We start from the raw sequence: 71195 nt of genomic DNA on the forward strand, positions 1-71195 counted from the left end.
AAATTTATAAAGAAAAGTAGATATAGAAAGAATCCTTTTTTTTTAGTCTTGAAAACTTTGAAAACAATAGATTAACATACGACCTTTACATAGAGATATAGAAATCAAGAAACAAGTTATTGGGAAGACGACCTATTTTTTTGTTTTTGTTTTTTTGTTTTTTTAAATGGCAGATGGACACATGACCTTTACAGAGAGATGTAGAAATCAAGAAACAAGTCATTTGGAAGACGACCCACTTTTTTTTTTTTTTTTTTTGCTTTTTTTTTTTTTTTTTAGAAGTGGTCTCATTATGATGGGTGACCTACCCAAGTAAAAAAAAGAAAATGAGGGCTCGAAAGCGCACTCAAAAGAATGTGAGGGCTCAAAGGCACTCGAAAAGGAAAACGAGTGCTCAAAGGCAACTCAAAGAGGAAAGGGCGGGCTGAAAGGCGCTCCCAGAAGAAAGCGAGTGCTCAAAGGCGCTCTAAAAGGAAAGCGAGTGCTCAAAGGCACTCAAAGAGAAAAACGAGTGCTCAAAGGCACTCAAAAAGGAAAGCGAGCGCTCAAAGGTGCTCGAAAAAGGAAAGCGAGTGCTCAAAGGCACTTCGAGAAGAAAATGAGTGCTCAAAGGCGCTCCAAGAAGAAAATGAGTGTTCAAAGGCACTTGAAGGGGAAAACGAGTGCTCAAAGGCACTCGAGGAGGAAGGTGAGTGCTCAAAGGCACTTGAAAAGGAAAGCGGGTGCTCAAAGGCACTCAAAGAGGAAGCGAGTGCTCAGAGGCACTAGTGCTCAAAGGCACTTGAAGGATAAAGCGAGTGCTCAGAGGCACTAGTGCTCAAAGGCACTTGAAGGGGAAAGCGAGTGCTCAGAGGCACTGGTGCTCAGAGGCACTTGAAGGGAAAAGCGAGTGCTCAGAGGCACTGGTGCTCAGAGGCACTTGAAGGTGAAAGCGAGTGTTCAGAGGCACTGGTGCTCAGAGGCACTTGAAGGGAAAAGAGAGTGCTCCGAGGCACTCGTGCTCAGAGGCACTTGAAGGGGAAAGCGAGTGCTCAGAGGCACTGGTGCTCACAGACACTTGAAGGGAAAATCGAGTGCTCAGAGGCACTTGTGCTCAAAGGCACTTGAAGGGGAAAGTGAGTGCTCAGAGGCACTGGTGCTCAAAGGCACTTGAAGTGGAAAGCGAGTGCTCAAAGGCACTTGAAGTGGAAAGCGAGTGCTCAAAGGCACTCGAAAAGGAAAATGAGTGCTCAAAGGCACCAAAAAAGGAAAACGAGTGCTCAGAGGCACTTGAAGAGGAAAGCGAGTGCTCAGAGGCACTTGAAGAGGAAAACGAGTGCTCAAAGGCACTCGAAGAGAAAAACGAGTGCTCAGAGGCACTTGAAGAGGAAGGCGAGTGCTCAAAGGCACTCGAAGAGGAAAGCGAGTGCTTAAAAGCGCTCAAAAAGGAAAGGCAAGTGCTCGAAGGCACTCGAAGGAGAAAAGCGAGTGCTCAGAGGCACTTGAAGAGGAAGGCGAGTGCTCAAAGGCACTCGAAGAGGAAAGCGAGGGCTCAGAGGCGCTCGAAAAGGAAGGCAAGTGCTCGAAGGCACTCGAAGGAGAAAACGAGTGCTCAAAGACACTCGAGGAGGAAAATGAATGCTCAAAGGCATTCGAAAAGGAAAGCGGGTGCTCAAAGGCACTTGAAGAGGAAGAAAAGCAAGAAGATTTTTCAGATGGCCTGTTGCTTATGGGCGGCCCGCCCGGGATGAAAAATTCTCAAAAGTGAAAAATTTTCAACAACAATTTCAACCTTTGGCCATTTTAAGTTGGCCTTCCACTCGATGGATTCCGTTGGAATTTTCTTTAATGAGATTTGCAAAACTCATTGTCCAATATCTCAAAGTTTAGATGATATGCATGCATCTTTACCTGATTTGAAATATAGGCCCCCATTTCTTCTTATTCTTCTTGTTGCTTGACTGATGAGGACTTGCTACCTCTGATTTGGGTTATTTTTGTCGCTTGGCTTCTAGCCCACTCGAGTTGGCCCATGTAAGTCTATTTCCAGATTTATTTGCATAACTCAGCCTTTATGGTGCCCATCGTGACCCACTTGCTTGTTAGAGATTTTCTATCTTGTCAAATAATTTGAGAGGATCACTCACTACTCCTCGTTTCACTGCTAAAACATTCGGTGTCACTTGCTGAAAGGATCAAACTGTCTTTCATAAACCAAAATGCCCCCTTGTCTTGTTGTAAGAAATATTCCATCTCTTTTTCTAGAATTTTTCCTTCTATACAATGTTGCCCCCTTGTACTGGTCATTGCCCCCAAGTGTACTTTGCCAGTGACTCAGACAAATAATGGTTTTAAAAGACCATTCTCTCATTTCTCTTTTTGTTCATTTTGGTGAAGGAATATGGATCTAAAATGAATCTTGAAATCTTGATCTTGCATTTTAAAAACAAAAATTATTTCGATGTGAATCTAAAACAATTTGCTTTTGAAATCTTGCAACTCCTTGGTTATTTTCTTTCTTGGAAAAGAGGGTATTTGCTCTTATGTTTGGCAATGAGATCTTCAGTGAAAAATACGTCATGAGATGACCTTTTGTTTCAAAGTGAAGGGCTCGAGAAAAAGCTCGAGGTTTTATATGAGAAAATTTTGTCTTTTTTTTGAATCATTCATTTTTATCAGCATGAATAATAATGAGTAGTTTATTCTTGATGTCATGAATCTTATGAAAAAGTATTCTTTGCATTTCGAGAGCATTGTTTATTGTTCCAGGTTGCTTGCTTGCTTGATTAGAAAGGACTTTTATAGGGACGTAACGTAGACTGTGGTTTTTGGCTATGAAAGAAAAGGATTCATAAGGCTCAAAGAGTGTTTCAGGGTTTCAAAGACTAAGGATCACTATCAACAGTTTGACTCTTGACGTCATTCCTATTTTCTTTTGCCGCACTTCTTTGATTTGTTGCTTCTTCTTTTTTATTGTTTTGCTAGGGCATACTCTTTTTATCTTGGATGTCACTTTTTCTAGTGATTTGGGCATGCCCCCTAGCATTTGAGTTTCTTGAGCTCTTATGCCTTTTTGGCTTTCTCACGGCTTTTTCTCTTTTCTCATTGAAATTTTCTCTTGCCCCCAGTGTGGGGTGTGATCCTAGTTGGGATTTTTTTTCATGAAAGAAAAATTATTCAGGCTCAAAAAGGGATAGCAAGGGATGTATTTATTTCAGAACGTGAAAGGAATAACAAAGGTGGCCTTTCCTCATTTCAAGCGCAAGCAGTTAAGATCAATAAACTTTGACCTCATCCAGTATGATGGTTTGGTCTTTGCAAAGATGCATTTCATGAGTCATGAGTTAAGAGTTCACTACATACCATTATTCATACATTTAAAAACACATGATTCAAGAGTCATAGGGTAAGGGTGTTTATTCATTTCTTTTTTCTTTTTTCTTTTTCTTCTTTTTTTTTGGTTTATAATTTAGTCACCTCAATGATGGAGTTGCTTGATTCAATTGTCATTCTACAAGTAGAATGTTAAAAATATCATTTTTGAAAGAACATCAAATTATTTTTTGAAATCAAAATACCAGATCAATTTTTCAAAACTCCAATAGGGAAATGGATTTTGGTACAAGAGATGAATTGCGTCTATGAGATCACGCGAGGCTTCAAAGGTGTATTCGTGAGTCCTTATAAGAAAACTCTCTTAAGAAGATAAATAATGATTGGTTGCAAACACAATTGAATGAGAAACTCATTATTTCATTGAAGCTTTGGAAAAGAAGTTTAACAACAAAGAACTTATGCCAACATGAATATTGGCATGATAACACATAAAAGGGCTAAACATTTAACGATCATTCATTAGAATTTTCAGGAATCTTTCAATCATTCATTCTCCTTGATAAGGCCATCTTTTCAACACTTAGTTGCAGTCGCATGTAGACCATTCTCGACCTATTATCACCATAGCTTTATCTTCAAAATAGTTGATTTCTAGGAGTCGGTGTGAAGCAATTAGCTATATAAAGGATAAGTGTCTTGGCAACCACCTTCAGTGAAATTGTTCTTCTCAGTCGTTAGCAATCTTCCTAACCAATGGCTTGTTCAATCCTCTCAGCTATAACAACTAGGTCATTGAAATGTTGTGCAGAGCTTCTAACCAAGTTTTCAAAGTACAGAGCTTTAAATGTATTGGAAAATAAATTGATCATCTCTTTTTCCAACATGGGAGGATTAATTTGTGCAGCTACCTCGCTCCATCTCCGGGCGTATTCTCCTATGGACTCCTTGTTGTTCTTCTCCATAGCTTGCAAGTTTAACCGATCAGGGCCCACGTCTATATTGAACTTATATTGCCTCATGAAGGCATCAACTAAGTCCTTCCATTTTTTAACCTTGGTATTGTTCAACCACATATACCAAGTGAGGGCAGCGTCACTCAAGCTGTCTTGAAAAAAATGAATCAGCAGTTTCTCATCATCAACCACCTCAACCATTTTGTTGCAGTATGCTTTGAGATGAGTCATAGGGCATTGAGTTCTCGTATATTTGACAAATTCTGGCACTCTAAACTTTTTGGGAATGACAACGTTGGGCACCAAACACATATTGACAGCTTTCACCAGGTCACACAAATGGTTTCCCTCAACTGCCCTTATCCTCTTCTCTAGGGTAGTCCATTTTTCCCAATCCTCTTCTTTCACCATCTTGCCCTTTTGAGATTCTTTCTCGGTGGAATCAGTGGTAGATGAAATTCTTGAAGGGTATGCTGGCTGGAAATGCATAGCTTGTTGAAATTCAGATGACATCCTACTTGCCCCCAGATTATGTGGATCAAAATGAGTTACATGTATATCTTCAGGCTGAGCTATAAGTGTTTCTTTTCTGGATTTATCTCTCAAGGCTTGCTCGAGTAGGCTAGTAAGCCTTGCGACTTCTTCCTTAAGATTATCCACCTCTTTTTTATGTTGGGCTTCCAACTGGGCTCTTTCTTCATTTTCCATTTGTTTTATTCTCGAACGAGTGTTATAAATGAGTTTCAATAGGGGACCTATATTTCAACCTGCTAAATGTAAAATCATGCAATTATGCAAAAAATGCTAAAGCAATAAAAAAAATACGTACGAAATGCGAACTTGCCCTTCACGGGGTGACAACCTAATAGAAAGATCCTAAGTATTGAGTGCATCAAAGGGTTGGTCATTATCTAGTTTCAAAGGGTCTCTCGCATGCTCAGTGATCGTCCATGAAAGGTCGATATGAGGCTTACAAGTAGTGTGAAGATAGAAGCCCTGAGAAATATCAGTTTGGCATATCAACACATTCCAAGTAAACAATCAAGCGAGAGTTGGATGGTTTCACGAGTCTTACCCAGGCTAAAGCCATTGGGGTACCGTTACTTTCCCACTTATCCTAGGTTGTAAAGTGTGTGCTTCCAAAGTGATGCATAACAACATAAATAAGAATGCATGCTAAAACAGTAAATACAGGAAAAATAAACAAATAAACACAACAAAAAACAAATAATAAAAAAATAGCAATAATAAGACAAAAGACAAAGCTTAATCCTAGTCCCCAGTGGAGTCGCCATTCTGTCGCACCCGACATCGCGGCGGCCCTAAAAAATAATTCTCTTAAATTAATTATGGAAAAAAAGAACAGATATCTGGCATCTGGTTCTTTAAGGGAAAAGGTCTTGTTTGAGGAGTCGCCACCTAGTATTATGGTCACTAGGAACCCTAACTGGTCAACAGAGATTTTATGGCTCGGGATTGGTTACGTAAAAGGGAAGGTATTATCACCCCTTAAACATTCTGCCTGAGGCAGACTGCATTGCTAATTTTGTCTTAAATCGCTAAATGTTTATTCGCTTATGCTATGATTATTTGTTTATAATATTCCTGACTCTGGCGCCAGTGAATATTCGAGCTCGAATAATTCCAACTCTGGTGTTGGTAAAAATTCGTAGCTACGAAAAAAAATTAGATCAATATTTTTTAATTTTCTACTCTAGCGCCAATAATTAAATAAAAATAAATAAATTTATTTTTAAGCATGCACATATTTTATTTTTCTAGCTAAATAAAATAAAAATACAAAGAATAAAAATAATATAAATTTAAACCGGTATTTTAATTCCCGACTCTGGCGTCAGTGAATAAACCAGTAAATTTACATTATTTTTATTCATGCATACACATTTTTTAATTTTTCTGTTTTTTCTATTTTTTTTATTTTTTGGGTCTGGGCCCAGCGCAGCCCACATGGGCTGGGCTAGACCCAGCCAGCCCAGCCCGGTCACTAGCCCAAGCCAGTGACCCGGCTGGGGAACATAAAGCACGCGTGAATTAAATCACGCGTGCATGTGCAGGAAAAGGGAGTGAATTAAAATGAAAAGTGGGGGAAAGAGAAGTTTACTTACCTGGTCTACTGCTCGAAGATGAAGATGCTGCTCCTGAAGATGAAGACGATCAACGCTGGGGTCTTTTTCTTCTGGTTTTTCTCTGCCTTTTTGAAATGATGAAGCCCCTGTGTTCTTCTCCTCTCCGTCTTTTCCCTTCCCTTTTCTTTCTGTTTTTCTCCCCTGTATTCCCCTCTCAGCGGTTCTTGGCGTGGCTGCTGGGATGAAGAAGATGATGAGCTGACGATGGCGTTGGCAGTGCTGGTGCAGTTGTGTTGGAGAATGGCAGTGGCTGGTTTCTGGAAGAATTGAAGATGATGACAATTCTGGTCTTGCGTTCTTTTTATTATTCTGGACTTTCTCTCTGGGTTTCTTCCTTGGCTTCTGTTTCTGTGGTTTTATTCCCTTGCCTCTGGTTCCAAAGGTCAAGGGACAGCAACGATGGAGGCCGGTTGCTGTTGGTTTTTTTTTTGCTTCTGTTCGTCTGCTCCTCTGTTATCGTCTCCCTATGCTTCCCAGTTCTTTTTCTCTCAGTCTGTGGTTCCCTTTTTTTTTTCCTTTCCTTTCTGTGATCCCCTGCGCTCTCTCATCTTCTCTGGATTTATAGCCAGAGAATACCAACCATTTGAAACGGCTTCAAGGCCATTACTGCCAGAAACGGCTCCTGAAGAAGAAGGCGAAGAAGGCGATCAACAGTGCTGTGTTTAATGGCCATTTGCATTTTGGTCTTTGAAGTTCTGAAATCATGCAATCAAGCCCCTGGATAAAATGCAATTGGATCCTTGTATTTCCGCGCCATTTTCAAGCTGGTCCTTGGATTTTAAGTTTTGCAATTTGGACCCCAATTAAACTCTAAACTTTGATATTCTTCAATTAAGTCCCTAATTTCATTAATTTAATTAAATTCAAAGTCCAATTAAGTCTCAAAACTTATCGATTCTCCAATTAAACCCTTAATTGGATTAATTAAATTAATTCCAAGCTTAATTAAGTCTCAAAATTTATCAATTCTTCAATTAAACCCTTAATTGGATAAATTAAATTAATTCCAATCTCAATTAAGTCTCAAAACTTACCAATTCTCCAATAAAACTCTTAATTGGATTAATTAAATTAATTTCAAGCTTAATTAAATTAATTCCAAAGTTTAATTAAACCCCAAAACTTCCAATCATTTTGCTATTAACCCAAATTTTAATTCATTCTTCCTTTATTTCATTTTACTTATTTTTTCATCATTATTATTTTTTCATCATCATTTTTTTATCATTTTCAGTAAATAAAATAATAATAATAATTAAAATAAAATGGTCAAAAATTGGGTTATGACAACAAGAAAAAACCAAGAGATGTTTTGAAAACCAAGAAGAGAGAAGAAAATGGATGAAATGAAGGAGAGAAAAAAATGAATTGAAGGGGCTTTTAGTGGAAGTTATAATACAATTTTTTGATAGACTATTAAATAATATTATTTTTAATTATACCATCAGTGATTATGTCGGTGAATTCACTTTAAAATTTTCAATTTCACACTAAAATTTTTAAATAACCCTCTAAAATTTTCACAGTTGTTTGTAATGTGAAATAAGTACACACGATTAGAGATGAATTAATTATCTGCGTTTTGGAATTCATATTATGTCGGTAATCCATCAATGATTCAGAGGACTTCACCGACATAGGTGGTGAACAGTTCCCATCCCTTGGAAAATATTGACGGACTCATTATGTCTATAGAGACATCGATGATTGTGGCATATGCAGTAAATATTTTACAACTCTCTGTAAAATACCAACAGACTCAATCCGTCTGTAGAGACATCGGTGATTGTGGCATATGCGGTAAATATTTTACAATTCTCTGTAAAATACCAACAGACTTATTCCATCTATAGAGATGTCGGTGATTATGACATATGTTGTAAATAGTTTACAACTCTCTATAAAATACCAATGGAAGTAAGTTTGTCTATCAATTCGTTAGTGATGTGCACAATGCATGACAAATTATGTTTGTATTGCCCATTTATCCTCCCTACAAACACTTAAATTGAAAATTGCCCGCACTACACAATAACAATAGTGAACATAACAATTATAAAATAAATATTGCATGGAAAAAAATTTCATCCATAATATTACATTATAAAAAAATTCCTTTCAACTTTCGTGTTCTAATAGTTAGTCAAAATTTTCTTTTTCTTCGTCAATTGAATCATCATCAACTCCATCGCAATCTTCAATGTGAATATCATCATCATCATCTTCATCGACATGTGCTTGTCCGTTGGAATTCAGAACAACATTAACAAGACTATCATCAAAAACATGAAAATTTGAATTTTCTTCTAAGTCAATCGAAGGAGGAACTCGATACGGTTCAACCAACTCACTAACTTAAAAGACATCATGCCATACACTTGTGTCTTCGTTTTCTCAACATGTCCCCTGGGTTTCGTTTTTAAAATAGATAACCAACCAACTCTTGATCAGTCCTTTCTAAAAGAAAGGGTGTATGGGTAATAAACTTGTTGGCATTGCTTTGCAAAAACAAAAATATCGTTTATGTTGCAGAGTCTAGCTTTTGAGTTGATTTTGACCAGACCATAGTGAGGATCTACTCTAATTCCTCTATTAGTAGTGTCATACCAATATCATTTGAATAAAAATATTCTATTATGCTCGCTATAATGTTGCAATTTGACGACCTTTTCTAATTTACCATAATAGTCAACTTTAAACTCACTACAAGTCAATCCCTTAACATAAACACCATTGTTATATGTCTTTCTTCTATGCATGTATGCTTTAGTATGAAACATATATCCATTGATAAAATACTCGTTGTAGAACTTAATTTTTCTTTCAAGACTCAAGCTTAGTAAAGACAATGAAATAGTAGCACTCCTTCCTTTTTGATAAATCTTGTATATCAAATACAACAAGAAACAATAAATGAGAATTCTGTAATGAAATACAGTAACTTTCAAAAGATAATGAGTTTATGATAGTACTTACATGTGTTTTGAACTACTTGGCAAATTATTCATCTTGTAATCGAAAGATTTGGGATTCGGTCAGCTGTGAGTTATTGAACAGTAAATATTATCAATGTTGCCAACAAGGCTTTCAAAATTATATAAGTTTATGATATTACAATATATAAATAGTACCTTTTTAACAAAGTTTAAGTAGTACATATACTTACTGAATAAAAGGTCTTAGCTCATCACAGTAAAATAAAGCATAATTATGTGCTTGTCTAAACTCTATTTTAAACAAATATCTTCCCCTTCCAGCATTTTTAGGTGCGGGCCATCTAGAATTAGAGAATATTAACAAGTTTTCAATGGAAGGCGCTTCACCACCATCATCATATCGTGGAACGCAGCTAATTCTCATTCTCAAAAGAGGTTTGAAATAATATGAGATAAATGTTGGCCTTAATATGAGATAAATTCTCATTCAATAATATAGGCCTCACTTATTGAAGCCTTAGTATGCGCCTCGTTCTTAACCTTTTTATTAAGATTGAACAAGTATCTGTATGAAATTAAACAAATATTTTTCAATTAAAAAAAACAACGAAAACACTTTATAAATTATATTACATCTATAATATCTAACATCTTAAATAGATACATCCATCTATACTGGAATGGTCCTTCAACTTTTACCTCATATGGTAAATGTATGGGTAGATGCTCTATTGAGTTAAAAAATGATGGAGGGAATATCATCTCAAGTTTGCATATTGTCTTGACGATATTCATTTCAAGCCGCTTAATGTGATGTATCTGCAACTTGCTGGAGCATATGTCTCTAAAGAAATGACTAATCTCTATGAGTGCATCTCATATCCTTTTTGGCAACAAATCACAATAAGCTAATGAAATGAGTGTTTGTATAAACACATAGAAGTCATGGCTCTTTCATTCCATATAATTTGCATTCTTCCAGATTAACCAACCTTGATATGTTTGAGGCATGTCCATTAAGAAAATGCAGACTCTTAAGCCATTAGTAGACTAGTAGTTATGCATTTCTCTCTAACACGAAGCTTGCTCTGGGTTTGTGACCTGTGACCCATAAAAAACCAACTCCATATTTTTACAGTTACAAAACAATGTTATATCTATTCTAGCCTTGATGTTGTACTTTATCTTCCCCTTCACATCCATGAAGATGTTGAAAATATTCTCAAACACATTCTTTTTTATATGCATGACATCAAGGTTATGGCGGAGTAGATTGGTCTTCCAATAAGGAAGCTTTTAAAAAATACTTCGCTTTAACCAGTTGTGGGTCAAAGAAAAACCAGGAAACTTCTACTTACCGGATTGAAAACCAAACACAATGTCACTATACTATAATACAATGTTATGCAATTCTTCACCAGAAAGATGCGAGGGTGCAACATCATTTTCAACTCTACCAACAAAGAAATCCTTTATGTTCTTTCTATACTTGTGACTTGTTGGCAATAAATGGCGGTGATAGTAAAAAAAAGAAGCTTTACCTCTATTTCTTAGCATGAATGCCCTATTGTTTTACATGCAGTATAGATATTCTAGTTTTACATTTGTGCTCCAACCAGAAACCATTTTATAAGCTACACGAAACTCTTAGACATTAGGGGCTAGATATAAGCATCCCAAATAGCCTCCGAGATGTGTGAAGGTCTAAAATCCCTTCACATAGTCATGTCTTCCCATCATATAAGAACTTTTTATTTATAAATGATTTTTTCTATTATTAATTAATTTGGTCAATTTTTTAATTTCATTAAACTAATTATTTTATGAAATTGACGGGCAAGGAAACAATTTACTGGGAGGAGGCTGACATCGTTGCTGCCAAAAGTGTATGAGAAAATCACAACGCCATTAGATAAGATTGAATTAACTTTTAACTTTCTGAACCAAGCATCAACCATAGGCTTCTATTCAGGATTTTGGAAACCTAAATCCAGTGAAACAAGGTGCTTCTATTGATGGTTTCATCATCGATATTATCGTGAGAACAACCTCTATAATTGTAAACTTGAAATTTCATTTGTTCATTGAAATTAATTATTGAAAAGTTATCCATTGTTATTTTTTTTTTATTATGTAGGAAAGGAAAACAAACTTACATGATGTGGTCAGGCTTCCACTAATCATTGTACTTCTTAGTGTATAAATCCTACTAGAAGGGACACCCCTTCTATAAGTCGCCCTCGCACTTGATGAGCCTGCATTAAGAGAGGGTGCCTGAGATGCCTGGTCATGATTAGCACCTAGCGACTTAATGTCATCAGAAGTGCTACTAGAAGAACCAGCAGCGCTCCTGTCAGTATTACTTTCTAATGACCTTCTCTTTATCATCTAAACAAGTTAAGTAAAAAAAAAGTAATAACATTATCATTATATCCTATTTAAAAAAAAATTGCAGCACCTTTCCCATATGAGAGACTTCCTAAATTTTTATTACCTACAAATACGCATTAACAAATAAAATCATAAATGAGTTGATTTTATTTTTTACTACTATTTAATTTATTTATTTTCAAATATATGTAGACAATACCTCATTACCCAATACCCAACTATATGTAAGAAAACTCTTACAAATATTATCACATTGTTTTATTCTTTACAGTTTACACATGGTATGTAGTTATTACTCCAAAATAATAAATTGATGCCCCTTAAATTATGAAAATTCAACAAGCATTTAAGAAAAATTGAATAAGAAACTACCTTAAAAAATATTTGAAAAGAATTGAGTGCTTTAATTAGACAAAGGGGTTCTAATTAAAAGAGGTAGTTTTTAATCATCATTTTAAATAGTCCAAATTTTGTTGGGTGTGTGTTATGGTTGCTTTTGATTTTTATCTAATGAATGACACGGAACAAAAAGGTAGATTTTTTTCCAGAAATTAAAAATAATAATAAGAGAAGGAAAATCAATTTGTTTCAATGCAATTTAAATTATTACTCTTCTTATAAAAAAAAAAAGTATTTTCATACAATTAAATAAAAAGAAATTTAAAAGCTACAAGTAACGTAAAACTGAATATCTTAATTTGCATATATTTCTCAGCTTGATAATTTAGTCTTTAGTTAGCATTAACAGCTCTTTTTAACATTTATTATTGATTTTTATCATCCTTAATTGATTTTATTAAATGTATGCCTCAAATCTTAAGCTTGTGTACATATATTCCGTCGCACGTGTGCGGTGTCGCGGCGAAATATTCCACTTTAAATCTAAAATGTATCTATCTATATCTATTTGGCAAATATAAGGAGACAAGAAATTATTGTTGTTTATTGGTAGAAAATGGAATGGGAGTCGCCACCTAGTATTTTGGTTACTAGGAACCCTAACTGGTCTCAGAGATCGAGTACGAGGACTGATTGTATAAAGGGAAGGTATTAGCACCCCAAATACATCTTACCTGAGGTAAGCTGCATTGTTTGATTGTCTGATAAAAATCTAAGGTGTTATTCTATTTCAATTGTTGTTCCATTTACAGCTCAAGAAAAATCCTCTTCAATAAGGACGTCCTTATCTTATCGGGTAAAATCATAACCGTTCTAACGTCTGTATAAAAACTATATTTTTAATATCAGGAATACATTTTACGTATAAATTCGTAATCCTCAATATTAAAAGAAGACAAAAATATTTTTTTAGAATTTTTGAAATATTGGCCTAGTTCTTGTGGTTCTAACAAACTTGATATTAAAGCCAAAATGCATGCTAATACATATTATTTTTTGAAATTTCTTTTCTTGTATAAACATATGATGTGATGATTTTTTTTTATTTTGGAGAGACTAGGTTGTTTGCATTAAAACAAAAACATATATATATATATATATATATATATATATATATATATATATATATGTCTTGTTGAAAATCGGGTATTTTAATACTGGATTTGTATCTTTACGGTATAAAAATACAAACCAATATTAAGCCATTTTGATAAACATATGCAAGAAAATCAACAATATTTTTTAAGGATTTTTTTTTTAGAATTTTGAAGGCAAAACATTTTTTTATTTTAAATTTTTTTTGATGTTTTGACGAAAACCGGGTATTTTAATACTGGATTTGTATCTTTTCAAGGTATAAAAATACAAACCAATATTAAGCCATTTTGATAAACATATGCAAGAAAATCAACAATATTTTTTAAGGATTTTTTTTTTAGAATTTTGAAAGCAAAACTTTTTTTTATTTTTAAATTTTTTTGATCTTTTGACGAAAACCGGGTATTTTAATACTGGATTTGTATCTTTACGGTATAAAAATACAAACCAATATTAAGCAATTTTGATAAAAATATGCAGAAAAATCAACAATATTTTTTAAGGATTTTTCAAAATTTTTTAATTTTTTTATATATATATCTATATATATAAATAATATAAAAACAGTATAATAAATAATATATAATATTAGGTGGGCTAGGCTGGGCCGGCCCAATTAACTGGGTCGGACTCAGCCCCGCCAGGTTTGGGCCGGACTCGGCCCATCTATTCACTCTGCCTCTTTGATTCTGGGCCAGACTTGGCCCAGACATGAAGGCTGGGCCAGAATCGCCTAGCCCAGGAAAAAAAAAGGAACCCAACAGCGCTGGGCCAGCACCAGCCTGGCCCAACATCCAATATTTAACCATGGGCCCATCCTCCTGCATGCAGAACGAATATTCTGCATGCAGGAGGAAACGCAGAAATGAAAAGTAAATGCAAGGGGGGAGAAGAGCTTACCTGGCACGAAGGAGGCGGTGTCTTGTTGGTCGGACTGCATCGCTGGTGGTGCTATGGTGGAGGCCGGTGGCGGTGTCGTGGCTCACGGACGGCGACTCCCACTAACGGCTACTGTTGTTTCAAGCGGCGGAGAGAGAGATTTTTCCTCTTCCCCTCTCCTCTAGTTTTTTTTTTTTGTTTTTTCTTTCTTTCTTTCGTTAACCAGTGGTTGTCCCTTTTATTCTCTTGGTTTTGTTTTTGTTTTTTTTTTTTAAATTTCCCTCCCCGGTTTCAAGCTTCCCTTAATCTTTCCTTTCTCTCTCTATTTCATTCCTTTCTTTTTGATCTCTCTCTCTTGGTTCCCCTCCCGAAAACTGGTCTTGAGAGCAGTATTTATAAAGCAAAAGGGAGAGGGGGCGACCCTATCATTGCGCATGGGGAGCAGGGTCTCCCTATCCAGCCGTGGCGCCGGGCGAGGTGACCAACAGGTGTGGTTTGCAGGGCACGTCCTCTAGCTTTTCATCATCAAAGGGCGTGGGGATTCGGTTTTTGACAGAAGCATGCGGAGAGAGAGAGGCATGAAGGATTAAAGAAGAAACAAAAGCTTCTTTCTTCCTCTGTTGCGTGTCCAGGGGAAGAAGGAGGAACAGTGTTGCTCAAAACGACATTGTTCCGTTCTTCTTTTTTTTTTTCTAACATGAAATGGTGTCATTTTGGACAAAACGCGTCGTTTCATTTAAATTTGGCGTCAGCACGTCAACTTCCAAATCAGTCCTTAATTATCTTTTGTTTATTTCAATTAGATCCCCGAAAACTTCAATCTCCGCCCTTACAGTTGGCCGCCTTTTCCACTTTGATCCTTGGCTTCTGATTTATGCAATTTGACCCTCAATTGATCAATAAACTTTCAATTTCTTCAATTTGGCCCCTGATTTTGTTAATTACAGCCCCTATATTTACGCGCCTTTTCCAATTTGGTCCTTGGTTTTGGATTTCCTCAATTAAGTCCCTAATTGGCCATTAAACTTCAATATTTATGCAATTAAGCCCCTGATTTGACCAAATCAACTCTTAAAAATTATAATTTGACCCCAGAACTTAAATTTCTTCCAATTAAAGCCCAAATTGACTTTAAAATTCATTTTTCTTGTAATCAAATCCTCTATAAATTTTAAACCATCCAAACTAAAAACATCCAATTTTGGACTTTTCTCCTCAAAATTCAAATTTTCTTTTCCAACAGGACTCTCATCATGCAAGAATATACTGTCAAAATTTCAATCTTTATATTTTTAACCTCCTTAACCAATTTTTCTGACCATTTTCTAAGCGCTCCCGCCTCCTATTATTTTTCTATAATTTCTTCCAGCTATATACTTATTTATTTATTATTATTATTAGTAGTATTTATTATTATTTTATTTTTTATTTTATTTTATTATTTTTATTTTTATTTTTTTTGTTGTTATTATATTTTTTTATTTTTTATTTTTATTTTTGTGTGGGGACCCAAAAATGGGTTACAACCTCATTCTTTTTATGTTACAACCTCATTCTCATAGAAGTTCAATTCGGTCCCTAAAGTTTTTTTTTTTATGATTTTTTTTCCTTTTAGTTTTAGGTATTTATATTTTGGCCGCAAAACCTCATTCTTTTTTATGTTTAGGGCTTTGGAAATTAAGAACGGAGAGAGAAAGTGATCAAAATACAAAAGGAAGAAGAGAAACAGATTTTAGTCGATCAAATTCCAGCAAAAAAGGTTGATCTTGTTTTCAATGAACTCATCTTCAAAATGAAATTTCAATTAAGGTTGTTTTGTCATTTAACCATGTTAAAAAAATTTAATCAAGGTTTGTAAGTTTTTTTTATTTAGTTTAATTTTCAATTTTTAGATTAATTAGAGATTTTTTTAAGGTTGGAAATAAGGTTGTTGAGGTTCATATAATCTTTGTTTTGGGTGAAAACAAGTGGAAATTTAGGTTTTATATGTCTTAAAACTCGAGCTCTAATTTTTCAATTATACCTAGTGACCAAAAAATGTTCTAGTAAATGACATATCATCTACCTAGATGGACAATGTGTAATTCATTCTATTTTTTTTTATATATATAAAAAGCTTTTGCAAACAATATGTCTTCTACTCTTTTTCTTCTTAAAAAAAAAAAAAAAAAAAAAACCACACACTTGGGCGTACTCTTGTAGACCTATGCACACCTAGGCATTTTTCTTTTAGGCTAGACATGCGGACCAAGGTTGTTAAAATCGTGATTTGACTCCTAAAATCATATGATTTTACGAGTCAATATAGGCTTAACGTGTTAAATCGTTCAAAAAACTCGAAATGCGTGAAATCGGGTTGAAATGGGGTGAAATCGTTAAAATCGGGTGAAATTGCATAAAAACACGATTGCAGGACCGTTTTAACGATTTTGGCAGAAAACATATATTGCCCGTAACCTTTGCCTCCACGCGCCAGCTGTCTAGCGGCTATTTGGCGATTTGTGCATTCTTTCATCTCTTTCAGCAATTCAACTGCTGATACACAAACAATCTACAGAGAACAAAATTTATAAATCCCTAAATCTAATCTCTCTCTATTAACAGCTCACGGCCTAACGCTGAGAGCCTGAGACGACTTCCTCTTCCTCTTCATCAACAACGACAACACTCTCCTGGTAACAACTCACGCCTCACGGCTTCCTCTTCCCCGTCATCAATGGCTCACGGCTTCCTCTTCATCAACAGCGGCAGCGCTCTTCAATCTTCAGACTGTTCATTCTTCATCAGCAACGGTCTTTGTTTTTTCCATCATCAACGGCTTCCTCTACAGTCTACACTCCACACCGTAAGTTCCATTTATAATGTCATTTTGTTTGGTTGCTGAGAAAGTTTTGGAAAAATATGTCACCTTTTTATTGTTATATGCTGATTAGTTAAACTAAATTTAATTAATTTCTTGATAATTATTGTGCTTAATATCGGTTTGGTTTGCTAATGATTTAGAGGTGATGAAAGTTTAGATTTTGATAGACCAGAAGTAGACTGTGATAAGAAAAAATGTATGCAACATGAAATTATTCAAATCGGGAAGAAATTTGGAGGATTTTTTGGGGTTTTTTATTATTATTTTCTGTTGATTTTGTGGGAAGAAATCAAAAAGAAATTTTGATAGATCAGGGGGCTATGTTTAACTTGATGGTTATGTTCTGTGAATAAGCTGTGATTGATGGAAGGATTTCAAAACGGCTTGTGTTTGTTTGATTTTAGAGTTGGAAATCGATTGTGCAAAGAATTGGTTGGTGTGGATTATTTGAGCTTAGAGCTTAAAAAATGTTTTGAAATCCTGGAATGAAAATATGGTTCTAGAGTGAAATCACTTGTCCAAATTGATAGTAGTGTTTGTTTTCCTTTTTTGTTGATTTGCTCATGTGATTGATTGATAAATTGGCATTGATTTTGCGTGCAGTTTTTGAATTATTTGTTTTTGGAAAATATGGTTTTAGAGGAGAATTACTAGTTAAACATGGATAATAGGCTATTTTTGTTGATTTTCCATTGTGATTGATTATTTTCATTGACTATGAGATGCAGCTATTGAATTGTTATTGGTTGATTGATCAATAATCATGCTAAAGGTTGTCGAGACACAGTCCATGTTACTTCAACTTATATTGGTGTTCGTCATCTTCTCAGGCTTTCTCGAGAATGGAAATGCTGGGATAATGAGCGCTTTCATTAGGTCAGAATGGCCATCTATTGACATCCCTCTTGATAATGAAGTATTTGCAATCCCAAAGGATCATAATGCACCACAACAAGTAAGCAACAAGTAAACATATATTTTAAGGTGCTTGAAGCCTTGAACTATGTATGAATTTTTATTTGAAGCATGGATTTTAGTTTTTTTAATGTATTTTAAAATTTCTTATGATTTTACGATTTTACGATCTATTTTTATGATCCGAGTTTGTGAACGGCTTTCCGTGCCGTGTTAAAATCGTGATTTTAACAACCTTGATGCGGACTACGCCTTGAAGTCTAATCACTTTGGTCATCTTTTGAAGAACATGTGCATATGCTTTGTTCACTATCCATAAATGTTTTTAATTTTAAAATAAAATCCTCTTTAAATAAATAATTAAAATGATATTTAAATAATGTCATTCTCTTTAAATAAAATTACAGGTTTTTATGGTAATATTTGTAATTTCTCTATGAATAATATATAAATCTAATATGCAAAATCTTTCTTAAAAATATTTCACATGAATATTAAATGATAATAAAATAAATATTTTTATTATTGTAAATTTGTTATGTAGTTTTTTATAAAAATAATTATTCTTTTATTTTTCCATATAAGTGCATAAAAGTTATCGAGTCATTATTTTATATATGCATCTATTTTTTGTCTTTTACTAGGAAAATCAACTTTTCACTCTAGTTTTTAATTTGCGTTCATAATTTTTTATATAATTTATTAGTTTATATATTTTTTATTCACTGTACTAAGCACCGTACATCATCTTTTTATTTCTCAATTAATAAAACTCATGTTATCTCAAATATATCTATAACACCTATTTTTTTGTTATTTTATATTCAAAATTAACATAATTATTTTTAAAAGAACATTTGAAAATGTGATTCAACCCATATTTTTTAAAAAAATAATTATTTTTGTTAAAAATTAATTTTTGTTATATTTTGAATTATTTTAATATATTAATTTTAAAAATAATTTTTTTAAAATAAAAAATATTATTTTAATATATTTTGATATAAAAAATATTTTTAAAAATCAGTTACAACAATATTACCAAACACTACATTTCTAAGTGATCGTTTGGCTTGCGTTTCAACCTGTGTTTTATCAAATTTTAAAAAAAAAAAATTGGCTAAAATTGAGTGTGATTTGTACTTTTTGGATCGTTTTGATGTACTGATATTAAAAATGATTTTTAAAAAATGAAAAAATATCATTGGTATTTATTTCGGCACGAAAAACTATTTAAAAAGTAACCGCTATCACACTGTCAAACACATTCTAAGAAGGCCCAATAGAGTACATGCGGAAAGCTAAAAGTAGGGACGAAAGTGAAAGAACGTGCAATTTCCATGTTTTATCTCACATTTAACAACAAATAATTTATAGCCACCAACCCCTTTTCTTTTCTTTTCTTTTCTTTTCTGCTTTGGACAGAAACAAAGGTCAAATCTAGGTCCTACCATAGCAACATCTTAATTAATCATACAATTTTTCTACGCAATTATTTTTTTCACAGGCCAATGTGTCATAGGTTTCTACTGTGTGCGTGTGTACTAGTAATTAATTGTCTTGTTACCATTTTTGTTAATATTCGAATTGAAATGACAAATCATAAAATGTTCTACGTGAAAAAAGGGGAGAATGATATTTATTATTGGGTCCCTCTACCCACTATTCCTATATATGACGACTGAGAAAAGGTCCGTATGTACAAAATGTTCATTTTGTACTGAGGCCGTGCCATGGTGTAGTGGCTAATGGAACCTATTAAAGAGATTTTAGTATAATTATGGTTGTTTTTTTAAATAATTTTTGTATTAAAATATACATTAATAATATTTTTTTTATTTTTTTAAATTATTTTTTATATCAACACATCAAAATAATTTAAAAACACTAAATAAACATATTAATTTGAAGTTAATAAAAAAAATTCATTTTTTTTTCAAAAACACTTTTAAAATATAGAAACAAACATGCTGAAGTGTAAAAATTATAGTTAATTTTTAAATTTTAATGTGTTAAAATAATATTTTTTTAAAAATTAAAATTATTTTTTATATTAGTATATAGAAAAAATTAAAAAATACAAAATAAAAATTAATTTAAAATAAAACAAATTCAGGGTTCTAAAGATGACTTTGACTAGACATGGATATTTTAGCATCACTTATTTATTAGGGTTAAAGAGAATTAGATTATTATTTATTTTTTAAAGTTTTTTTTACTTAAAAATATATTAAAATAATATTTTTAAAAAATATATATTTTTAACATCATCACATTTAAAACTATCTAAAAATACCAAAATTTAAAGTAAAGAAAATTATAAATAAAAAATCAATTTTTTAAAAAAAATATATTTTTAAACATACAATAACCTCTAACATTGACTGGACATGGATATTTTGGCACCACTTCTTTGTCAGGGTAAGAGAAATAGACCACCAAACTAACTCAAAGGCTATGTAAGAGCACATTTGAATGTCCGAGCCAAAGAGAGCTTCCTTTGCTATAAATACCGATGCCATTTGCTCTTAAGTGATCATGTAATTGTTTAAAAACAGTCAGTTAAGAGCTTCCTTTGCCTGGTTACTCTTTTGATTTCTTGTTTGATATGGGACTGCTGGTTTTGGTGGTGCTTTGGCTGCTCGGATATGCGTTAGGAGGGGCGTCCATGACACGGGCTGCAACTCACAGCTTCCAAATGCAGGTCCAAACCCAGTGCAGCTACACCAGATATCCAGGCCTCTGTGTCCAGTCCTTGAAGGAGTTCCAAGATCATCCTCTCGACATCATGGCTGCTCTTGTTAACAGAACTGTGTCCGAGACGAGGCTGCCCAATTCATACTTCGAAACACGAAGCTCCCTTGTGGAAGCTCAAGAAGCCGAACGTGTCCTATCCGTCACAGGTTCTGTTCCCCTAATTACATGGTCTCCATGCATCGTGACTTTTTTTATTATACTTTGCCATTCCATTGCGATTTTCCTAAAAACAATTGCTTGAAAGCAACTGATACTATGTAACACTGTCAGGTCAGGTCAAATAAACAGGGAAGTGAAAATACTATTCAACACTGACAATGACATGTTAAATTTTCATGTGTTAGTGCGTGCCAGTCTGTAACTTACACAAGCTGAAAATCTCCCTTTACTGTGCGTGCAGACTACTGCAAAAACCTGATGAGTATGTCTCTGAAACGGTTAGACCAGTCGTTGTCGGCTCTCGAAGATTCTCCAAGAAAACACAAGCGTGACATACAGACATGGCTGAGCGCTGCTTTGACCTTTCAACAAGCTTGTAAGGATTCCACCGACAGCCTTGGTCTCTCTGGTGACCTCATGCCACGTATTTCTGAAAAAATGGATTATCTCTCACAGCTGGCCAGTAACTCTTTAGCCCTAGTCGGCAGGATTACTCATGATTATGGGACTAAGCTTAAAAACAGCACTAAAAGACGACGTGCAGAGGAGAAATCACAAGGTTTTCCCAAATGGGTATCGGCGAAAGATCGGAAACTACTTCAAACTAGCACCATCAAGGCCAATGCTGTGGTTGCAAAAGATGGAACAGGTAATTATCAAACAATATCGGAAGCTATAAACGCTGCTCCGGGGAACCGGTTTGTGATTTACGTGAAGGCAGGAGTCTACAAGGAGAAGATTCGTAGCAACAAGAATGGTATCACCTTGATAGGAGATGGTAAATACTCTACTATTATTGCTGGTGATGACAGTGTTGCCGGCGGCTCTTCCATGCCTGGTTCTGCTACATTTAGTTAGTACTCTCTCTCTCTCTCTCTCTCTCTAAGCTAATAAATTTTCTTCTTCTTTTTTGCTAGAAGGTCCTATAAATTAAAGGCTCTTTAATCTTTAATTAGCTATTCACATGCTAGGCCTAGGAGATCATGCAAAGCTCTTAATCAGGATAATCTTCCGGTATTTACAAAAACCTCTAGATTTTATTTTATTTTATTTTATTGAAAAAGAAAGTATCTGTATATAAATTAAGCACAAATAGCTTGAATTAGGTTCTTGCTATTTTTTATAGAAAGAGAGAGGCTCGGATCAATAGGTAAGAGATCTCTTGGAAAGTTGAGGACATGATTGTCATTGAGCACAGGATTATTGGCAGTACAGGTTTTTTTACTTGCATCTAAAAATACAGTAAATATATTTTATATCTATCCTCAAAAATGAAAACTTAACATAAAACTATATTGGTTTTATGCAGGAAATTAAATAGAAAAGTATTGGTTTCATGCTACTCAAATGGGGTAATGTTCCATTATTTCATTAAATTAATATTTTCATCGATTCCTATAAAAGAAAAGGTCAAATGCTACTCAAATGACTTCTAATTTGTAATTTTGAAATTAAAAAAAAAAAAATAGAGTTCGTTTTAGTTGCTCAATATATTTGATATATAATATTTTTTTAGTTGATATGCATTATCTTCCTCTACTGGAATTATATGTATATATATAATAAAAAAAAAAAAGCACTCCAGCAATCATTTTCTATTAGAGTTGTGTATTAAATTTGGAAGTAATCATAATTGACCTTTCAAAAATACGTTTGTTTGTGAGTTGCATCACGGGTTACATCTCACAAAAAGTATGAATTTCATACTTTTCAAAAAATATACCTTACCGCATACCTTTTAAATAAACATATCCTCTAAAGGTAATTACGTGCTAATAGTTTTTACACTGTTTAACTTTTTTTCCCCTCAAGTGGAAAGGATATGACTCGCATCTATCGCTCTCGCTTGCCAAAGGAAACAAAAGAAAAGGAGTCTCTTTCTTCTTCTTCTTTTAACAACAAGCTTGAGTCCAAATTTAAATTATAAGATAGAATTGACATGGTAAATAGCATGTCGAGTCAGAGCTCATTAACAGAAGATCAGCTATTTATGATTAATGCTATATAAAAACAAAATCATCCAACTTTTCTTACGAACTTATGTGTCAACTGTTAATTTTGTTCATATCGATCGACTCAATTATTTAGTAATATTTTCCAGATCACCAACTTCAATTTGTTGAAATTTTTAAATATCAGTGTGATCTATTGAGTTTGTAAATCGTTTTCCTTTTTAACAATTAATGAAGGCTGACATCTTTAATTTTCCCCGGTGAAGCAATCACAGGTGATGATTTCATTGCTCGAGATATTGGATTTCAAAACACGGCAGGCCCCGGAGGAGAACAAGCCTTGGCTCTATATGTAGCTTCTGACCACTCAGTTTTCTACCGATGCAGCATAGCTGGCTACCAAGACACCCTATATGCACTTGCTCTCCGTCAATTCTATAGAGAATGCGACATTTATGGCACCATTGACTTCATTTTCGGCAACGCTGCTGCTGTCTTCCAGAGTTGCAGCTTGGTCCTTCGGAAGCCGCGCGGTGATAGCTACAATGTGATTCTAGCAAATGGAAGGGATGACCCTGGACAAAACACCGGTTTCTCAGTACAAAGTTGTAGGATTACCGCGAGCTCCGATTTTTCTCCGGTTATGCACAGCTATAACTCGTATCTTGGGAGGCCCTGGAAACAATATTCAAGAACGGTGGTGATGGAATCAAGCATTGGTGATGCTATTTCATCAAGAGGTTGGGTTGAGTGGCCTGGTGAAGGTTCATATGCTAAGTCACTCTACTTTGCTGAGTTCTCGAACACAGGACCTGGCGCTGGAACTTCTAATAGGGTAAAATGGCCAGGGTTCCATGTTATTGGACCTTCTGAAGCTGTCAAATTTACTGTTGGTAATTTTATTGCTGGAAACTCATGGCTGCCTTCTACCGGAGTAACCTTCATTTCTGGCCTCCGGTGATTTGACTAAAAGCTGGACATGGAATTACTATTCTTTAGTAATAAACTAAGGATAGTGAGCAATAATACAGTATCTGGGCACTCAGAGAAACCTCAATTGCTCACACAAGAATTATTTGCTTAAGATGCTTGTAATAATGGAGAGGTTGTACGTATATGATAGATTATTTGTTACTGTATAGCAGAATGATTCTTCCTCTGCCGCTAAAAGAACAAGTGTATTATATTTTCCAAACTATATGTTTAATAATATTGATTCTTCCTCTGCCTCTAAAAGCACAAATGTATTATATTATCCTAACTATATGTTTAATAATATGCTAACCGATGGATTGAGCAGCCATAGTAATATTGTTTTAAAAAAAACAAATTGGAGTTCAAATCTTTTTTTTTCGATGATCTTTTAAATAACCTTTTTTTTTTATGGAAGCCATGATTTAGACAACGAAATCAATTATATTCCAAAAAAAGATCAATCCTGTCCAGTGTTCGCTCTGGACTAAAAATTCCAAGTCAAGAACAAGTTGATGACCAGAAGTGATAATAAAGCTATCTCGAGGGCTACTAAAGTTGTGTGACCACTATTTATCATCCACAGAAACTGCTTTTCCATGGACATGGAAAAACAGAAGATGTCATTTTATGTAAGTGGTCTCCCATCCTACCAGGGGTGACGTCCACCTTTTATTTTAACTTCATTAGAAAAGACCCGCAGTGACACATAAAAGAAAAAAATATAAGAAAAAAAAAAAAAAAGGCCCACGAATGAGATGTGGAGGTGGGAAATGAATTTTTTTTTTTTTTTTTTGTGGTACAAGTGAAATAAAAAGCAAAACTAAGAACCTCTACGAGGCAAGGCATTTCTTTGATCTAGATACTTTATTTTTATAAAAGGAAATCTTGTTACTTGGGTAGTAAAAAGCAGAATGTTTTGAATTCTAGGTATTATGGATGGCATTATTGCAATTAAGAGTGTAGATGACTATCCAAACTGATATAAAGGGGTGACCCTTCCTAGCTAAGCTAAGCCACGTACGCTAAACCTCATAACTCTCAAGGGGATCGATGAATTTATAGGTGTGGACTGTGCCCACGTGTCTGCATTCAAGCTTTATCTTAATGATTTGAAAATGATCTTCAATTTCCTGGCTAATAATTTGTTATAAAGTCAAGATCAAAGTCACTGAGCATAATAATGCAAAGCCCGCCGGACCGGACCTATTACAACCACTAACTATTACCTAATTGGGTATGGTGGCCTCTCACTATACGTAGAGCAATCCTAACATTCAGTTCTAACTCCGGCCTAAGCACCACTATTCCAGCAGTACTTGGATTGAATTTAGGACGGTTTGGTGTAGTCGTTGAATTTTTTATTTATTTTTTTAGGGTTTTTTTTTTGTGTGTGTTTTTAGATTGTTTTTATGTATTGCTATCAAAAAGAAATTTTAAAAAAATAAAAATAAATATTATAATATATTTCCAAATAAAAAACATATTGAAAAATAATCTATATTATTGCACCAAACATCCCTTTAATAAATGTGTTAATTGCAATATAATTCAAGCATAGAGCATTAACTTAAAAAATTGGAAAAGAAAAACTTTGTAGTTACTTTTGATAGTGTTTGGTATTGCGATAGGGATTGCTTTTTAAAGTGTTTTTTTTCTTGGAAATGCATCAAAATATCAAACCAAAATGAATCGTGTGGGCCAAATAAAAATCAGTAAAATATTAAAAGATAAAACTAGAAAAGAAATAAGCAAGAAAAAATTAATAATTATCTATTTATGAAGGATCAAATTGGAAAAAAAACAATCAAAAACATAAAAATAAATAAAAATAAGAAAAGAAGGATTAGAAGCACGAGCCTGGTTGACGTAGCAAACCTAGGCCTATAAAAAGGCTCAAACGCGTGGGCTTGGAGCAAGCCACTTGCTTGGGCGTATTAAATTTTTCTTTTTTCTTTTTTATAGAGTGGACAACCTGAAGTTATGAAAAGAATAGCAAGTGACACATCGCTCTGCTTAGATTTCGACAATCAAAGGTCATTAGAAAGCCAGGAAAGGTGTTTTACAAAAAAAAAAAAAAAACTATTTCAACCGTATTTTGACCCTAAAAACACTTAAACAGCACCCTTTACACCTTGAAAGATATATCAATAACGTCAAACAACCCAAAAATTTAAAATAAACTAGAAAACAAAAAAAAATTCGAGCTTGTATGTATCATCTCAAGTAAGGCTGACAACAAGGAACACATAGGGTAAAATATCCTCATCGAATGGAACTCATTGTTACCAAAATATTCTTTATTCATGGCTGAAATCAATGTTAATTAAGACTTTCTCTCTCTACTATTAGAATCCAGCTACTTTCTCTCACCTCTCTCAAATCATGGACAAAGCATAAGGAAAATGAAGTTTTGAAACAAAATTAAATTTTGAAAATATCGAGGGATCAAAAGTTTATAATTGAAAATTTTTGAGGACCAAAGTGAACTTTTTTATCCAAGTCCGAAACAACGACCATTTCTCTCTCCTTTTCAATTTAGTCATATATCTTTGAATCTTAACCTTCCTCAATAAATTTATTTTAATTGACCATCACTTTTGGCTTATAAGAATGTAATTAGAGATAAAAAAAAAAAAAAAAAAAAACATTATTGCAATCTACAACGATTTGTCTATGTTTGAATAAAGATTTTACCACAACTTTTAGATTATAGTTAATATAATTTGCACCATTTGGTGTTAGAGGTGGTAAATGATGGATATGGATTGGGTCACATGAGTAGTGTGGGTCATGCTATATTCATTACTTATTTATTTTTAAATGGATATTCATATTCACTTAAACTTACTTAACCTCTATTCCAGAACAAAACACATTTAAATGGACTAATGCTGGTCAACTTTACAATTTGATTTTTATAAACTTAATTGTTAAGAAAAAAATTCAATGAGATAATAAATGTGATTTCAAAGAAATACGAGGACAAAAAAATCTCAAAAAACAAAAAAAAAAAAACTAATTTGTAAGCAAAACAAATTATAGGGGCTAAAAAAACCTTTTCATAATCTCAAGGACTAAAGTTAACATGTTTTGAAAGTTTTATTTTTCAAATTTTTTTTAATGGGTTCAATTCTTGTCCAACTCTTATATTGAATTTTTTTTTATTTTTTAACTTACGTGAGATATCCGGACCAGATTACGCGCACCTCAACTAATTCTTATAAATTCTCAAGTTCACAATTAAATAAGTCTTTAATTGCCATTAATACATGAAAGTGAATAGATTAAAGAAAATGGATAGCTTTTGCCCTCACAATGGGATGTTTCGAAAGCTAGAATATTTGCAAGATCAACAGTGATCCACAACATCATTCATATAGTTCTCCCTGTCGGATGTCAGTAGCAGATTGCCATTTTCCAGTTGTTCTGACAGTGGCGTTTGTAATTACAATAGAGCTGTAGCTTTTCACGTCCATGTCCACTTTTTTGAGCACCTATTAAAAGGATGGCTGTACTGCCTCCCCTTTCTATCAAACTTCTACTCGCAAGACTTTTCGACGAGCTGATTAATGAGCTTTCGAATCTTTAATGGCCGTGCCAGTATTTGCTGCGTTGCCTTAAGGGAGTGGATAATTAGGGTTGCGAGTGACAGGTTGATAGCAATCCCTGCAAGTTGTTGCATGCAGGCACCCACCCCCGTCCATGCATGGTTTTTCATTTCCATGGAGTGTCTTGTCACTGTGCATGAATTGCAAAAGGATAGGATCTTGGATTTGCGTGCCCTTTACTTCTGTTGTCGAGTTAATCATCATACCAGGCATGGGTTTCAGGATTGTTGTGAAGAGAAATTAGTGGTCAGTCTGTAATGCCTGCCGGCCCTGGTAGCTGTATAATTAAAGACATTAATTCGACCTTTTCAACCACAAAAACAAACACTTGAAACTTAATTAGGGCACTGAGAGAGAGAGATCACGAAACTGTTTTTTGAAGTTTCGGGGAAACCTTCACTACGGGCTGGATTCTTTTTTTGTGAAAAAAATGATATTAGCTGCTGCAAACGTATTTTAAAAAAAGAATAAAAAATATGTGATGCAAATCATGTATCTAATTATGTTGAATAAGTTGGCTTTATTTTAATTAAATAAATAAAAAATGATGTTAAATAAATTAATTTTAAAAAGAAAAATAATTAGAATAACCTAAAAAAAAAATATTTTTTTTCAAAATAAAACAAACGATGTATCTTAATTCATATTTCATTAGATAATAAAAAACAAACATAAAAAAGAAGTTCTAGTTAACTTGAGTTAGTATGACAAACCTATAACCCTTGTAATTAAAGTTGAGTCAATCCAGAATATCTTGTTAAACGTGTAGCCCAGATTATGAGATTAGAATAACACAATAAAAAAAATAAAGAGAATTATAAAGCCTTTTTTATATAAGAGAAATTATGTTAACTTTTCAAACTTATAACCCGAGTCATTAGACCTGAAGCATCTTATCTGGAAAAACTATGAAGTTCAATTCTCAATCAATTATACAAAAGGATTAAAAAATAGCAATTAAAATAATAAGGATCAAAACTAAAAAAAAAAAAAATTATATTTGAATGAATGGTGAAATTGAAAAGAAATATCAATTTAGTGAGAAGGCAAAAAAAATCAAAAGAATTAGTATCAAATTTGACATGAAAAATAAAAAATAAATCTTTGATTGAAGAGTGAAATAATTTTTATAAAAAAGGTCAAGAAAGAAATTATAAACCAAAACAATGAAAACCAAACTAGAAAACGTAATACCATCAATTTGGATTGAATGATGAAATTAAAAACTAATAAAAATTTTATAAAAGGGTTAAGGAAAAAATTATAAATTAAAAAATAAAGATCAAATTTTAAAATATAATATTTTATAAATTGAGATTGAATTATAAAATTTAAAACAAATAAAACTTATATAAAAGGACAGAAACAAAAATTAGAAATTAAAATAATAAAGACTGAAGTTGAAATTCCAACAATAAAAAGGATCAAGCTGTTATTTTCAGGAGTGAAGAGAGAGAAAAATAAAAATGTAAAGAAAAGCTTATTGAAAACAAATCGGACCACCAACACTGACACGAACCACTTCACATGAAAAAAAGCATGGTGACGCTTTCAATGACATGATGAAAATGTATTTTTAGATATTAGGAGGCGCAACATATGCTACCCGGACCTACTCATAAATCTTGTTTCTTTTCATTTTAAATGAAATAATTAGATAAATCAATATGGTTTTACTAGATTGGGTTAATTGAATCAACATATGAAACTACAAAAATAGCAAACTAAAAAAAAAATGGCGTTGATTAATAAAAAAATTCCATCATTATATACACGTGGTAGAATTTATGCATAAATATGTCCTATGATGGGGGCAGTGGCAATTTAGGGTATCACCAGTTCCATCACTGACTCCATATTATTATTATTACTTTTCCACACTAAGTATATAAATTTTATGTATTGATTTGAATTTTTAAACTTCATTTTATGATTTTTATGTGGGGATTTTATGAAAATTATAAATTTTAATGATAATTTTTTTAAATAAAAACACCCAGTGAGTGAAAAAACCTTCCCCTAAATCAAATTTAATTGAACATGTGTTGACGATGATAGATGTTGATATTCCTACTGCATTCTAAGATAAACACAACTGAAAAGTTAGATAGTATTTAATATACGATTATTTTTTATAATATTATTTATTTAAAAATATATAAAATATTATTTTTTAAAAAAAAATTATTTTTAATTTTAACACATCAAAAAATCCAAAAATGTATTAAACAATTAATTTCAAGCAAAAATGCTTTCGTAAAATATGGTTTTTATCAAAAAAAAAAAAAACACACTAAAACACTAAGCTTATGGTAATTGTAGAGACCCAAAAGAAGCTTGATCCAATCTATATGGGCTTCGTTGTGAAGTCTGTTTACTTCTCTTCTACTATAAACTAAAAGAAGAGGACCAATTTGCAAGCCCAATAGATCACAGGGGAAGCTCAAGACTTCCAACACAAGCTTTGTCTCCATCTTTTATTTTGGCGCCCCCTGCGCTCTTTTGAACTTAACACTTTCCCTCCCATCAAACTTTCTTCCTTCCCCCTCCTCTCTCTCTAAATTCTCTCCCTCTGAGCTCAATAGATCTCTGGAAATGGAGCAACAAAGAAACCAAAAGGCTGTTAATCAACAAAAACAACATGAGGATCTTGAAGAGATGCAACATGGGCCTTTCCCTATTGAACAGCTTCAGGTAACTAAATGTCTCCAAGACTCAATCTTTTTTTTTTCACTATCAATCATCTCTTCAATTCTACTAATGGATTAGGAAAAATTAAGGGGTTTAACCAAATGGGTTCCTTCCTTTAAAAAAAAAATTGCTTAAAAATGGTTTATTTTTCGCTTTTCTTAATAACCTTGCCGAGGTTCCATTGTGTGCCAAATGGGGTCTTATTGCCCAAGATTCTGTAGTTTAGTTGAGTTTATCATCTTAGTTTGCTTTTAGCCTCTGTACATTGTTACTCCAGCGTGGGTTATCTTGATTATGGGTATTTCAATCTTGAGTTGGTTCTTGACCTAAATTAGACAAAACTAGGGGTTTGCCCATATGGGTTTCCCTTAAATTTTCTCAAGGAGGGTTCTTTGTCAGTTTTCTTGATTTGATTGGTTTTTTTTCATTGTATATCGAAATTGGTTTGTTTGGTTTTATGCATATAAATTTAACAGGCAATAATGTATTTTCATCCTTTCAAAATGTGGACTCTTGTATGATGTCCAACTTTGGGTTGTCAGATGTTGATTGTGATTTTGTAACTGAAATTGGTTTCACATCTAAGCATGGCTTTCAAGTGTGGGCCTTTTCTTTTCCGGACGGCAATAAACCCTAGAGGAGTAATGCTGTTTTGAATCAAATTTCCTATTCTTAAAGATGGTTTTTTCTTGGATTATTTATTTATTTTTACTTCAATTCCAAGAATACTGCATTTTTTCAGATGATAGTCTTGAGATGTTATGTTAATCATTTACAGTATGAAGGTTAAGTTTTAGTTGTATTCTGACATATATAACCCTTAAATCAAGGCGTCAGGCATAGCTTCCCTTGACGTAAAGAAGCTTAAAGATGCGGGTCTCTGCACAGTTGAATCTGTTGCCTTTTCTCCCAGGAAAGAGCTTCTGCAAATTAAAGGAATCAGTGAAGCTAAAGTTGACAAAATCATCGAAGCAGGCAATTCATTGCTTAGCTTGTTTTTGTTTCTTCAAGATTTTTTTTCGTTGTATTTTTCTTAGTTTAGATAGAGACTCGTATCTTTACTTTGGCTTACATGTACAGCTTCCAAACTGGTGCCCCTGGGTTTTACTAGTGCTAGCCAACTCCATACTCAGAGGCAAGAGATAATTCAGATAACATCTGGGTCAAGAGAGCTTGACAAAATTTTGGAAGGCAAGTATCAAAGATTTCTTTCAACTCTTAACAATGATCCTATCACATTAGACTCTGTGTTTTTGTAGCCATACTTCTTAAGAACATTAGCACTTTCCATGTCCTGTAGTGTTGTAACCTCACACAGCTAACTTTTGACAGGAGGGGTTGAGACCGGATCTATTACTGAAATGTATGGCGAGTTCCGCTCTGGAAAAACTCAGCTGTGCCACACGCTTTGCGTCACTTGCCAAGTAAGAGCATTTTTTATTCCTGAATAGCTTTGCAATAAGTAGAGACTAGTTTAATTCCATCATGTAGTTTTGCATGTTCTGTTGCCTTAAAAGTCACTTGTGATCTCTAATGGACAATCGGACAAGAATATCAAGAAAAAGAATGAAAAACTGGCTGGCTCTGGCTACCTTGTGGAGCAAGCAAAAGAGAATATATACAGACTGAATAAAAATAACCATACAAATCGGCGCGTAGCAATATGCCTTTTAAAGGTGCCTTGCCTACTTGTTTCGTTTCACGTTCATCTAACGGGGTCCTCCCTTATCTCGTCATGTACGCCAGCTTACTATATAGGCAATGCTTTCAATCTTTATATTAACAATATTGTCAACCTAGTGATGCAATCTATCGAAGCCCTGCATCTAATTCACTCTTTTATTTCAGCTTCCATTAGATCAAGGAGGAGGGGAGGGAAAAGCAATGTACATAGATGCAGAGGGCACATTCAGGCCACAAAGACTCTTACAGATAGCTGATAGGTGTCATACAGCTACCTAGAGAAGAACCTCTGCTCTAGCCTTCTTGTTGTCAAATGGGTAATGGTTTTAAACCTTGCAGGTTTGGGCTGAATGGCGCTGATGTCTTGGAGAATGTGGCTTATGCTCGGGCATATAACACCGATCATCAATCAAGGCTTTTGCTCGAAGCAGCTTCAATGATGGTGGAAACAAGGTACACATTGTCGTCGTAGTCTAATGTATGGATGACTCTACATAGCCACTGTCACTCAGGATCAAGAAATCTTGGTGGGCCCTGAGATTATGCGCACAATTGGCTCTTCTACTGCTGATATGAATTCCTGAGAAGTTTTATCAGGAGGGTTGATTAAAATTAAGTAATGGAACCTATTTCACATACATTTATATGAATAACATTTTGTAGCTTTGAAAATCCGTATAGCAGGGATTCCATAGAAAGTAAAAGTTCTTACAGTGTGACTTTAATAATCAAAGAACCTCTACTTTGCATTTTTTTTATGTTTATTCTATGGTCTTGATTTGCAGTTAAATCTAATTATGTCAATGGATTGTGGCTCTATAGGTTTGCTCTTATGATAGTAGACAGTGCTACTGCTCTATACAGAACAGATTTTTCTGGAAGGGGAGAACTTTCAGCTCGGCAGATGCATCTAGCAAAGTTCCTTAGGAGCCTTCAGAAGTTAGCAGATGAGGTAGACTGCCACCTTTATTAACATTCTGCCTTCTTAACTAGCATTCATCATTTATACCTGTTTACATGATTGAATAATTGGACGCGCATTTCTTTTAGGCCACATGACTTCCTGGATTTACCCTCTCTTGTTGTGCCAGCATTTGTGAATGCTATGCACATGCTCCAAATAGACTTTTCAATTAGAAATGTAAATTTTCCTGCGCATTTTGTTGGTGTAGTTCGGTGTGGCTGTTGTCATTACAAACCAAGTAGTTGCACAAGTTGATGGTTCTGCTATTTTTGCTGGACCTCAAATCAAGCCTATTGGTGGTAACATCATGGCCCATGCTTCTACAACAAGGTTGGTAATTCCCTGCAATTGTCCCTCTCGAGTGTGAAGGTTTTTACTTGAAAATTCTGAACTAGTTATTGTACACTTGCCACAGGCTTGCTCTTCGAAAGGGAAGAGGGGAGGAGCGCATCTGTAAAGTAATAAGTTCTCCTTGTTTAGCTGAAGCTGAAGCACGGTTCCAGATCTGTGCTGAAGGCGTCACTGATGTCAAGGACTGATCTATTTTAGTTATCATCTCCTGGGAACTTTTTGAGGGGCTGGTTGACAGGACTGTTTTGTACTTCACATATCGGTAGATCTGCAAGAAGGAATGTCATGTCACGTCAAAGTAATTTTTTGGTTTCCAATAGGAACGATCAAATTTTAAGAGCTGTAATGAAGACATGCAGGTCTTTTGATGTTTGCTAACCCTTCTCTTTCTCTGGTCTAATGTTTTCTGTAATTGTAGTGTATTCTATTGTATCACATCAATTTCTTCAACATTTCAAGTGATATTTACATTCAATCAGAGTGCTTTTCATTGTAATGTTGAGTCTGCCTTCTTGCTCAACTTCTGTGTGGAGGAATGTGTAAAAAAACAATGTTGTTTGTGGGAGAGATAGTATGTAGTTGTCAATTTGGGAAGAGAGAACGTAGCAAAATTAGCAAAGGATTGAGTTTTCATTTCCTCCATTTTCTTCGTTGGCAGTAAACGAGAACAAGGTCTTACACAATCACTTCACAGTTCATATCTACCCACCCGAGTTTGTCATCAACGTCTGCCGTAGCCAAGGAGACTTGGAAAACAAAGAAAGCCCTTTGCCTAACATTGTCTAACACAATCAAATGGATTTTATTTATTTATGTAGTAATAAATAGCGACTCCCATGTGTGTTGGCAAACATCAAAACTTGAAAAGGGAGGAAAAACACCCCAACCTGCCCCCCCTTGCTTGCATCAATTTGGCAACATAAGCCCATATGAAAAAGATTTGTTCAAGTTTTACCTTATGTTGAATCAATTTAACCCAAGACCAAGTTTCATTAAATTGAAGATACATAACACATTATGAGTAAAATAAAAAATAATTTTTTATTGAAAATGTTTAAGGAATAAAAAATTAATTATTTTATACTAAAACAAGGTTTTTTAAAATCAAAATATTTTTTTACAATAACCAATCATTAATTGTTCTAGAAAATTAAGAAGTGTAAATTTTAAAAACAATTTAAGAAATAAAAAAATTTAATAAATAAATAAAAAATAATTTCTTCAGCCAAAAGATTTTCAAGACACAAGAAAATGTGTTACTTATTTCTTAAACAATTTTTAAAAATTTATTGGCTGAGCATTTTGAAAAAAATTTATATGAAAGTTTTAGATTTTTATTTGCTTAAATATCTTCAAGTTTTTATTTTTTTTAATATATTTATTTTATATTCGGATTTTTTTTATTTCTTACACATTCTTAAGACTTCCTTTTTTTTTTTTTTTTTTTGCTTAAGATTTTCTAAAAACATTAGTTTAGCTATCCATTTATTTTTCAATTTAGTTGAATTGACTGAGTTTTGCAAAGATAAAATTAAAAACATTTTTCGGATTGATATTAACACATTAAAAATTTTTGAGATTTTTTTTTAAAACGAGTGTCGATTAACATATTTGATATTAATCAATAATACCCTTCATGCACTCCTTCATATATATATATATATATATATATATATATATATATATATATATATATATATATATATATATTGTTTCTTCCACTGAAATTTAAGTTGCAAAAGAATTTAAAATTATTTATTTTCTTAAATTACAACTAGTTTTGGAGTTACAAGCACTCTAAGAAAATAATAATAGAACATGGGAGCACTTAAAAATTGAGAAGTATCAAATTTAATTATGTAATTAGAAACGAATATCGCTCTGCACCGTTCCAAACCTGACAGATAAAACCCAAATCAAGCCCAATAACAAATGCAAACCACCACGCCCAAAACGCCATTGGAACCGAGCCAGAGCTTTAATGGCGGTTTATTCAGTGGGCGACATTCTCTGTCTCCCTTTCTTTTCCGAACAGCACCACCCAACACTGCAATGCCATTGACACATCACAGTCATGACAGAGCTTTAAGATCAATGGGCGTGGTGGTTTGAGCAATTACAATTAAAAATTAATCATCAGTCTTAAGCACGTGCAGAATTGAGCAACTATAATGCCTATATATATATATATATATATATATATATATATATATAACAAAGAAAATGAAGTAGCAGATGTATAGACTCAGCCCAGTGCAGAATTGTCAATGCTAGCTATCTCTCCCACCTTTGCAAATGGGCTTCCTAAAATTGTTGCCTCTGCACCAACATCCTATATTGAAACCAGGGGTATTGATACATCTCTTTCTCAGAATGGCTAATTGAAGAAGGTGTTGGTTAGAGTAGTAGATTAAACACTGGTTTTCTGATACAATCATTCTTCAGAAAAATCATTCTTGAGGAATATCTATTGAGTATCTTTAAATCTATGCTAACTATATAATGCAATCAGGATCATAGTTGTTATAGTTATAGTTGTTTTGTTAAACTCAATTCAATCTAACAGGTTGAGCTAAACCCATGACCCGGAATTTAATCCACACTAGATTTCTCAACTTGAACCAGAAAAAACATTCACATGACCCGGAATTTAATCCACACTAGATTTCTCAACTTGAACCAAAAAAAAAAACATTCATATGTTAAAACTTATTTAATCTACCCAGTTAACTCTTGAACCCGTTGACCTATCCAAAAATAAGCAAAAATCTGCTACACTGTTGCAAGAATTCATATTCTTTCATTTATTTCTTGTGATTACTCTCTGAGTAAACGCCCTCCGTGATTTTCTTACTTCTACACTGTGTTGCAAGAATTCATATTCAGTCATTTATTTCTTGTGATTACTCTTTGAGTAAGATCAACTAGCGCCCTCCGTGACTTTCTTACTTCTTCGTCATCAGTTTCAGGTAAAGAATCAATAGCTGCTGCAGCAAGATTAACATGCTTTGCAGCTAGCTCCCTTGTTCTCTGTATTCCACGGCTCTTCCCAAGGTACTCAAGGGCCTGAATACATAGACAGAACAGCTCGGATAAATTAACATTAATTTCTACAGGGAAAAAAAAACAAACAGATGATACAAACAGTAGAAACGATCAGGGCAACATTTTACCTATGGTTTACATGAAAATCAGTTTTACAGATGGGTTGGAATCAACACTTCATGTAAAACATGAACAAAGGAGTGAAAGGAATGGGGATTAGATAGAAGCAAGTTCCGCGGTTCAAAGTAAAGAAAACATCATAAAGCAAAGAATGGGGATTAGATGGGATGAAAGGAATGCGGAATGAGCATATCGTGCTCTGTAGAAAAGCAGAATTCCAATAGCAAACACCTCCCAGAGGGCCAAATCATACATCTGGTACTTCACCTCTTGCGTATAGAAAACTACTGTCCATTTTTTTCAAATTTGTCATGTAAAAAGGAGTTCCAAATCATTTAAAATATTTTGAATAGGTGAAAATACTAAGCATTCTCCAACATTCCATATTGGAATGCCAAAGCTGAAGTCCACAAAAATTCATAGCCTCCACGTCACGAAATGCAAGCAATATATGCTTTTTTGTTGCTGGATGACATTAAGCATGAATGTTAGGCACATCACAGAACTGATGCACATAAAAAACAGAAAAAAATGTAGTGTTTTGCAATTCTCTGAGGTAGCTTCAGCTTTATGGTAGATTATTATCATCACACATCAGCAATTTTTGAGATCAGTGAATGAAGATGAGCTTACTGCATCAATGTTCTCAGGCTTGTCAAAGCCCTGGTCAATAACTGAACGCAACTGAGGGAACTCCTCCATGGCAAACAATAATGGAGCTGTTACAATTCCCTACAATAAAATTTCACATTGTTGAACCGGAAATTATGAAAATGAACTCTGATGTGCAACTCAAAACGTAACAGAATCAGAAAACATGTTGATAGTTGTCTTCAAGTCACAAATGAAATGACACTGACCAATGTAGGGACTTTAAAATGTAAAAGCAGTTCATTAAGATCAAATACTATACACTATTCTACATCATGCCAGTGAAAAAAGCCCAAATCAATCCAGTGCAAGATATAACTAAGCATGCCTTTAGTGTCAAAGCTAATAAAGACAGCCATGAATTTTTGAACCAAGTGACAACCAAAACTTTTGGCCACCATTATGTCATATGGTCCCAAGGGCAGTGACATAAGCCAAGAAGTTGGCAGGTGGAACATCTGGAGCCCTGATTATGACCTTTACAAAAGAGTCAATATTTAGCCAACTTTATGATAGTTAAGACTGAATGGTATCAAACAAAATGCTTCAGCTTTTACGTTTTTCTGTTGTTGTAGAATGAGGATTGCGATAAAAAGAGAACTTAGTCATTTCTTGTTTGCAGTTACATAAGAAGATAAGATTGCCTGTTCTCAATCTTACTAGAGAACAAAGTCTAACCTAATTCAAAATTTGACCTCAACTATAAAACATGTTGCAAAAGAAAATATATACTATGATTGATTAAGAAGCAAAGCTCCCTGTAAGACAGTTGGCAAAATATATATTTCTTTCAGGTGACATCAACATAACAAATGAATATATATATATATATATATATATATATATATATATATATATATTTCTTCAAGAAAAACTAATGCAACCTTGTTAACTATTTAATGTGGTTGTGCAATCACAACCAGTTCAAGCTTACAACCATTATCATCTCCAGCCAGTAGAATATCATATCAGGGATAGAAGAATTACATGGCGAATGTCAGATAATGAACCCTTTCCAAGGGAAGCAGAAGTGCCCGTGAAATCAAGAACATCATCAATCAATTGATACGCCAATCCCTGGAAAAGAAAATGGTTAGAATATAGGAAAAGGAACAACCATAGACAGAAGGGTATCAGACAGGAAATTGAAAACCAGAAACTGGAGATTTAACCAGAAATCATGAAATCCATCAATTTGTCCACACCAACAAAAAAGCAACTTGGAACAAGTAAAAGAGTTCCCCAAAAAGAACAAGAAAAGAAAGAAAGAAAGAAATCGCAAACCAGATTTTTGCCGTACTCAAAAGCCAACATTGCAACTTCTGTTGTTTGCCCAGCAAGAAGGGCAATTGCCTTGCAGCTATTTGAAATCAAAGATGCAGTCTTGTAGTATGTCTTTTGCATATAATGCTCCATGCTGCAATAGCAACACCTTTTAAGTCAAATAAACCAAAAAATGGAAGATCACTGAGGTGTTATTGCAAATCTTTTGCACGCCATCGCTTAGATAGGTGTAATCATATACAGACAAGGAAAAAGAAGTGGCTCATAGCCTACCAGTCATCCAGCTGATTCACATGCATAACCTTATGCAAGTGCATCTTTTTAGACCATTTTATGCCAATTAAATAAAAAGCATTCATGGTCATTAGACTGCATGGGACCATTCCATTTTGTCAAACACCATAAAGGGTGTCCAGGTTGAATAGGCCAAAACAAGAACTTCTATCTGGTGATACTATGTAGGACATTGCATAATGAGGTGCTTCAACACACAATAGGTTTCATTATAGTTTGCAATTCCAGGTAGAATCCAAACCACTTATTGTGAAAGGGAGATGCATTTTGTTTAAGCACTAGATTATAATAAACTATCAGAAACAAATGATATTAGAAATTGAAACAACTTGGTGAAAAGAACTGATTCAAGGGGGAAACAAAAAATCTATCAAGCAGCCGTGGCCTGCCTTACCCCTTCCATTAAAAAGGAACTGATCTTGAGAACAATAAACAGTCAGTATGTACACGCACTTGGATCATTGTTTTCAAAGGAAAATTACAGCCAGCCATCCATGTTTAGGCAAGCCACATAAAAAATTTCTACAGACATCCAGAAAAATGAAAGCAAAGCAGCATACCTACAACGTTGCTCAGATGTTGAAGTCATCTGCATTGTTTCACCAGTAACAAGATGCTGTACAGCTGTCGCTAGTAATGAAACAACCTACAGGCACATAACAGTAGTCAGAACAAATATGAAGTCTTCCCGACCCCCCAATACATGCACACACCAAAAAAGAAATACCATTTTCCTTAACATGGCACTTACTAATACTAACTCATCTCATTAATCATGGGAAATGGAAATGCATGGACCAATGAACTGATGTATGATAAATTTGACACCAAATAATGTTATTCAGTTAAATCTATATGCAAAAGCAGTAAAAGTAAGGGATTGGAAGACAGGCTAAAACTTGACAATCCATTATGCTACTCAACCCCAAGGTTTTTTCACCACCATTTTTTACCACTAGGAACAAGTTTGAAGAACAAAGGATTACTTTTGAGGTGCTTATGAGCCTGCAACTTAAGTTGAAAGATACCAAGCATTATAGAAAGACTCAATATCATTGCTTAAATAGAGAAGAGATTATTGCTAAATATTAGGTTTGCATGCTTAGATGAACAACATTGATGTATTCTTACTTCTGTGTTTTTCAAAGAAGCAAGGGCTACACAAGCTCGTGAAAGTAGAAAATCTCCAGCAAGTACTGCCACCTGCAATACAAATGAAATGGAGTAAATTAAAAACAAGAAGACCTTAGGCTACAGTCCTCTACAATTTTATTAGTCTAAGCAATGCATAAAAGCGACATAGAGATCAATTTCAAAGTACAAATTGAAAGGATAAAAAAAAAAAAATAAATAACCTGCCCAATAATATATGGGAAAGTTTTGTGATGCTATTGTTCATTAGCAGATTCACTACCAGTAGAGTACCACCTGCATGGGGAATTACATAACATATGATTTGATAGGGTATCCAATGAAAAGATCTTGCCAGGAAAAGTCAATGTTATCACCATTATCAGTATCTTGGAGAAGGTATCGAATATTACTAAAGACAAATATAAATACAGGGCTAGAGCAAGCAAACAGTTCATTGTGTAAGTAAACCACTTGAGCATCCCCAAAACATATAGCTATGGAAACTCATAAGCACAAAATTTTATAATCCCTCCAAAAACATATAGCTAGAGATTTATTTGTGCTTTCCTTGATACAATATACCTTAACAATTCAAGCAATGACTGATTCTTTATATTTACCATTAATATCCTACATTATTAAAACCAAACTTCTGCACCTAGAGTAATGTCCCATCAATATCTCTATAGTATGGGAACTCAATGCAATGCTCAATATCAACATTTTATTCCTGAATCAAATTTCACCAACAACCTGCAACCTCTTAAGCTCCTAAAATTGCACAGGAAAATGGCCTCCAAGGACTTGTGAACATACAAATCTAAATGCAATGCCCTCTAAATGAAAGAGGCAGCAATGCGATCATCACAGTGGATAGAGGAGATCTACTATGGATGTGTTTATTACAAGGGAATGAAACTTACAAGGGTAATTTAATTTTTCACCCCCTTGTGTTTGGTACAGTTTTGGGGAGGGGTGAAATATCAAGGAGGTTAAAAATATAGTTATAAGAAAAGGGAGGTTAAAAATATAGAAGGCAGGTTAGCTTCACCCTGACGAGGGGGGAGGTAACAAATATTCAGGGGGGGTGTCATCTTATATGCATCTTCTCTTTCTTGAAATTTGTATCCATTTTTTTCTCTTTCCCTTCCACCACACATTTGGAGAAACAAATATATATTATTTAATGTTGTTATACTTGCATTCAACTTCAAATTTGATTTGAATAGCATGGGGAACACAAATACCCATGATCTTTTACAATCTTACCAAAAACCATTAACTCTTCCACATAATTTTTAACACGCTTAACACTTCACTCTTAAATGTTACATCCTTCACATTTCACCTCAAATTTTTCACCCCATAACAAACACAACCCCAAGTACCAAGCAGGGATCAACTATTTATTCACAACACCATTACACATAATGTTCCAAAATGATGTTGCCTCTCCTCGCAACAAATGTTTCTACTTTTTATATGGAGCATGAAGCCTGCCAGTGCTGGAAGGTCAGACAGAATTAACAGTTTGGATAATATATCGAAATTCTTCCTATAATGCTGAACACGAGCAAATGAAATTCCACATAGAACAATAATGAAACTCATAACTGCTAAGAAACCTAGATTGAGAAAGCACGGATTGAAAAGCAGTATGTGAAAAGGATTTACACGCTACAAATGTGCTTTGAAACTCCACATTTCAAAAGAAAATCAGTATAAAGTTAGAATTGTAATAAAGAGACCCAAAATCAGTATTAAAAAAAAATAGAGCAGAAATAATATAAAATTAAAATGATGAGTGGAACTTGAATAGAAAATAAAAATATATTGCAGTACCTTATTGCCCATAACAAGATTTAATGAACCAATACCGCGTCTCGTTTCTGCATCATCCAAGACATCATCATGCAGAAGACTTGCCACCTAACACGTGGATCAACTGCATTAGTACTGAAGCAATACATGTTTCTTCACTTGATACAAAAGCATGAATGAATGAAGTTATAGCAAAAAGGCATTTGGTAAAAGAAAAATACTGAACTATGAGAAACTGACATGGATCATCTCAGTAATTTCAGCTATAGATTGCTGTCTTTTACGTGGTTCTGTTGTCAAAGCATCTCCTACACTACCAGTTGCCGTTTCAAGCACACTCACATTCAAAGCTGTCGCCATCAGCAACAAAACCTACACAAAACTTAAAGAGTTATATGATGTATCTGAAAAGTGAAAAAAAAAAAAAAAACATAATTTTAGTTGATAGCAGTTAAGAGCAATTAAGAGTTTAGAAAACTTCAACAAGAAATAATCAAGGGCAAGTAGCTTCAGACTAAAGTTCAAATGATCTAGGCTAGGCATGATACCTTACAAAACATTTCATAAGCAGTGTTAGCTGATCATGTGTTCTTTTTTTTTCAAAATATATATTCATATATTTTCAAAATTGCAGAGTTTCAGAGACAGAAATTAGTAAATTAATACCATTGGATATTGGATTAAAATTAACTAGCTAATGAGCAGATTTTCTGGATGTGAAACGAGGTTCAAGTGTACAACAAGGTTAATCAATAATAGACTTGGAGTCTCAGACCTTGATGTGAGCTTAAGTCACAAAGCCTCAAGTTCGAACTTTGAGACATTTTCCTGGTCCAAAAGCGACAGGTAATAATGTCTTTGGTCATTGCTGCAATAATATTATTGCATACTTATTACTACCAAAAAGAAAACATATGCACAACACACTTAAATGTTTCAAACAAGCAATGAAGTATATGGACAACTTCCTTCCCAGAAAGTAGCCACCAAAATCACACTCAACATAGATTAGATTAACTCATAAGACACTAGCTGAACACAATCTTGAAGCAAACCCAAATAATGAGCACATAAGCATCATTGTAGTTACCGTGGGACGGAACCTCTTTCCATGTACTCCCATTTTAAAAAAGTACTCGGCAGCTGAGGCAAGCTTAGGAACCTGTGAACAAAATTTGAATCCAAATTTTATCACATCATATCAAATCAGCATGATTAAAACAGAAAAGTAAAGTCATATCTATTATTGCTACCAACCATATTAGACATATGCAAAAAGACAGAATAAATACCTCAGCAATTACCATTGACCGCAATCTATTAGCAACAAGTGACAGCTCATCAGCAACAAGTGAAAATGGGTCAAGCTGTTCCTGGAAAACAAATCATCGAATTGTAGGAGTGAGCAACGTAGCACACAAGAAAATGTGTGATGGATCAGAAGCAGTATCAAGTAACAGAAACCCTAGTGTTTGACAATCAAGGCACCAATAACATGGCCTCTCATACACTAGAAGTATACCAAGGAAGTCAAGAGCTATCAAGCTACCTAATTCAAAGAATTGAGTACCTCAAAACCCCATAAAACCTGTTAGAGAATAATATAAATCATATCCTAGAACCTCACTGAGATGGTGCTTAAGCTTTTAGGTTGAGATGGTTCTTTGACATGATATCAGAGCTTTGATAACAAGTGGTCACGAGTTCGAATCTCACCATCCCCATTTATTTGATAAAACTTAAGCACAAGGTAATGTGGGTATGTGCAAGTTTCAAGCTTAAAGGGCTTTCACTTGAGAGAGTGTGTTAAAGAATAATATAAATCATATCCTCGAACTTCACCTAACAACTTAAGCTTTTGGGTTGAGATGGTTCTTTGACAAAAACCTTTATTTATTCAATGAATAAATACATAAAAGGGAATGGACCTTGTGTTATATCTGCCCTAATTCCCTACACCATAAAACCTTAAGAGATCTCTAAATTCAAAACTTGCGGCTTCAACTTTAAAGAGGAAAGGGTTTAAAATCTGCAAATGAATTTGAAATACGACTATATCAAGGTACAACCCAGCTCAACTACCCACAACATGCTATTCCATTCCAAACAAATGGTCCACAATCAAATTTATCACCAAGCTTACAATGCTGTATACTACCTTTTTCAATGAAACTTCTCACCAAGTCTGCAACACACCATTAAAGAGTATTGGATAATAATTGAAGTGTTCATTTTGCTTTTTTGGATACATATCACAACACATTAAAAGGGTCCAACAAGAGAAGGGACAAAAGATGAACCCTAATATCCTTTAAGAATAGCAAATATCCCACAATCATGAACTACCACATCCCCATGCCTCGTGTACATGTTATAAGTGAATAAGTTTTTACACACCCAAACTATATAGTGGAATATATATGTATACATATGTATAAACACATTATGAAAAACAGAACATGGAGAGAAATGAAAGGAGAGGGCTACATCTAACCTCGACTAAGGAACTGCTCTGGTGATGAATCTGATGTTTGAAAACATGAAAGGAAGGTACAGTCCAAGAATAAGTTTCTCTGCAATTGAAAACCTACTAATAACCAGAAACAAAAACAAGTAGAATATAAATGGTTACAACATATGTAAGACAACTGTAAGTCAATCAATTGTAGAAAACTTAAAAAGAGATAAAAGACTGGGCTCCTAAAACATCATGTATAAAGCTTAATGCAAACATGAAATTGTAATCCAAGTATAAAACTTTCTAATTAAAACACGGATCTAAACCTTGTTGATCCTTTAAAGAAATTGATACCAACCAAAATTAAAATAACATCCAATCTTCTCAAATCTAACCATGTATAATGAGACTAAAACCTTTTGGAAAAAATTTATTATCACAAATGTTTACTTTTAGACTTCAAATATCCTGTTGTTATCTCTTCCCTCAAATCATTACATTGGCTTACTCCCGATCATTTCATTCCAAATCATAAAGCAGGCTTATGCATCACTAGCAAATGATCATTTATAAGTCCTTCGCAGTTGAATTACTCCATCACAATTTAGAAGCTTTTCAGATTTAACCTACAGGTATTTTAGTCATTTTCCCTGTCATCTATTGCATATGATTGGGTTAGCACACCCTGATCCTCATCAAGAAAGCTCTATTTGGCACAAATTACTAAGAAAATCTTGCCCTCAAAACAGATCAAAAATTCAAACAAAGATAAAAAAAACTTGAGTATTTTAATTACGTTCATTCCAAGCCTGAAAGGCCCTCTAAACACTGGCTTTGATTGCCACAACAACAACACATCACTGAATTAGCAATTTATTACCCCCAGCATTGACAATGATCTAAACTAAACCTGTCATTTCATTTCCTCATTTTTAAGCTCACCCAACAGCTCCAAAAAGAAAAACAGGCAGTGTTCTCTTTTTTTTTTTCCTTTCCAATTCCGCACTCCGCACACTTGAAAAAACAATGAAACAAGCCCAGATGAAAAGGAATAAAAGAATGAAGAACCCCATTTGAGAATGAACTTGCTAATGTCATAGAATATAAGAAATCAATGAAGGAGATTTGTTAGTATTACCTTTCGAGTAGAAGATTGGGAATTGTTGGAGAGCAAGAATCCATAAGATGAGGGTCGATGAGAGAGAAACAAATGGCTGCCATTTCTTGTGATCCTCAAAATCCAAGACAATGACATCTTTCTTATTGTCTGTCTTGATGCCTGTTAAAGAGAAGCAAAGCTTTGAAAAACAGCTAGGTGTGTTTTCTTTTTTCTTTGATAATTAAATGTGCTAGCCAGAGGCATCTAACCCCGGTGCGCAAGGACCTAGCAAGCCAAGCCCAAGTGATGGCTAGCCCAGGCTTGCCTTTTCCTTTTTTCAAAGAAAATTATTTCTTTATTTACTCATTTAATTTAAATTTTTTTTCGAATTATTCTTCTCTTCTTTTGATGATAGATCATATAAAATTATGTATGACAATTCAGCCATTTGACTAATGCATGTCATATAACTTATGAAAAAGAACGAAAAAGAAATGATCAATGTTGCAAACTAAAATTATGTAGAGGACATGGGAAAAATTAACACTGACAAGGAACAAAAACAAAAGTAAAAGCTCAGTAGGTTCAACTTCCCAATTTACTGGAACAGTTTGATCAAAGAGTGCAAACTCTTATTGTTTGATCACTTTATAGTAACACAAAAGAAAAATACATATCAATGATCAAGCTTTTATGCACAAATGTTGTTTCTCTAAAATAACAAAATACTTGCACAAATGAAACCAGCACACAAGACCTCCATTCAGCCAATCAAACAACAATGTACAGACAAATGGAATGAAAGCAGATATATATATATATATATATATAAGACTAAGCAAACCACCACGTTCATGTATTGGGTATTTGTTTACGCATATAATCAAACAATTATTGATAGAAATAGTCAAAAGGTCTGAGAGAGGGGACTTAGGGGCCACTACAGTGGTCAAGAAAGAGAGAGTTGCTGGATTTAGGGGTAGTTGCTCTCTATTCCTCCATGAGAGATTTGGTTAGTACTAAGAAATAGATCTATGAAAATCCTTTTGCAATATAACTTCTAAAGTGAAGGCAATAGCCCTGCCAAATTTATGGCTACCTAGTTGTTATTGTTGCTGTTGTCACTCCCACTAGCTTGATTGAGAGAGTCAGCTTGTGAAGTTTAGACAAAAGAGTGGTGCGTATGACATGATATGCCGATGATTGTTGAGTCTTTTTTTTAAATAGGGCTTTGTAAATTGTTATTATAACAATGAAAATAAACCAACTGGTTAGTTTGGTTTCTTACCGAAGTGACTACACCCTATCAATTTGGTTTAAATCGAAAGTTGCTCACCACTTCATATAAAACCAGCATCCTTTTAGTTTGTCTATCTGTTATACCCATCTTCTAAATGGAGCTTTAAGTTTCCTTCCTTATCAGGGACTCTCACTCGTCCATCAAACCGTTGGTGAGTCCAGTCAGTTACACAGACGATAATAGACCTCTCGCCCCAAAGTTTCGAAAACTGAATTGAGAAACATGGCAAACAAGCAAGTCTTCCAAATCTCCACAAATCAATTGCCATCTCTAAAGGACACAACTTCGCTTCTACTTCTTCTTTCAATCTTTTGCACTTAAATCATTGGAACTGGTGTTACTAATCTCACTAAGTCACTCTCTCACATCTACAACTCGGTCTTTGACTTGATTCACATTCCTACGCTAGTTAGCAGCTGATATCTATTCTTTTATTTGACAATTGCTGCTTCATTTTTGTTATAAATAGAATGTGCCTTTAACGGAACAACAAGAACCAGAAATCACCTAACCCTAACAATTGGTGAGATTTCTATTTATGATCATGCTTCAGTGAAGGAGAATGGTGGCTTGACAATTTCTACTAAGGACAGCAGTTTTGGTGGATCTCAAGGCATTGATGCAGTTTTAGTCAATACAAATCAGGTAAATCACACGCGCTTTTGCTTATATTCGCGTGATAGGTGACTTGAATTAATGGTATAAGTCAATGCTTATAGTGTAGCTTGATAATGATCTGAAATTTATATGATGCAGTTTTATAAATGGCTTCCTGATCCTAAATCGGCAACAAAATCACAGGTTAGTTGTCATGGTGATTATTCTTGTGAAAATGTGTTCTGTCGTGAATATTATTATCATTATTATTCATTTCTTAGTGTATTTATATTGTTAATAAATTCATAATTCTTTGGATGAAGTCATTTATTTATTATTTTTATTTAAGATTATCTGAATGCAGGCGGATGAAACTCTTGACTTCTTTAATGAGCTACAGCTGCAGCACCAAGCGTTTCTACAAAGACTAATACTCGTCATATAAAAGATTACACTAAAACATATTTAATTCTATTTCCTCAACAAGAAAAAAAAAAATAATAAAGGCCTCTTTCAACTATTAAAGAAAAAACAATAGCAAAAAATGAGCTTTTCCAATAAAAACGAAAAAAAATATCAAAATCCAATAATGACAGAAAGTACAAGCAATAGAAATTGAGATTCTTCAATCGATTTTTTGCAACCAAAAAGCGCAATTGAAATACCTGATCGTCAATGAATCGTAGAGTAAAGCTAAAAAGCGTTGCAAAATCAAAGCTTAGAAAAAGAACTCACCGGTGATTTGAAAGCCGTAAAATTCTCCGGCGATTTTGGTCACTGTTGTATTCCTCCTCGCCGTCTTCCTTTATATATCTTGCAGAGAAGATGATGGAAAAGTCAATAGAGGAGCAGTAGGGGAACTGAAGAGGAGAAATAAAAGAAAGGGTGGCCCATATGGTTTGGGCCCCTTTTGGCGATTAAAGGGGTTTTACTATAATGGGCCGTATTTCCTGGTCCATTAGGCCCGCTCTATCCTTTTACTATAATGTTAAAGTCTGTTTGTTTACGCATGCCTCGTCCCGTCGGTTTCTTCTCCAGTGCAAATAGCAGAAAGAGAGGCTTTGTACTTTAGTTTAGGCACCTAATTTGTACTCCCCGGAGGCCCGAATATTTTTTTATTAGATAAAAAGAAACTAGGACAATAGCGTGTTTTTTTAAAATAATAATTCAAGGTTTGGGGGGGGGGGGGGGGGGGGGGGGTACAGTTTAATTAGATAATAATAAAAAAAAAAAAGATAACAATGTAAATATACGAATTTAATAAAAAATAATTAAGGGAACTTGAAAAAAAAAAAGTTATCAAATGCGATGAACTTAAGATCTCAATCAATCAAAAAAAATCTAAAAAAAAAAAAATTAAATCAACTTAAATGAGCATATTAAATATAAAAGAAAGATCATAAATCAAAATAACCTAACAAAAAAAAAAAAAAAAATTATTGAAGTCAAATTCTAAATAAATCTAATATAGCAGGATCAAAATTGAAAGGGTGGGCGTTGAAATCAATGACAAAAAAAAAAAAAAAAAAAGTTTGTTGAGCTTGACTGAAGGGTTGTTTATCACATGTGTTGCCTTACCATAAAAGAGATATCGAGACAATTCAAATGTCATCATAAAAAGTAATGTTTGATCATTAGACAACCCTGCAAGCATTGCTCTAAGGGATTGAATGTCAAGCTACCTAGGTGTGTGTGTGTGTAACACATGCCAACAAATTTTTTTTAATATTTATTAAAATACAAAAATATCCATGAGTCAACCTAATATTAACAAAAAAAAACCCAAGATGAATGGACAAAAAGAACCCATCAAAGATAATAAAGTGATTTTGCTTTTAAAGGTAATTAAGTTATTTTATTGTGTTAAAATTTTTTAAAAAGACTAAAAAGCCATAATTGTAAGTTTAGATTTTTTTTTTTGAATTAAATGGAAATTATGTAATTTTACTATGTAAAAAAACAGTAAAAAAATAATTATATCCTTATATAATTTGACAATTACAATTGTATCTTAATGAAAAGATCTAATTACCTTAAATGCTTAGTTCAATGGTTTAACTAAATAGTAAACTTTTCATTACAATATTTAAATAAATTGTATTTTGTGTCTGGATGCATAGTAATTTCCCAAGCAATTTTACTTTTTGTATAAAATGAATTTGAAGAAAATTTATGAATTTGTTAAGGTTCTCCTTAACAAAACAATTGATTAAAAGAAATTTAAGAGAGAAATAAAGAAAATACAAGAACTATAAAATTGCATTTTTTTATTGCTTGACTTCTATGTTTATGTACAAGTGGCTTTACATACAAAGATTTGTAGCCAACTAACTTTACCAACTTATTTTCTAACTAACAACTAATTGTGATAACTAACTTTTAATTGATCCAACTGACTTTTTTCATGTGCAATTTTCTTGTCTTTTTTGTTAGGATAGTTGTGAGAAACTATTACTACAACTTTTATTTTTGCATTTATTGTGACATATAGCTAAACTTTTCTTGTATGTTGCTCATCTTTCTTCTACTTGGTTGACAACCAATCAATTAATTTTCTATTTAAACATATAATAGTGCTTATTTTTTAAGAGAACTTTGTCCTCGAAAATCAATGTTGAAATCAAGAAATTGGCTTGAAAGTTATTTTAAATCTTTCCATATGGCATTTCCCTTAAATTAGTGGGGACATTGGATAAGTTCCATTACAACTGTTTGGTTATTTTTCTTCATGAATTTAATATCCAAAATGGTTGTTATACTAACTTTGAATTTTCCAAATTCATCCATCATTAGTGGTGAAGAAGAAGTAATTATATTGTTTCCCACTTTTTTCTTAAGTAGTGACACATGAAAAACTAAGTGACTGGTAACTCCATCTAGTGACTATAATTTATAAGCCATACATCTTATTTTTTGTAAGGGTTATAAAATACGGGATTCAACTTTAATCTCTTTCTAAATGCCACACTTACCTGCTTATAAGGTTGAAGCTTTAGATACACCAAATTCTTAACTTTTTTTTTTGTTATACATTTATTAGCAATTTGCTTTATTATATGCCTAGTTTTTTTCCAACTTTAGTAGCAACCAATGATTCGTGCCCGCTTTTTTTTTAATAAAATTTTCAACTATTATTACTGAGATAGTTTTATGTATTACCACTTTCCTATTAGGAGGAAGATATCCATACAAAGACCTGAAAATGACTCATCTTTATGGCAGAATGGTAACTAGAATTATACCACCATTGAGCCAAATAAAACCCATAATGTAATTTTTTGTATTGTGCACAATTATACACCTCAAATAAGTTTTTAACCATTCATCTTTTTTCGAGTCTGATATTGACATCTTATTTTTTTATGGTTAATTATTGTTCTTTTTTTTCACTTTATTTACCATTAATGTCTTTTTTGAATCGTATTGTTAAATTAACCGAGCTTATTGAATCTAATTATGCCAATAATCTAGACTTTAGATGTTTATTACATCTTTAAAAACGCTAATATCACCAAAAACATCTTTTTCTTTTTTACACTAGGGAAAAAATAACTCAATTCATAGCGTAGCAATGACCATCTATCTAATCTGTAGCTAAATATTGAAGGATAATATCTTATTTTATTTTATTTTGGATTGGTTGTTTATTTGTCTTTTTATAACAAAATTTTGAATTCAAGACCTCTTGATAAAAGGAATTAATATCACTACTAGTTAAATTATAACTTATTAACAATTTTATTTTCTCTAAAAAGATTCATATTCTTCATGTTTGATTAAGGACTACGTAGTTAATTAGTATAGTAGATATCTTTTAAAATATAACAAATCATTGGTTGTATAACTTTAGTATAAAATTGTGTTAATGAATTAATCCAAGCCCTGTTAATAAAAATATAACTAGTACGAATGATAAATTTCTTAATTGTCAATGGCTTAATACTTTGATTAAGAGATTTTTTGGTATTGTTATATTGTAATGTGTTGTGCTATTCAATATTAATTTATTATGGAGTAAAAATAATGTTTGATAACTAGTTATTATGCCATGTTTGTAAATGTTTAAAACAATTAAGTAGTGTTTGATTAATTTTATTGTTATTGTTTTTAGAAATAAAACTAGTTAGTTTCCCCACTTACTATCATGAGGAACTTGTTGATACTGTTATTAAATTTTGTATGGCTTGGTGAGTCAACATGGTTACTCATTGATCCCCTTTTCAGGGTGGTCATATTTCAAATTAAATTGAGAGAGAGTTAATCCAATATGACCTAGTAAACATAACGGGTGTATCCATGACTCAGACAACCAAATTAAAACTTGGTTCGACTTTTTTTTCTTCAAATATATTCAACAAAACATCAATTTAATATTTTTTATAAAAATTATTGAAACAATCATGTTGTAGATTGAACCGGATCAACCTTCCTCGCCTGTGACCCTAGTGATATAAATGATTGATTTTAATAATTTTTAGAAGATATTTTTATTGTGTTATACAATAATAAAAATTAGCATTCGTAGAAAAAATAACATAAAAATTATGGAGGAAATGCATTTTTTTTATGTTAAAATATGTTTTCTCACTTATGTAAACCTTTTGTTTTGACAACAAAATGGGCTTTTTATTAGTAGTGCAGTTTATTGAATAAAAAGCTACAGCAATGAGAATTTTTTTTTTTTGGATAATCTATAAAAATCTAAACTAAAAAGAAAAGAAAAAATAGTTTTAATGAAAAACCAATTTTTGTTCATTTTCATTTTTATTTTGATGAAAACATGATTTTTCTTATAAAATCATTTTTTTTAAGCAAAAACTTATTACGACAGCAAGTTTCAATTAAAAAATAAAAAATCATTAATTGATCATTTTTACACACCTATATGAAAAAAATATGAGAAAAATAAATTTGAAAAAAAAATATAAAATATAAAATAAATATTTTATTCTCATTCAATATTAATCAGTAAATTATTTTAAAAATTCTGCATATGAGGCTAATACATAATTATACATAAAAGCAATCTATAATATCATCATAAAAGCCCTGATTTTCTTTTTTTTTTTTAAAAACAACACATTTCTTTTATTAGCAACATGTTTTTTAAATAAAAAACAGTGATGATTACAACAAAAAATTGTCAAAAAATTTAATCATTGGTAATAAGTATAAAAAATATACATTCAATCTAAGCCCCCATTTCTTTAATAATACATTACTTTACTGCTATAACAAAAGCATTGTTTTTTAATTAAGAACATTTTTTTAAATGAAAATCCATCATAATCTCAAAACAAGTTTTAATAAAAAAAATATTAAAAAAATGTCGAAATATTTTGTATGTGATCAAAGGGAAAAAAAATCAATGTGATAAAATCATGTAAAAATATATATTAATAAATAAGAATAATAGAAATTTTATTATTATTGAATATTTATTTAAAAAATTGTTTTGGTTTTGTATATTAGGTGTATAATGATTGAAAGATAAATTGTCAACATTTCCATAAAAACCTATAACAATATCTAATAAATATGCTAAAATTGAATAATAATTTAAATATATAGTCAAATATTTTATCTATAATGCATTTCAATCAAATAAGAAAAAAAAAAGAGAAAAAAAAACCATGAAAAAAGGTCATGTGCTTGGGCTAGCATGCCAAGCCCAACAAAGAGAAGGCCTTATGCAACCGATTCTACAAGACTATGCCCACATGATTAGCATTCTTGTTTTTTTTTTTTTTTAATTTTAAAAGGACGACATGTTATTTACCCTTTTAATTTGTTTTCCAGTGTGATGGAAGCTCAAAACACCTCAACGAGACTGATATTGTCAAAAGACTCAAAACATTCATCAACACCAAAATCGATATTTTTTTGTCATAGAATTTGGCCAATAGACCACTCTCTCTCTCCTCTCCTATTTCCAACAACTTTCTCTCTTCTTAAAATCTAGAGATTGACATGTAAAACAAATAAAATTTAGGATTGAAAAGTTAAACCCTCGTAACATAGGAACCAAAAGGAAAAGCTAAAAACTTTAAGGAAAAATTGCACTTTTTCATGAATAGTTAAAAAGAAAAAGGGATGTTTCTTTGTTTTTATGTTAAATTTGGTCTATGTTGTTTCAAATTTTTATCCAATGAAACTAAATCATATTATGTAAAAACCAAACATCAATGCAAAGCCCAATTTTTGTTAAGAAATTATTTAATTAACATGATCTAAAACAAATTATGGATGAGTGAGAAACTAATCTCAAAGAACTCTTGATTTTCCTACTTAAAAAATCCTTGGTTTTTCTAGATTTAATTCTTGATTTATGGTGACTAATCAAAAGTTAATAATAGTGAGAATTAATTCTTCAACTTTTTAGGTTTCAAAATTCATTATAAAATAAGGGCAAATGAAGAGTTTTTAACTTGAAATTTTTAATTTTTTTTCACTCTCTCTCACCTCATTTTTGTTTGTTATATTTAAATAGGTCAAGGGGAAAATTAGTACTTTAAAGGATAATGAATATTATTAAAAACAAAGGTGCCTAACACAACCTGTTAGAGCATGAGTTAGGCCATGCTTTTTGAGAGGTGCGTGAAGTGTCGCTCGATGGTCAAACATAAGTTTCCAGGACGGTGTTCTAACTATCTCGGCAATGCTTGTATCCCTATGTGGCGCATATTGTCTTATTTGAAATCATTTATAAAATTAAAATTTTGTTTCAATTTGATCCTCTTAAAGTTTTTCACATGTTAGATTTAATCCATATTTTTTTATTGTTATTTGTTTTGAATCATTTTCTTAATTATATTTATTTTTTGATTTCATCCCTCAACATTCAATTTAGTTTTTTTTTATGTCAAATTAGATTCCTTAGTTTTTTTTTTTTTTATATTGTTGTTGTCTTACTTTGAGAAAAAAAAAAGAAAAAAAAAGAATTTAATTTTTTCTTTGGTTTCATACTTTAACATTAAACTGATTAAGAAATGATCTTTTTGGTTGAACTTGAGTTTGGGATTTCACGGGTTGCGAGTTTGGAAAATTAACTCAGGTTTAAAAGATTTATCTAAGGTTGCTTTTTTTTTTTTTTTTAAAGCTTATATTTTTTTCAGTTTAATTCTTCAACATTAAGCTCCATTATTTTTTATTTGGTTTTTATAGGATTCTTTATTAATTTTTAAAAATGACTTGAGTTATCTTCAAATCTTTTTTTATAGTTTCTCTTTGTTAAATTTAGCTTTTTTTAAAGAGATTTTTGTTTTTGAATTAAATATAAATATTTAATTCTCACCTTCATGATATTTTGTTTAGTTTGCTTTTCATTTCGTTCCTTTAATGGTGTATGCAGGTTTTTTTATGTCATGTGCAAACTTTTGTTATGATGTTAGAATCATTTCGGCTAGTTTTTTTTTTGTTGTAGGTTGGTGTCCACACAAACTAACAATGTATCTCCAACAAACTTTTTTTTTCTTTCTCCTTTCAATTGTTTTTTATTATTAATTATTGCTAAATGTTTTTTTGCTTATATATTATCAATGTATTTTGTAATCAAGTTATTAAATTATCTGAATTTATTGAGTGTCTTAGGTTTTTTAACTTATATAAAAATACCGGTATCACTTTAATATTTTTTTTTTTGTCGAGAAAAATTTAACTCCACCATAAATTGAGCAAACTAATCTAGTTTGAGCTACTTCGATATCAGCTGGATTATTATTATTATTATTTGCAACAACTCCCATGTAAGAAGATTACCAAATATATGGCGAAATTAATTCCCTCCCTTTACAAAATAAAAATAAAATAAAATGAGACCATCCAGGCAACCGGGACCCAGACAAGCCCAGATTTAAGTCAAGAGCAAGTTCTATAATCTATATTTATCCATTCAAAATCAAGACATGATCCATCGTTTTAACCATCTATGTGTTTTCCTCAAGTTTTTTACCCCAACAATAATGATTCATCATTACCATGACTGGAACAAGAGTCTAGTTGAATTACGAGATCATCTCCAAATCCAATACAAAATGAGAAAAAAAAAAAAAAGCAAATTACATTTAACACACTTGAAGGAATCTTTTCTTCCCGGGACGCATAAAAAGCAACACTACATGCAAGTGAAAAAAAAAAGTTGAGCATAAATTTGTAATGATGATTATATTATTATTCCTTTAGGAGCAGTGTAGAATACATCTTTTAGAACACGTTAACATGGGTATTTGCTTGTTGGTTCTTTAATATCCGAGAATCTTGTGGGCAAAAAGTCATACACACGCATTTATTTTTGTTTTTTTTTTTGATGATTTTGAAAAGTTATCCAATCAAATGTGAAACGAAATAAACGCACCCCTATTTATTTATTTCTTTTTAGACATTTTTCTTTTGTGAGTTTTGGTTTTTGACTTGATTTGGTTTAGGAACACAGTAGTTTATAAACTGACACTTTGGTTTATTGAAAAAAAGAAAGAAAATGGTGATTTTGTTTGAATTTTAATGAAAGCTTTGATTTCCTATTCTGATTTACTTATTGGGATTTATTATTTATTTTTATTTTTATTTTGTTGTTTCGGTACGTGAGGCAGTCAAAGAGAAGATTTTTATTAGAGAAAGGGGAAAAAAGATGTCCTTTCAGGTTTTCGGGAGAGATTATTTCTTTAAAATTACTATCTAGGGTTCCTTAACTTTACCCTCTCTTTGGTTTATGTTGTTTTCGATTCTCTTCCACTTCTGGGTTTTTTTAACTCTTCTAATTCCTCAATTTTGTTCATTTGGGTTGCTTGATTTCTTGTTTTTCTCATCTGAGTCGCTGAGTTTTCTTCAATTTGGAGTGTTTTTAGGTCCGGTCTTGAGCGCTTCCCACCAAAGTTTGAGGCTTTTGGTGACGTGTTAAGGTGGGATCCATAGATTTTTAGCAAAATTTAGGTTTTTGTTATTTGATTTGATTGTTCAGAAGTTCTCTAGGTTAAGGGAAGCATTGGTGTAATTGCTCTTGCTACTGGGGAAAGTGGTTTAGTTGTCAATTTTTTCAAACATACATTGAGGGATCTTGGCATGTATGCATGATGTTTCATGCTCAAGGTCCTTTAAGGAATCATTGTTCTCTCCTTGCTGTTCTTTGTGGTAAAAGTGGTGATAATAAGCAGAAGCAACCTCTCTCGGGTGATAAACCTAGATTTCCTTTTCCGGAACTTGCTTCAGCTGGGCGGCTGGAGGCATGTTTTTGAATTTTTTTGGCTATAAATTTGAATTTCTGGTTTTAATGGGTTTTCTGAGTTTTAGTTTAAATTGATGTTTGTTATCGTTTATGTTTGAGTGCAGGTTCAGGTACTGACTAATCCGAGTACTGATGAGTTCCAGCGTGTGCTTCATTCATTGGAGCCCAGTATCGTGTATTTTCAAGGTGAGCAGATTGAAGATAGTGAAGAAATTGGACCTTTAAGATGGGGAGATATTGACTTGTCCACCCCGGAATCCTTATGTGGACTATTTGGTTCCACATTGCCTCCCACGGTGAGTGATGGTCCTTAAGATTTAATAATACTCGTTGCTCCTTGTTTATCATTTCAGTGACATGGAACTCATTGTTTGTCTTAAATTCTTGTCAGATTATTCTTGTGCAGTTTGCAACGCTAATCATAGCATTTCACTGAATCTACCTTCAAATGTTTGTACAGGTTTATTTAGAGATCCCCAATGGTGAAAAGTTGGCAGAGGCACTTCACTCCAAGGTTATATTAATCCTTAATCGTTCTGTAATTTTTGAAGTTATTGATTTTATTTTTAGGTTGGGGAAAGAGGTATGAGGATTATGATTATTTGATGGAGTTACTGGTTAAGCTAATTATAAATGTTTAAAGAGATGGTGCATGCAAGTTGGAGACCTGTATATATATTTGCATGCTTTATTTAACTTCTTCTCATGAATCATTGTCGAACCGGTGTTTTCATGTGGCAGGGAGTTCCATATGTTATATATTGGAAAAGCATGTTTTCATGTTATGCTGGCTCTCACTTTCGTCAAGCATTGTTGTCTGTGGTTCAAAGGTATGATTTTCTACTTTTACATCAAGATTAACAATTTGCAGTAACCTTTTCTATCATGTGTGGTTCTATTAGTTCCATCTTAACCTCCTTGTTTTGATAACTCTATATAATATGCAGTCTAGAAGTTATTGTTCATGGATCCATGTTTTGAATCAATGACTAAATTTGTAACTGTGGAAGTATTTGTTTGGGTGCGGATTATTTTCCTGTGATGAGATTGTGGACAAGATGTTGAGCTTTACATATAGATAATTTGTTGGACTGAATTATTTTTCTTTGGCAGCGTAGCACTACATGCTCTTTTTTTTTTGTGAAATTAAATAAATAAATGAATTTCATATCCTCTGTTGTGCTCTCTTGTGCATTGCAGTTCTTGCAGCCATACATGTGATGCTTTCCAACTCGCTTATGCATCTTTTAAGCTCTACTGTGGACGGAACAACAATACCCTAGCTTCCAATGGTCAGAAAGTTGGTGGTAAACCTGGACCACAGTTACTTGGTGATCCGCCAAAGTTTGATATTACTCTGCCCGAGGCAGATGATCAGGGTGAAGAAAGCTCTTCTGGGGCTCTTCCTGCTATAAAAATATATGATGATGATGTGACCATGAGGTTTCTTATTTGTGGACTTTCATGCACGTTGGTATGTCTGACTGACATAATTCTGAATATATTTTTGATTGGTGCTTGGTTGAATATATTAATGGTAGCATTCAATGGGCATGGATTGATTACAATCTTTACTCTCTTCAGGATGCATGTTTGTTGGAATCATTGGAGGATGGGCTTAATGCTCTCTTGAACATCGAAGTGAGTTCATTGCCAGCTTTACCACTTATTTCTGGAGTTCCTCAACTCCTAATCATTAAGCATCCCTTGGGTAAATTTTGTGAAATCACGAAGATGGCAAGGATATTATCTTTGATATCACTACTTCCATTTTTATTTTGCTCTCCATAAGCTCACCTTTTAGTCCTCAGCTGAACAATCCTTGGCATTCATGGAATTTTCATATTTAAATATATGAGGTGCAATAGATCCAATACTTCTTCATTCAGTCCACACAGAATTGAAAAGTCAACATCACTAAATTAGAAGTGCTAAATGTTTAAGGCTTTAGCCAGTATGTTTATGTCTCCTGCACTAGGGATGAGATAAAAAAAATATTCTTGACAGAAGAGTGAAAGTATGTTGGTTGGGTATCCATTATATTGTTGAGTAAGAAATTGTAACAAGGTTTTTTGTAATTTATGTTCCAGCAATTGTCATAATGAAAATATGCTTTTATGCGTTCTAACTATAGTTGCTGTGTTTGGTAATGTGTTTGCATTTCGTTTGAAAGTGCCTCTTAAAGTATGTTTGGTCTGAAAAAGCATCAAATTTGATGCCTTTTCAGTTGCTTTTGAATGGTTTCAATATGCCGATGTCAAAAACACTAACAAGTACCTATTTAAGTATCAAATTAATGCCTTTCCAGTCTAAACACGCTTTTGCAGAAGCACCTGCATCGCATTACCAAACGCTTGCTTAAATGCTATCACAACTTCACGTTTCTTCATATGAATTCTATCATCTTTTTTTTTATTCAGCAGGTCGTTATTTATTTATTATTTTGCAATGGTTTGCATGCAGATTCGTGGGAGTAAACTTCATAACCGGACAAGGTACTGAATGAATCTGAGCCCCTTTTCTTGCTACCTGCTCCTTTATTTATAGTGCTGCAGACACATATTGTTTATGTACATACATAAATGTGTGGACGTGCACATGCACATGCACACAGTTTAAAGCTTAGTGCAACTTTAGTTTTGACTTCTTCGAAATAGTTATTATGATCGTCATAATTAAATGCCTTTTGGTCTCACTGCATTCTGTTTTTATTAGCTCACAAATCTCACCATTATTTGCAGTGCTCCTCCACCTCCTCTTCAGGCAGGGACATTTTCTCGCGGTGTGGTGACAATGCGATGTGATTTATCAACCTGCAGTTCTGCTCACATATCACTTTTAGTGTCTGGCAGTGCACAAACTTGTTTTAATGATCAGGCAAGGATAAAATTTCTCTGCAAGGGTTGATTTTGTGCTTGCTTGCTTGTCACTTTTATCTTACATGCATCTGACAATTTCTGGTCCTTTCGTTTTGGTTTTTTTTTTTTTTTTTGGGGGGGGGTGTTGTCTCAGCTTTTGGAGAATCATATTAAAAACGAGCTTATTGAGAACAGTCAGCTAGTCCATGCATTGACTAGCTTTGAGGAAAGCAAATCATCTTCATCTGAGCCACGAAAGTCTGCTTCCATAGCCTGTGGGGCAAGTGTTTTTGAAGTTTCCATGAAGGTTCCTACATGGGCATCACAGGTAATGTTGTCTCACATCCCTCCTATTTATTTATATCCTCTAAAAAAAAAAAAAAAGTATTCAAATTTATTTTGTAGATATTTCAATTGATGGATGGGGGGAAGAAGTTGCATTAATTCATGGATGAGTGTTTGTAAGATAACTGATTATATATGTGTATGTATGTGTTATCTCCTCTTTCTTCTCTAGTAGCTGTTTAGAGTAAAGATTAGAAATAAAGTTGTCACATAGTTTTGTAACAATAAGCTGTTGGTTAGAGTAACTAATGTAAATTTAAATGAAAGTCTAATGATTATAATTTGTTATACAAATTTTTGTAGAAGTCTTTTTCTTAGATACACTTGATAAATATGGAATTATTATCCCACGCCCATTCTATATTTTCTTCTTGGTTGATAATAGTAGGCCCAAATCAACCAATGTGAGTTCTCATAGCCATGTCTTGTGGAATGCCATCACAGGTTTTGCGGCAGCTGGCCCCAGATGTATCCTACCGCAGCTTAGTAATGCTAGGAATTGCCAGCATTCAAGGACTATCAGTTGCTTCTTTTGAAAAAGATGATGCTGATCGCCTCCTTTTCTTCTGTTCAGAGCAGGACAAAGAGTCCCATCCTCTCAACTCTTTTCTCACTAGGCCTCCTACCTGGTTGATTCCTCCTGCACCTTATCGAAAAAGATCCGAGCCAACCCGAGAAACTAAACCCTTAACTTCTGGTCGTGGAGGTGAAAATGGAGGAAATGTTAAACACAAGTTTCATGTTGCTGCAATGAGACCAATTCCCCACACTCATCGTCATAAAACGCTACCATTTTCTGGATTTTTTGATGCTGAAAGATATGATGGAGAACAAGCAAAGCCTAGCTTGCCACCTCCGCCACCAAAGCATAGTGTTGTCGGACCTGCTCCTGTCACACATCGAAAATCATTGTCAAGCTCTTATCAGGCGCAGCAGATTATTTCTCTAAATCCACTGCCTTTGAAGAAACATGGTTGTGGTAGATCTCCAATACAAGTTTGCTCTGAGGTAGAATTCAGTTTTTTAATTCATGAATTGTGCTCTTTCTTTTCATGTACAATGCTTCTATGCATTTATATTGTTAGGAATGGTTAAATTTTTATTTTCAGTTGTGGGTTGAGGGTTACTTATCTAGTCCTATGTTTCTTGAGTTTTATAATTTAGCCATCTATGAAAGTTTTGATGTGTAATAAGTTTGAGGTTATTTGTTTCTGAGTTTTATGCCTGGACATGTATGAGTCCTGGGGATTTCAATGGGTGGTTAGTTCAACTACGGTCTTACCCTGTTTTGTAATTTCTCTACTTTTCTTTTTCTTCCTTTTTCAAAAAATAAAAAATAAAAATAAAAATACTTCTATGATGTTTGGTGACTATGGGATTTGAGGTCTTGTTTGAAGTATATGATTACTTAGCTAGGTTTTTTAGATTCAACATTTGGGTATATGGAACCAAACAGGCACCTGACCATCATTCTGTGCTATTACATTTACACCATAGCCATTCTGATAATCTCATGCAATCATGTAATATGACCACAATTGATGCTAACGCGTTTATCCCCTTGGATCGAAGAGTTGGATATTGTATAACCCTGTTATATTAAATGGTTTGTATACAAATTTTTGATATTATCAGGGTTTTGTTTTTTTAATATTTGTCCCCAATGGTTTATTTTCTGGCAGGAGGAATTCTTGAGGGATGTAATGCAGTTTTTGATTCTTCGTGGTCATTCTCGTCTTGTTCCTCAAGGTGGACTGGCAGAGTTTCCTGATGCCATTCTCAATGCAAAACGCCTTGACCTTTTTAACTTGTATAGAGAGGTGAGTTTTTTTAATATTCTTAGTGTGATTCAAATCTTCAAAGGTCTTAGCACTGAAAACTGAGAAATATTGGGTACTCAGGTGGTTTCAAGAGGAGGTTTTCATGTTGGGAATGGCATCAACTGGAAAGGACAAGTATTCTCAAAGATGCGCAATCATACTTTGACTAATAGAATGACTGTAAGTTATGAACCTCTAATTCTTCTTATTTTTGTTTGTGGTTTTTGAGATGTCCTATGGTGGTTGAGAGCTTTACAGTTGGTCACAATATTGGAGAGCTGGACCTGAATTGCATATACCGACTATGCTAACTTTCTTACAGCCAAGGAGTGCAGAATCACATTCTTTTCCTGTTGAAATTTGGAACCTTTGGGATTCATAAAATGTGATCCATCTCAAATATATGGTGCCTTTTGCTGTTATTTGCAGTAGATTTTAACATAATTTAACTGCTCATTCTATGTTTTCTGTCTGATGTTTCAAGTTTTTGTTACATTTTCTTGCTCTTTTGGCTAAACGTCTTGATTTTGATCTGGCAACATGCTTTGTTGCTTCCCCCAGCCTTCTTACCACTGTCTTATAATTTATTTTCCTTAATAACTAAAATAACTTAAAATAGTACCAAACAATCAGTATTAGTGAGTTCGACTGGTATGGTTCTTTTCTCAATTCTTAAATAAAAGTATTTCATTCACAATAAATAAATAAAAGTGTTTCTAATCTCATCTATTGACCCACATTTTCCGCACTGCAGGTTTTTTATTCAGCCCTGTTTTAAAATTTTCTGGATATTCTTGTCTGATATATTCGTATTAGCTCCCTTTTCATTATCATCTACTTTTCCATCGGCTGTAAAAGTTTGCCTTGATCAATTTTTTTTCCCTAGACTTGTGCTCTAATAAATTGAAATCATCGTAAGGAATGATTTCATCATAACTGGTATGCTAGTTAGAATAGTAATTTGAGTTAGATGACTAGCGGGTAAACAAACTGAGTTTATGAAATGGAGGGTCAACAATGCTGTGCCACGCAGACCACATTATTTTTGGTACCTCCTGAGTCAGCTTTTATTATAAAATCTCTTCATGTTTATAATTTTTAGGAGTAAAAATAACATATACATGCTTCACATCGTATTATTTTGTGGATGGCCAAATCAGAATGTCTATAATACTGATGGGAGTGGGCTTTTGCCACATAATTTCTAGCAAATAATAGACTTCAGCTGAAAGTTTCTCTGGTGGATCCATAAATTTATTCTGTGCATGGCGATTTCTTCTTGCTTTCCACGGATCATGACCTGCTTAAGATATTGAACTGCTTATTGTGTGTACAAGTTTGGAGTAACTCACTGTTTTTGCTCCACGCATATTAGGGTGTTGGCAATACACTAAAAAGGCACTATGAAACTTACCTTTTGGAATATGAATTGGCCCATGACGATGTAGACGGAGAATGCTGCCTGTTGTGTCACAGGTCTCTCTCTCTCTCTCTCTCTCCCCGCCTCTCCTTCTCCTTCTCCCTTTTTGTTTGTGCGCAAATGCGCAATAGAAAATACACTGTACTGACACTTGGGTTTTCATATTTACAGTAGCGCAGCTGGTGATTGGGTTAACTGTGGAATATGTGGGGAGTGGGCTCACTTTGGCTGTGACAGGAGGCAGGGACTTGGTGCCTTTAAGGTGTGCTTTTGATCAAGCTTCTTTAATGATTAGACATCTCTAAAGATAAACACTTGTTTCAAATCCTTTACTTCTAGCAGATAAAAAATGGTTGCTTGAAACTAAGGCTATGATTGATCTTTTCTTCTAGTTAGTACTTTTAAGTTACTATTGGTCCATTGTGACTTAGGTTGTGCTGAACTTAGTCTTGTTGTAGAGTGCAAGGGATAACTAACGTTATGTATGGATATATCTTTACCTGTTGAGCATAGGTCATCAGATAAAAAACCCAGTTTTCTTCCTTTAGATTGGTCAAATGGTTGTGAGGATTTGCTACTTCTGACTTCGATCTCTTGTTACGTTGTGAACTCTCTTTTTTGTCTGCATGAACTGCAAATTGTCAAGGCATGAGTGGGATCTTATTCGTTGCTTGAATTTTTTCTGGTGAATGACAGGACTATGCTAAAACAGACGGGCTGGAGTATATTTGCCCCCACTGCAGCATTGCAAATTTCAAGAAAAAATCACAGAAAACTACAAACGGATATTAGCAAGCTGGTCTCAAGTGGTCCATTTCCTTTCTTCCCCAACATAAATGCATAAGATAAAGAGTAGTAGGAATGTAATTATTGTATCGTATCTCGCTCTATATAGATTAAGCAATTAAGAAGCCCCCCCCGCCCGTCACGTGCTGTGGAAAGCCAATTTCGATAGAGTAATTGTAGAATATACTATATTTCCTGAAATCTAATTTAATCAGGTAGTTTTGTCAAGTATTTAACAGAATGTACGAAACTAGGTGAGATAGAGATCTTCTCTTTGGGTCGTTCTTTCCCAGCAATGGTTTAATCCTCTTTATGCAATTCATTTGTGATTGTGTTCCCCCAGCTATCAACCTGCGGAGTCTTGAGTGCTCGGCATGTTTTGGAATTCTGATCAACGCTTGAATGATGGATCAGCAGACAGCTAGAATAGCTGTTTGGTCTCTTAGACCTTTCTTGGGCACGGGGCTTTGATATTGTAGTGAATGTTCTTGTTTTTATTTTTAGCTGCTGCTCATTCAATGACTAGCTTGATTAGGTCTCCAATCACTAGTGTGATCCGAGTAATTAACCAGCTACATCCCCTGCTAATTGGATTTCGTAGAATCTTCTTCTTTCTGGTCAAGCCATGCAAGTTCAGGGACCGAAGAAACTCATGATAAGCTGATTCTCGAGTCTTGACAGGTCTGGTGGGGGATGTAGTCGCTTCTGTATTCTAGACATGGCACCTGCACATAGAATATTTGAATTACGCATGGATGGTAACTCTCAGAATCACTCTTCAGATCTTAACCTGGTCCATATATATGGTCAGCAAGTTGAAACAAATTACTTGATCAAAGCAAATCTGCATGTTCTATATATTCCCGACGGATAAAAACAGAATCGGCCTTTATGCATGCTTGTATATGTACATTCTCATAAAAACGTCCAGTCGATCTTAAAACAAGAAAAGACGATGAAAGAAAGACGAGTTCTAAAAGTTTTGAAGTTTAAGTAGCTCTAGATTCCAAGATTATCTGCCTCAGCTTGAAAAATGAAACCCCATCTAAAATAATGAAATTACATCTTTAGTTTCCGTGCTCTAGAAATGCATCAAGTGTTCTTCAGCACTTCTTGCTTGACAACCTCATTGCAGCCATTGACAATCATGCCTTGGCTGCTAAGTGTACCGGTTGCAATATTGTTATCATTGGACATTGGATGGGTGTCAATGCCAGTTAAGCTGCTGCTGCTGCTGCTAACAAGACCATTGGTGTAGCCATTGTTCTTCCTCTCCTCAGAAGTTGTACCTGATAACGATGCCTTAACACTGGATATGGCAGCAGCAAGAGCAATGGGCATGAGGCAGAGACCTTTGCTTTGAAGATATTGCATGGCCATGGTCACATCGGATTCCAGTAGCTTAAGTACTTCTTGCTCAAAGGCAATTTGATCAGCAGATGGAGAAAAATCAATTCCTAGACCAGCTGATGGCGAGAGCGACAAACTATTATGACCCTGAAGAAGACAAACGACAAACTGTCAGAATCCTTATAAAATAATGCATCTCAACATGCTCCCTAAAATGATCAAATTCATCCTCATTATAGAAGGTATTATTGTTCAAATATTGAGGTGTCAGATATGATATCCCTTGTTACAATCCTTTTTCCCCCTTGGTGATAAACACAGATTACTAAAGAAGATTCAATGAACTGATAACCTATCATAATCCTATGATTACACAATGCAGGGCCAGAACATATTCAATGATGTTGTTAATAACACCGGTCAATACCCTCGAGTAGAAACCTACTAGAGAATCATGTAAAAGAGATACTTTAAGGATCATAATCTTAGATGTCTTCCTCACATTCTGTCTCCATCCATTCTAGCGACTTCAACCTGGTAACAATTTGGTGGTTCGATGATTTTTTCAGCTAGGCTGACTATTTTCATGCTCATGTCCATGGACACAGGGACACCAATAGCTAATTTCAAAATCATAAATAGAAGAGAACAGGTGAGTTGCATGTTTATCATAAAAGTCGAAGGGCATAGAACCTCAGGTTGACCATCTGTGAGGAGAGGAATGACTGCTCCAGCTGCCCCTAACCTGCTCATGCTTAGCACCTGGATATTCATGCAACAATGTGAGAAATAGCACTTCAATCAGTAATTGGAATAATGGCTATCCAGAGTTTCTCACTTCCTCTAATTTCATGACAACTGTTGACCAATACAAAGAAAATGGAAATTACTGACCAATACAACAAAAAATGAAGCAACTTGATACGGTGAAACAAGTAATATTTGAAAACAGAAAATCAAATTCAAACAAGTCTGATTAGAAGAGTTTCTACAGGATATTTGCAACAACTAGACATTATCATACCTTGACTTGGAGCTGAAGAAATTTGACATACTCTATGATCTCATCAAGCATAGATGCCTTGTCAACCTACAAATCATAAATGAATTCAGTCCATTGTTAGAGCTGGCCTGGAATTCACTAATGCACAATTAGCTGGTATGAAAGTTATGTGTGTTTGTGGGTGTGGGACTAGAAAATAATGTAAAGATGAAGTCCAGGTCAGTTACTTTCGCCTTCACATCTCCATTAATGACAGGCAGAACTATTAAAAAATACAAATTTCTTGTGAAAAAAACCACTTTAGTTCCTTGGAAAAACATGTCATATTGTCTCAACTAAGAAAAGGTTCCATGGTCAGGATGTTAAATCTGATGTCAAGTATTAATAACAAGTGCAAGCACAACTGTGATCCTAGGGGTGCTAGTTGCAGGCACAATTGACTCTACATCATACTCCCATTTCCTTCTTTCAGGCAGAATTAATTAGAAAACCATCAACTATAACTGTGCTAACAGAGGTGCTTCATTTACCAGTACCAGACTGATTTGAAGCTGACTCATCAGAACAGGCAACTATCTATGGTTTCAATTCGAGAACATGATGTTAATTGAGCTTGTTAGAGCTGCATTTACTGACTGCATCTATAAAATTCTTTTTTCCAACTTTATCTTTTTATGCTTACAGATATATACTGGAATCATAAACATCTATCCATATAATTTGTTGCTAAAAGCACCTGGTTATGTACTAATTAAAAAACTAACACAAATCATTGGTCACAGTATATTAAATGACAATAGCAGAACCAAAAGAAGCTGACCTTATTGGAATTAGGTACAAGTTCTTGCAGATTCTTCATCCTTTCAGCAATTTTTTCTCTTCGAAGCTGCAGTTAGACATTTTAGAAAAACTAATGAATAATTATGTTCACAAAACTTCCTGAAAAAATCAAAATCTTTTAGCACCATCAACTTGAAAGTCTACTCATGAAGAAATTTAGCTTGCAATAGTTATATGATAATTATAACTAACCCTTTCAGCTATACTATGTGGGTCAGTGGCATGGCCACGTCGTGCTCTGACACGAGGTTTTCCAGTTCCATTGCAGCCTTCTGCTGGAGCAGCTGATGTAGTCTGCAATTCAAAATCCAGGTGGTTTGTATACATAACACTCAATATACTTCAGTCATTTCTGGCAGTTGATGAGAGCTCTCTGACCAATCATATAAATTGAGAAGTGCAAAAATCTTGAATAAACACGAAAAAAATCTGAAACTATGGCAAGAACCTGAGGCATAGATGATAATTGATTCAATGACATGTTTACATTGGGCTCAGCTATGCCAGATGAGAAAGGACAACTTTGCAAATCTTCTTTCCCCTACAATTACGAGTAAGAACAATCAATCAAAAGGACCTTTTGACTTTTACAGAACAATTAACTAGTAAATCCCCCCTAAACTCGAAGAATCAATTTAAATGAGGTTGCAACTAGACAAGGAGAGTCCACCATCTTTTGCAGCCAATTTTTTACAATTCTATAATCTGAAATGTAATCAGCAATGATCAAGATAGTTATACCTCTGTGGTAGGTGATGCAGATAACTTATCAAGTCGGAGAATTTCATCCATGCCTACGTATCCCTTCCCCATAATATGCATATCATCATCCAAGTTTCCTCCTCGAAGACCAGATCCCTCTATTCTGTCTTGTCCCATCAAAGGAGGGAGAGAAGAAACACCCTCATAAGATTGTGAAGGCCACAATTGTGGGATGGATGATAAGTTTTGCAGATTTTTTAAGGATCTCAGGTACTCAGATTGTTCCCTTCCAGTGCATCCAGCATTGCTTGCCTCAGAAAAAGAGATATACGATGTCAAATCACCAACTATTGAAAGCTGATTTGGATAGTTCAGAGAACTCAGGGTAGGAAGAATTCCATTGCATTGCAAGCCTGTATTTCCAAATTTTAAGTTTCCACGTGACATTCCATCAGGGGAGGGGTTTCCATTGCAATTCTGGCAATCATTTTGCAATCGTGCTTGTTCAGAAATTAAGACCTTATCAACAGCATAATCTGACTCACTGCCAAGAACTACGGATGAAGTGTCTTGAGTGGCCAAGGACTCCACACTTTGATTTGAACTAATCATGCTTACAGGTGAATTTTTTTTGTCATCTTGATATAATTCAAGAGAAGTAGGGAGGAAGGCATTTGGTTGATTTGGTTCACTACAGACCCAAGATGAACTTTCCTTTACATCTCCATCCACTAATGACGAGGAAGAGATCAAATGATTGAGATACTCATCCATCATCAATTGCTACACAGTGATTAGTATATTTTGACAGCATGCACATGTGGCAGATGCTAGGCAGGTTTATGTATCAGTTCCTGTGAATATAAGAACTCTTGTTAGATTCTTACATTGGTGACGAGTATGCACAAGAAACAACTATTGCATGGACAGACATATCATATAGGCAGTTAGTTTCAATGTGACATGCAAATGCAGACAAGCATGCATTACATGTAAAATACTGTGCCCTTTGTGGCATAGAAAAAGAAGTCAGAACATTGTCAAGCAGCAGGTACAAATGCAGGTTCAAAACCCAGGGCATGTCCATTTCCTTGAAGAAGCTATTAATGGTTATGAAATTCTAGTTAGATTAAAAATAAAAAGTGAATTCCCATTTTTTTAATGAAGGGTTATCAGCTTATCCAATTGGCAAACAATGTCTCGGCCATACTGCACCTAAACCAGAACACTACGTTGACCACCCTGCTATCTGGCCTACAAAGATCTAGAAGTGGCAACCAGAAAGGAACCAGGAGCTTGCTCACAGCTTGAAACTGGGCAATGCAATTGAAGTGCCCGTGCTAAGGTGTACAGAGAAGACACAACGTCCAGAACAAGAAATTGATGGAAGGATGTAGGTAATAGACATGTGAATAATAACTATTAGGCGAAACAATTTCTAGAGCAATGGAGCGTTACGTAAGCTTAATACAGCATGGTTTTGCAGTAATTGTAACATAACAACAATTTATAGAGCAATGAAAATGCTTCAAACTGCTAAGAAATAGTATGCGCCTGAATAATGAAATAGATCATTCAAATAACAACGAGTTTCATCCTTTAAGTGTTCTACCAACTACAATCAGGTATCTAGAAAAGAAAGCTAATAAACTCGACTTGTTTCAAAAGTTGAGGAATCACAGTTGATATTTACGAGATCGAGCATTATAAATACAAACTAGAAAGAAGAGAAAAATCTTGAAATAATTGGTCCGGAACATACTCGAGCAACTCACAAACAAGATTGAACCACTCTATTTTGAACTGCAAATTCTAATTGTGCTTTGACAAGTAGTACATTTCAAGATCATTAAGAAGGTAAGATTTCTAAAGAATCAACAAAAATAAATCCACTTTGACAAGTAGTGCATTCCATCCTTGAAATTACATAGAAGTAATAATTTATCATCGTATTTTGTTTCAGCTAAATTCTTCAAAACTAGATCCTTTTTCCCCTAAACCAAAAGGCAAAACTCAGATCAATTACCCCGCAAAAGAATTTCAATAGAAAGCATCAAATCACCGTAATCCATTCCAGCTTAGCCACAATTAAATATATAAAATAAAATCCAAAACATGATTGACCTTTTGTATAAATCATCACAGAGCTCCAAATCAGCTAGATTATTCTTCAACAGACCAATAAAAAAAAAAAAACATTTCCATGGACCCAGTTCATGCAAAAAGAAACCCATGATTAATCAAACCTCAAAAAGTACGTCTACTAAAAATACTTTATATCACACTCGTAAGTAACCATGATCAACATGCTTGCACAAAATCAACTGCCACATTGAAGTTACAAAATCAAACAAATTTAGAAAGAAAGAGATGCTTTAAAAAACTTACAAGGAAAATCCACCAGTAATGTTTTAGTGTGTCTTTCTCTCACCATCAGCATCCACAGAGAAAGAGAGAGAAATTAGAGAGCTTAGAACAACAAAAGTAGTTTAGCTTTTGACACAGAAACCGCTCTTTTTTTCTTTTCCTTTGGAAAAAAAAAACAAACAGGGTCCATGTCAATCTCATTATTTTATTATTTTCCTTAGGATGTTTTCAACGTGGCTGTCTCTCACTTCGACAGGTCAGCTAATTCTGTTTCTTGTAGGATCCACGTATGTTTTTGTTCCTTTTTTTAACTTATTTTTTTTTGGATGGGTTAAGTTGTTTTTTAAAGTATTTTTTATTTAAAAATATATTAAAATAATATTATTTTTTAAAAAAAATTATTTTTGATATTATCTAAAATTAATAAAAAAAATTATTAATTTAAAATAAAAAAAATTAAATTTTTTTAAAAATATTTTTAAAACTCAAATACAATACTTTAAGCTAAACTTTTCAAAGGCCGCGTTTTCAAAATGCCGTCACTGACCTTGACAGCGGGATGCGTTTTTCCGTTTATGGCCTTTAGACTGGGTGTTAACGGGCACCATGCAGTGTGGGTAGAGTTGTCATTATGTTCGAGAAGTTTTTGTCACACCGGATAAAGCGGAGACGTTTCAGTTCCTTTGAAATTAGTGGCACTAACTAATTTTATAATGACGAAAACATCCTTTCCCATACTAAACATTTGATCTTATTAAATGGGTATTTTAGTGACGAAACGTATATAAAATCTAAACATCGCAGCAAGGAATTGATTCAGGCGTTTGGACTTTTGAGGCGTTTGATTCATGTAAATCGATTTGGAATTGACAGGTTTTGTTTTTTAGGAAAAAAAAAATAAATCTGAGACACCTATGTAAATTATATTTTTTAAAAAATTTATTTTTTTGTTAAAAAATTATTTTTTTTGTTTTAGATAATTTTAAAATACTGATTTTAAAATAATTTTTAAAAATTAAAAAAAATATTATTTTAATATACTTAAATACGATAAATAATTTAAAAGTAATTATAACCATAATCCTAAAATAATATTAGCCTAATAAAGAGAATTACCCAAATGTCCTCTCTCGCATAGGAATACAAAACGATTCCCAACATGAATCAAAATTCAAAAGACAGATTCCTTTTTGTACAAGGAGAGAAACGCAAGATTTAAGGCCAAGCAAAGACAAAACAAGCATGATTGTCGCATGAAATGAACCACTTTTATTTCCAACCTAGTATAAATCCAAAAGAAAGTTCTCTTCATTTTTTTTTACTTTTATAATATGCTAACCCAAAACTTGTTTTCAAAACTCTTTTACATTTGTTATTAATTTGAGTATCTTAATATTTAGATGCATTTCTTATTTTTAATGTTTTTTTAACATGTTAGCCTTGTCAATTAGATTTATTGGTTCATGGTGGTAATGATATGATTTTGTTCTAAATAGATAAAACTCGACTCAATTTGATTATTTAGGCTATATGCAAAGTTGGGTGAGAAGTTTGTTACCTCGTCACCTGCCCCAATCTCATCTTGTTTTCTAATTTTTTTGTATTTTATAAAGTTGTATTTTTTTTTCAATAGGATGTACAAATT

The 71195-nt window shown here is 33.6% G+C and overlaps 5 protein-coding genes across 8 annotated transcripts; 3 read left to right on the top strand and 2 right to left on the bottom strand.

Annotated features, from left to right (window-relative positions):
- Positions 1 to 20349: 20349 nt before the first annotated feature.
- LOC118048522 (probable pectinesterase/pectinesterase inhibitor 54) lies at positions 20350 to 24000 on the top strand. 2 transcript variants are annotated; one of them, XM_035058245.2, is made up of 6 exons: positions 20350 to 20799; positions 21054 to 21665; positions 21784 to 21826; positions 21939 to 21962; positions 22122 to 22164; positions 23031 to 23270. In XM_035058245.2, exons 1-6 carry the CDS (start codon positions 20505 to 20507, stop codon positions 23118 to 23120), a joined length of 1107 nt encoding a protein of 368 aa, XP_034914136.1. In that variant the 5' UTR covers positions 20350 to 20504; the 3' UTR covers positions 23121 to 23270. The 2 variants fall into 2 exon arrangements, with proteins under 2 accessions (XP_034914136.1, XP_034914135.1); XM_035058244.2 differs by lacking the exons at positions 21784 to 21826; positions 21939 to 21962; positions 22122 to 22164 and having other exon boundaries at positions 20360 to 20799; positions 23031 to 24000.
- A 5835-nt stretch (positions 24001 to 29835) lies between these two features.
- On the top strand, positions 29836 to 33722 carry LOC118048521 (DNA repair protein RAD51 homolog). The gene is made up of 9 exons (XM_035058242.2): positions 29836 to 30041; positions 30869 to 31013; positions 31119 to 31229; positions 31371 to 31462; positions 31887 to 31981; positions 32061 to 32174; positions 32544 to 32673; positions 32894 to 33015; positions 33101 to 33722. Exons 1-9 carry the CDS (start codon positions 29943 to 29945, stop codon positions 33222 to 33224), a joined length of 1032 nt encoding a protein of 343 aa, XP_034914133.1. The 5' UTR covers positions 29836 to 29942; the 3' UTR covers positions 33225 to 33722.
- Positions 33723 to 34769: 1047 nt separating this feature from the next.
- On the bottom strand, positions 34770 to 47724 carry LOC118048519 (solanesyl diphosphate synthase 3, chloroplastic/mitochondrial). Of its 3 annotated transcripts, none has more exons than XM_073410073.1 (13): positions 47575 to 47724; positions 44982 to 45122; positions 43880 to 43909; positions 42678 to 42758; positions 42476 to 42547; positions 41626 to 41757; positions 41407 to 41493; positions 39562 to 39633; positions 38991 to 39076; positions 38137 to 38269; positions 37840 to 37929; positions 36835 to 36933; positions 34770 to 36102 (listed from the first exon to the last, which is right to left on the bottom strand). In XM_073410073.1, exons 2-13 carry the CDS (start codon positions 45096 to 45098, stop codon positions 35923 to 35925), a joined length of 1179 nt encoding a protein of 392 aa, XP_073266174.1. In that variant the 5' UTR covers positions 45099 to 45122; positions 47575 to 47724; the 3' UTR covers positions 34770 to 35922. The 3 variants fall into 3 exon arrangements, with proteins under 3 accessions (XP_073266174.1, XP_034914128.1, XP_073266175.1); XM_035058237.2 differs by having other exon boundaries at positions 43880 to 43972; XM_073410074.1 differs by lacking the exon at positions 44982 to 45122 and having other exon boundaries at positions 43880 to 43975; positions 47575 to 47589.
- A 7025-nt stretch (positions 47725 to 54749) lies between these two features.
- Positions 54750 to 63610, top strand: LOC118048517 (AT-rich interactive domain-containing protein 4). Its single transcript, XM_035058235.2, has 15 exons — positions 54750 to 56057; positions 56164 to 56355; positions 56520 to 56573; positions 56801 to 56889; positions 57260 to 57533; positions 57644 to 57700; positions 58523 to 58554; positions 58801 to 58936; positions 59072 to 59245; positions 59707 to 60270; positions 60945 to 61082; positions 61164 to 61262; positions 62458 to 62558; positions 62674 to 62764; positions 63199 to 63610. Exons 1-15 carry the CDS (start codon positions 55905 to 55907, stop codon positions 63292 to 63294), a joined length of 2250 nt encoding a protein of 749 aa, XP_034914126.1. The 5' UTR covers positions 54750 to 55904; the 3' UTR covers positions 63295 to 63610.
- A 507-nt stretch (positions 63611 to 64117) lies between these two features.
- LOC118048518 (uncharacterized) lies at positions 64118 to 69715 on the bottom strand. Its single transcript, XM_035058236.2, has 8 exons — positions 69572 to 69715; positions 67223 to 68037; positions 66930 to 67022; positions 66674 to 66775; positions 66462 to 66527; positions 65663 to 65728; positions 65332 to 65400; positions 64118 to 64785 (listed from the first exon to the last, which is right to left on the bottom strand). Exons 2-8 carry the CDS (start codon positions 67958 to 67960, stop codon positions 64381 to 64383), a joined length of 1539 nt encoding a protein of 512 aa, XP_034914127.1. The 5' UTR covers positions 67961 to 68037; positions 69572 to 69715; the 3' UTR covers positions 64118 to 64380.
- Between the last annotated feature and the right edge of the window lie 1480 nt (positions 69716 to 71195).

The sequence above is a fragment of the Populus alba genome, chromosome 6, assembly GCF_005239225.2.
Source record: "Populus alba chromosome 6, ASM523922v2, whole genome shotgun sequence".
NCBI lineage: Eukaryota > Viridiplantae > Streptophyta > Magnoliopsida > Malpighiales > Salicaceae > Populus > Populus alba.

Bases quoted from the DNA above. Each gene is read 5' to 3' on its own strand.
- LOC118048521 (XM_035058242.2), top strand. From the start codon at position 29,943: ATGGAGCAACAAAGAAACCAAAAGGCTGTTAATCAACAAAAACAACAT. The intron at 31,230-31,370 runs GCAAGTATCAAA...AACTTTTGACAG, and splicing joins GCTTGACAAAATTTTGGAAG to GAGGGGTTGAGACCGGATCT. The intron at 32,175-32,543 runs GTACACATTGTC...GTGGCTCTATAG, and splicing joins TCAATGATGGTGGAAACAAG to GTTTGCTCTTATGATAGTAG.
- LOC118048517 (XM_035058235.2), top strand. From the start codon at position 55,905: ATGATGTTTCATGCTCAAGGTCCTTTAAGGAATCATTGTTCTCTCCTT. The intron at 56,356-56,519 runs GTGAGTGATGGT...ATGTTTGTACAG, and splicing joins GTTCCACATTGCCTCCCACG to GTTTATTTAGAGATCCCCAA. The intron at 60,271-60,944 runs GTAGAATTCAGT...ATTTTCTGGCAG, and splicing joins CAATACAAGTTTGCTCTGAG to GAGGAATTCTTGAGGGATGT.
- LOC118048518 (XM_035058236.2), bottom strand. From the start codon at position 67,960: ATGATGGATGAGTATCTCAATCATTTGATCTCTTCCTCGTCATTAGTG. The intron at 66,528-66,673 runs GTTAGTTATAAT...GTCTAACTGCAG, and splicing joins CACATAGTATAGCTGAAAGG to CTTCGAAGAGAAAAAATTGC. The intron at 64,786-65,331 runs GTTCTATGCCCT...TGTCTTCTTCAG, and splicing joins TCACAGATGGTCAACCTGAG to GGTCATAATAGTTTGTCGCT.
- LOC118048519 (XM_035058237.2), bottom strand. From the start codon at position 45,098: ATGTCATTGTCTTGGATTTTGAGGATCACAAGAAATGGCAGCCATTTG. The intron at 39,634-41,406 runs GTACTGCAATAT...TTTGTATTGCAG, and splicing joins ATCTTGTTATGGGCAATAAG to GTGGCAGTACTTGCTGGAGA. The intron at 38,270-38,990 runs GTATGCTGCTTT...TTGCTATTGCAG, and splicing joins ACATCTGAGCAACGTTGTAG to CATGGAGCATTATATGCAAA.
- LOC118048522 (XM_035058244.2), top strand. From the start codon at position 20,505: ATGGGACTGCTGGTTTTGGTGGTGCTTTGGCTGCTCGGATATGCGTTA. The intron at 20,800-21,053 runs GTTCTGTTCCCC...CTGTGCGTGCAG, and splicing joins ACGTGTCCTATCCGTCACAG to ACTACTGCAAAAACCTGATG. The intron at 21,666-23,030 runs GTTAGTACTCTC...TCCCCGGTGAAG, and splicing joins GCCTGGTTCTGCTACATTTA to CAATCACAGGTGATGATTTC.